Genomic DNA, 72,089 nt, shown 5'->3' on the forward strand with positions numbered 1-72,089 from the left:
TCTCCACACCTCCTCTTCCTCGGGTTGAACCATCTCGGATAAGAAATCTGATAAGACGTGCGCTTTTGATGGCAACCCGGGGCTTATATTCAATGTCATACTCGCCCAATTCCACTGTCCACTTGATCATTCGCCCGGACACTTCTGAGTGGGTCATAATCCTCTCAAGAGGACTATTGGTAAGAACAATGATTTGATGCGACAAAAAGTAAGGTCACAGCTTCCGGGAGGTCATGATCAAGGCCAAAGCAATATTCTCTATTTCACTATACCGAAGCTCGGGGCCTCTTAGAGCATGGCTGACATAGTAGACATGCTTTTGATCAGAGCCTTCTTATTTTATCAGAATTGAGCTGACAACATACTCTGTAGTAGATAAATAAACAAACAATTTTTCCCCTAGCTCCGGCTTTACCAATACAGGAAGCTCCGCAAGGTGGATCTTCAAATCCTGGAAGGCATGTTCACATTTCTCACCCCATCCGAATTGTTGGGCCTTCCTTAGGACCTGAAAGAAAGGATAACTCATGTGTGCTGACCGGGATATAAATCGAGAAAGAGAAGCAATCCTCCTGGTCAGTTTCTGCACTTCTCTGACAGATCGGGGAGATGGCATGCACAATACAGACTTGATTTTCTCCCGATTTATCTCAATCCCCCGGTCTGTCCACTATGAAACCCAAAAACTTCTCACTCTTCACGCCAAAGATGCATTTGGCAGGGTTGAGATTGATTCCATAATGTATCAGAGTGGCAAAGATTTCCTCCAAATTAGCAATGAAGTCCGCAATCTCTTTAGACTTGTCCAAAATGTCGTCTACATACATCTCCACATTCCGGCCCAATTGCTTCTCAAAGACTTTGTTCATGAGACGCTAGTAAGTGGTCTCTGCATTCTTCAACCCGAAAGGCATTACAACATAACAAAATGTACCTCCCGAGGTGATGAAGCTGGCTTTATCTTGATCATTCTTGGCCAGGGGGATTTGATGATACCCCTGGTAAGCATCCATGAAACTCAGCAGTTCAAATCCCGAGGTGGAATCCACCAGTTGATTAATCCTGGGCAGTGGATAATGGTCTTTGGGGCAAGCTTTGTTGAGATCACGGAAGTCCACGCACATCCTCCACTTCCCGGTGGACTTAGGCACCAACACCACATTCGAGAGCCATGTAGGAAATTGAATTTCTCGAATGTGGCCGGCCTTCAGCAGATCTCTCACATGTTCATCAATAACTTTGTCCTTTTTCGGACCAAAGTGTCTTTTCTTCTGCTTCATCGGGTGAGATCCCGGGAGAATGTTTAAATGATGTTCAGATATCAGGGGTGAGATCCCTGTAAATTCATGCTGGGACCAGGCAAAAGCATGAATATTAGTTTTTATACAATTAATCAAACTAACCCGGGTGGATGCACTGAGGTCCCGAGCCACCCAGATTTGCTGGCCTGGTCCGATTTCTACAACCTCCTGCTCTTCTTCAGCCACAAAATGTACCTCCCCCTTCTCCACTACTCCTCCTCCTACTTCATCAACTCTTGCTTTCTTCCCATCCCTCCTGGTTTTACTTTGATCAGCCTGGACTGATTCCACATAACATTTTTGAGAAGAAGGCTGATCTCCCCGGAGTTCTCCCACCCGGGCTCCCACAGGAAACTTGATCTTTTGGTAGTAGGTAGATGTCACGGCCCTCAGCTCGTTCATAGCCGGCCTCCCCAGAATGATGTTATAAGATGACGGGGAGTCCACCACAGTGAAAGAGGTCATCACTGTTTTTTTAAGATCTTGGGAGCCCAAATTCAGTGGCAAGACAATCTCCCCTTCCGGATAAACCACATGGCCAGCAAAGCCAAAAAGTGCAGTATCCACGGCCTCTAAATGATAACCCTGCAAGTCTATCTGTATGAGGGCCTCTTTAAATATTACATTCACATAACTGCTCGAGTCAATAAAGACCCTCATGACATCATAGTTGGCCACCCGGGCTTGAATGACTAGGGCATCATTATGGGGCAAATTTACTCCCTTCAAATCCTCCGGGCCAAAGCTGATTACCACCTCATTCCTCCTCATCCCCTCCACTTTCATGCAATCCCTCCTACTCCTGGATTTCCTCGCCCGGTTAGAGTCACCATCAGTGGATTCTCCAGAAATCATTTTGATTACCCCCATAGCCGGGGGTGAAGTTTTCTTCCTTTCGGGCACTTTCTCTCTCCTCCTACCCGGATCACTCCTCGGATTACTTCTTACATCTCCTCCCCGGGCACTGGACCCTAGCTGTCGAGATGTCCATGGAGGCAATCTCAGTCTCTTTTTGGCTTGATTAGGTCCCGGGACGGAAGGTAAAGGATAGTTTCCTTTCAACGTTTTGCATTCCTCGGTGTTATGATAACATACTTTGTGGAGAGTACAAAATCCTCTCTTCTCAGACCGGGATAACTGATAATCCGGGGCCAGATCTCTACTGCATTCATGGACCTCCCTGTCCCGGGCAATCTTTAGAGGCACATGGTGAGAAAAGTGCCCTGGATTACCCTTCCTTTGTCCTTTCTCCTCGGGCTTAGACACTCCCTCTTCTGCTTCTGGGCTTCTTCCATGTTGATATATTTTTCAGCCCGGGATAATAAGTCCTCGAAATCCCCGGACACCTTCTTGGTCAATGACCTGAAAAATTCACCCTCTCTCAAACCCTGGGTGAATGCAGTAGTCTTTGTTTCAGTGGCACAAGTGGGAACATTCAGAGCCACTCTGTTAAATCTTCTGATGTAAGCTCTCAGGCTCTCCTCTGAGCTTTTTTTGACTTCAAAAAGACTAAAAGCAGTCTTTTTGTACTTCTTGCTGCTGCTGAAATGGTGTGAAAATACCTTTTGAAAGTCCTTAAAGGAATGAATACTTTGAGGAGCCAATCCCTCAAACCATCTCTAGGGCAGAATCCACCAACGTTGTTAAGAACACCTTACACTTGATTCGATCAGTGTAACAGTGTAACATGGCCATATTCTCGAACTTGTCCAAGTGCTCCTCCGGGTCCGCATTGCCATCGTAATCTTTTACTTTGGACGACTTGAAGTTCCCGGGAAGAGGTTCCCGGACAATGACTTCAGCAAAAGGGCATCCTTTGGTGACTGCCCGGGAAGTACCCTGACTTTCCAACTGCCCCTCCAACACCTTCATTTTCTGCCTCAACTCTAACAACTCTTCCGACACAGTTGGAAATTTGGACCCGGCGCTAGACTCCTCGTCTTCTCCTCTCACATCCTCATCCTCCCTCAACTTCTGCTGCTGCTCCTGCTCATTCTCCTATCCCCCCCAGGTGGGGTAACTTGATGAGAAGCTTCTTTCCTGGCCATGGCTTGTTTTACTGCCTCAGATACAATTCTAGCCAACTCCTGCGGGGACATGGTAATAAGATTGGGTCCGGTGGTATGAACACCACCTTGTCCCGAAGTCTGTGCACCATCTCCAGGGGTCCGGGAATTGTCCTGGTTAGTTCTTCTTTTACGAGCCATATCAACGTCTTAATCTCAATTTCCCACAGACGGCGCCAATGATGTGATTTCGCTGAAATGGATGAGCTGGGTAAGAAGCTCCAACAGATCGAATCAGTAATTTTTAGTGTTAGGAATTTGAGTGAAGGTAATGGCTTGGATTAACACCTGCAAACAAGAAGGTAACTCGTGAATGGACGCCGGAGGAGTGTCCGGCGTAGCCACTCCGATGCTTAAGTCAGCAGGTGAAGATGAACATAAGCAAATATATGTAAGTGCTTGAAAGTTTTTTGGGTTCAGAATCTATAAATGACATTAATACATGCTATTTATAGGAAAAAAATGGGGTAGGTACCTCGATTCCAGTGCCACATACTAAGTATGGCAAGTCGGTTGCCCATACTATAGCTTCTGATGACTTCTAGGACACTCTAAGCTCAAGTGGTTCTGACAGATTAGACGGCATGTATCAATCATACTCGAGTGTGGTGCAATTCTCGAGGTGGCCCGGGTAGTAAGGTATCCGGTTATTTGTCTGAGGGCCCGGGCTATTGGGTGATCACCCGGGAGAGAAGAAGTGCCCGAGTCATGAGGACAGTGCCCGGCATATTGATCCAGGCTATCCAATGATTAAAAACCGGGTAAATGATGATCCGGATCCTTATAGGGGTATCTGATATTCTCTAAAAATATACATTTTATCATCTGTCTTTTTCTCCATGTATACAAATTTTTTGTTATCACGAAATAATCTCATAATTCAAACATGCATTAAAACTCAATATTAGCATATTTATTCCAAGTTTTGAGATTGTTTAAACCTCGCCACACACGTAAAACAAGCTTCGATGCATTAGGCAACATATTATGTAAAAATATAGATTAGGTGTCTTGTGAGACGGTCTCACGAATCTTTATCAGTTAGACGGGTCAACCCTATCGATATTCACAATAAAAAGTAATATTTTTTCATGGATGACCCAAATAAGAGATATGTCTCACAAAATACGACCTGTGAGACCGTTTTACATAAGTTTTTGCCAAAAATATATCATTCTACCCAATTCATTAGAGATGCCAATTGGAGGATTGGATATCAATACTTAACTCAAATATCTTATTATCACTAATAAATGTATTTTCTCAAATTTCGAGTAAGCAGTAGATATTTTCTAAATTATTGAGAACAATAATATATATATATATATATATATATATATATATATATAAATCAACAAATTAAACATTACATAAGAAATAACAAAAAATTATAAACAATGTATCATCACATCATTATCCTACAAAAATCATATTAAATATATTTAATAGGGCCGGGTATGGGTGTGTGTGTATTAGGATCCGATATGTGTAAAATTCTTTAAAACACGTCTTCATTCTCATACCCGAAAATCTTCATATTCGATTATCTATTTATTTAATCAGATAAAAAATATCTTCCGTTCAGATCGAGTGTTGGATTCTCCGTTTTGTTTGATGAAAATTGTCATCCCTACAATTCATTCGATTTTCTGGGTCTCCATGGGTCTGTACACACATTTTCTTGAGAATGAAGTTACTGAACGGGTCAGTCAAACAAACCGGGTCATAAACTTGTCAATAGTCCCAAAATAAATAATTTTATAATTTCATTCATTGATCTTTGTCCCTTAAATATGGAAGGCTGTTGCATGAAAAGATGCATCACAAATTCATATCAATGGCTGCTCAGTCTTCAACTCTGTATTCTTCCAACAGTTCCAATACTTTTTCTTCAAAAAGATTAAATCCCATTTTTAATGTAACTCATCCTAGAAAATTTAATACTTCATATCTGAAAAAGTATGCCAGAATCTTGGCCCAAGATCCTAACAAAATTTGTACAAGAAATGTGGATGAAATTCCAGTTATCCTACAGCCATGCAGCCAAGAGATTGATATCGGTACAGCGAAGATCTACTCCATACTCGAATGTCTATCAGATAAAATGGAAATGCACACCAATATTGGCAATCAGCGCGATAATTGGAATTCACTTTTACTAAATTTTATCAACATGATCATCCTCGCAGCCACCATTATGATCGGAATTGTGGGGGTTGGAGGGGGACAGAGCTGGCTTTTATGTTGAAATTGTTGTCTAGGCCAGGGATCGAAATTTGATAGGAAAAACAAGAATAAAACAAAGAAAATGGCTTGTAGAGGCAAGTGTTGAACACTTTCTTGTTAAGAAGAATTTGCCCTTCACGATGTGCTAAATGTTTGTGACAATTTTCTCCCAAGATACAACTACAACTCTTGGATAATGAGCACTCAAATATCCAAGTTTTATAACAAAGAAATAAATGTAACTCTCTCTTGTTGAAGAAAAGAAGAAGAACAATATTCAAAATAAAAATTATGTCTTTGATTTTCAATAAATCGAGCATTTAATGTTTTTCATGTGAAAAGACATGATCTTTCATTCGTAGGGATGTCCCTTGGCCATTGTAACTGACCACAATCATCAAACAATGCCAAGGAAATAAAAATGCCAGAAAAATCCGAAGGGACCAGAAAACCCGAAGGGGACGCGCCCGGGCGCGCTGGCGCGCGCGCGTGCTGTCTATCGCTCTCTGCAGCGCTCGGCGGCGCCTGCTACTGTTCACCGAATTATTTTTTTGGTTTCCGTCCCTTACATATTCCGACTACTCGTTTGAAGTTCTTTCAACATTCGATGAAATCGTTTCGAGTTTAATTCAGAACCACTGAACTTAATATTCGTTCATTAAGCTTCATTCTTTGTTTCGAATTTTTCCAATCAAACACATTGATTAATTTGCTTAATTTTCATTTATTAAACATCAAAATTATCCAACGATCCCCACATGAATGAATTTAATGCATGAATGATCGTGATGCATAAGAGAGAGTATATACGAAAAATTATCGCATCAGGAGAGGTGGCTTTTGGCTTTGAACCTTCCCTAGTGGAATACAATCAGATTTACTAGGCCACGAAGTGAACATGATGTCTTGAACTTCTTGGCAGTTCATGTAAACCCATACAACTGTACCCACATGATAACCTTCCTTCCATTTTCATTTTGTTTATCGGTTGTGTCCGTTTTGGTCATGGAACACATCTAGGCTTCATACATGTTTCATCGAGGCAGCCCATCCTCACACGTACATAGGTGATCTCCTTGTAAAAAGGTATCCTACTTACCCCGCGTTTGCAAGCTACGGAATCATTAAAAGTACAATACTTAACATCACTACCTTTGTAGGAAACTTCACTCATCGTCTTAGGAATGAAGAGTGATTCCTCAAGTTCTCATAACTTAGTTGTCCCATTGAACCAAGATCTTGGGATCTCCAATCAACAAGGTTGGGTTGCCACTATGAAAACTTTATTTGGTAGGTTTTAAACTCATTTCTCTTGACAGACAGTACATTTGATCTCTATTTAATGCTTTTGTAAGCAGATCCGCTAAGTGATCCTTTGATTTAATATAATCAACAGATATAACTACATTAGAGATCAACTGTCGCACAGTATTATGTCTACGATGAATGTGTCGAGACTTGAGATTGTACATACTGTTTTGTGCCCTTGCAATTTCCGACTGACTGTCGCAATGTATCAAGATTGCTGGCACTGGACTTGTCCAACACGGAATGTCCTCTGGAAAGTTGTGAAGCCATTCAGCTTCTTTTGCAGCTTTATCTAGCGCTATGAACTCCGATTCCATAGTAGATCTAGCAATGCAAGTTTGTTTCGATGACCTCCAAGAGACTGCTCCTCCACCAATGCTAAATACATAGCAGCTGGTGGATTTGGAGTCCTTGGTGTCAGAAATCCAATTTAATCACAGTCTCCTTCAAGTACTGCAGGATACCTTGTGTAATTTAATCAATATTCTGAGGTGTGCTTTAAATATCTAAGCACCCTTATCAACGCCTTCCAGTGTGCATCACTAGGGTTACTTATAAACCGACTTAACTTGTTAACCGCACAAACGATGTCAGGTCTAGTACAGTTAGTGATGTACATAAGGCTTCCAATAATTCTGGAGTATTCCAGTTGAGAAACTGGTCCTCCACGATTCTTCCCCAAATGGACATTCACGTCTAAAGGCGTTTTTACTGGGATAGAGTCATAAGTGTTAAACTTCTTCAACACTATTTCTACTTAATGAGACTGAGATATGACTATTGCTTCTGGAGTTCTAAAGATTTTAATCCCTAGAATTACATCAGCAATACCCATATCTTTCATATCAAAAGGTTTTGTCAACATTTTCTTTGTACCCTTAATCAGCTCTTGTTTATTCCCCATATTAGGATGTCATCCACATATAGACATATTATCACATAAGATTCTCGAATGCTTTTAATGTAAAATTTTCACACTCATTAATCTTAAGTGCATTTGACAATACTACCTTGTCAAATTTTTCGTGACACTGCTTGGGCGCTTGTTTAAGTCCGTATGGTGACTTAATTGAACGACAGACCTTTCTTTCTTGTCCTTTAACTATGAAACATTCATATTGCTCCATATATATTTCTTCTTTAAGTTCACCATTTAAGAATGCTGTTTTGACATCCATTTGATGTATCTCAAGGTTATGCAAAGCTGCAATGGTAATGAGCACACGAATGGATGTTATTCTTGAAACTGGTGAATACGTGTCGAAGAAATCATGACCTTCTCTTTGTCTATAGCATTTGACAACAAGCCTGGCTTTTTATTTTTCAATACTTCCATCAATTCTAGTTTTCTTTTTCAATATCAATTTGCATCCCAATGGCTTGATACCTGTGGAAGATCCACTAGTTCCCAAGTATGGTTTTACATAATGGAATCCATTTCAGCATTGATGGCTTCTTTCCAATAAGGAGATTCAGGGCTAGCCAGAGCATCTTGTATGTCTTTTGGTTCATTCTCCAACATAAAATTATGGAAATCTGAACCAAAGAACTTCGAGATTCTAGACCTTTTGCTTCTTCTTGGCTCTTGCTCCTTTGAAGAGCCTTCCAATGGTATAGCATTTTCATTTAGAGTTGGCTCATGTGTAGGTACTTGACATGCATGCTCCGTCTCAAGTTTTCGCTTGCTAGAACCATTTTCTTTCATTTCTTTACAAGGAAATATATTTTCAAAAAATACTGTATTTCTTGACTCAATTGTCACGCCCATATTCATTTCTGCATTTTCATATGTGTGCATTATAAACCTATAGGCACTACTATTATGTGCATATCCGATGACTATGCAATCGACCGTCTTTGGTCCAATTCGCTCCTATTTAGGCTTTGGTATTTCAACCTTAGCTAGACACCCCCACACTTTGAGGTACTTGTAGGAAAGCTTATGACTTTTCCATAATTCGTAATGTGACTTGTCATTTTCTTGTGGAGTATCTTATTCAGGATGTGATTAGCCGATAGTATTGCTTCCCCCCACAAGTTTTGGGGCTAGTCCTGAACTTATTAACATAGCATTCATCATATCTTTCAGAGTTCGATTCTTTCTTTCGGCAATGCCATTCGATTGTGGTGAATAAAGAATAATCGTTTCATGAATTATGCCCACAGATATGCAGAATTCATCAAACAGTGCTCTGTATTCACCCCCTCTATTGCTTCGAACCCTCTTTATTTGTTTGCCTAGTTGATTCTCAACTTCGGTCTTCTTCATATTTCGACCTCAAAAGATATACGTAACAGTACCTTGTATGATCATCAATGAATGTCACGTAGTATCTTTTCTCTCCTCTAGTTTGTACAAACTTTAAATTACCAAGATCGGTGTGTATTAGTTCTAGAGGATTTGTATATCTTTTAATCGAGTGGTAAGGCGTTTTGGTCATTTTTGCTTCAACGCATATCTCGCATTTGTGTGTTGGATCGACGTTGTGTTTAGGCAATAATTCTAGTTTCATTAAACGTTGCAAGGTATTGAAATTTACGTGTCCTAAACGAACATGCAATAAATGAGAACACTCAAGCAAGTAAATAGAACTTTTGTCTTTATTACTTTCAACAACATTTTGGCATATAGCCATTACATTCAACTTGAAAAGGTTCTCATCGAAATATCTTTTTCCAATAAAATGACCATTCTTGGTCAATACAACCTTGTTAGACTCAAATACTAGTCTAAACCCGTGTTTGACCAACAAAGACCCCGGCACGAGGTTCTTTTTTATGTCCGGTACATGAAGTGCATCAACAAGGGTTACTTCCAAACCCGATGTCATATTCAGTACTATATTTCCGGTGCCCACCACCTCAGATGTACCGGAGTTTTCCATGTATAGTTTTCTCCCGGTCGATAGAGTGTATGAAGAGAACATCGCCTTGTTGGAGCATATGTGTCGAGTTGCTCCAGTATCAACTCACCACTCGTTGGGGTTTTCCACCAAATTTACTTCCAAAATAACTACAGACAAATCAAGTTCAGAAAAATCAAATGGTACCGACCTTTCTTGAACTACGTTGGCTTGAGGATTTCCCTTCTTTGGCTTCCTACAATCCTTAGTCATGTGATTCGGTTTTCCGCAGTTATAACAAGTGCCTTTGAACTTCTTCTTATTTGGTGGTTGTTGGTCTTGTTGTGGTTGCTTCTCAAACTTTCTTTTGTTGCCTTTGAAACTCGATTCAACAATGTTCACCCTTCCTGCCATTTTACTTGCCTTGGCCTCGATGCTCTTGTTGTCTTATTTTATCATCAATCTCACAATGAGATCCTCCAATCCCATCTCCATCCTTTTGTGCTTCAAATAATTCTTGAAATCCTTCCACAACGGAGAGAGTTTCTCGATCAAAGCAGCAACTTGGAAGGACTCGCTTAGACTCATTCCTTCCACATGAATCTCGTGCAAGAGAAGTTGTAATTCTTACACTTGACTCATCACGGATTTTGAGTCCACCATCTTGTAGTCCAAAAATCTCCCAACAATAAACTTATTCAAACCCGCATACTCCGTCCTGTATTTCTTATCAAACATATCCCAAAGTTCCTTGGCGGTCTTGACTTGACAATACACATTGTACAATGCATTGTCAAGTCCATTAAGGATGTAGTTATTGCACAGGAAATCACTTTAGTTCAATGCATCCAAACCGACCCTCTTGTTGGTGTATGTCTCGTCTTCAGCAACGGTAGGAGGATCCTCCTTCAAAAACCTTGACAAACTCAAGGTTGTGAGATAGAAGAGTATATTTTGTTGCCATCTTTTGAAATCGGAAAAACCAGAAAACTTTTCCGATTTCTCTCCAGGTGCAACGGTTGCATGTTGTATTGTAGATGATGATGACATTGAGATTCTTCTTGGAAGTGATTAAAAATCCAACACATTCTTCTTAAGATTGTTGTCTAGGGGATTGAAATTTGATGGGAAAAATAAGAAGAAAACAAAGAAAATGGCTTGTAGAGGTAAGTGTTGAACACTTTCTCCTTAAGAAGAATTTGCTCCTCACAATGTGCTAAATGTTTGTAGCAATCTTCTTCCAAGATACAACTACAACTCTTAGATAATGAGCACTCAAATATCCAAGTTCTGTAACAAGGAAATGAATGTAACTACTCTCTCTTGTTGAGTAAAAGAAGAAGAACAATATGCAAAATGAAAATTATGTGTCTTTGATTTTCAATAAATCAAGAATTTAATGTTTTTCATGTGAAAAGACATGATCTTTCATTCATAGAGATGTCTTTGGCCATTGTAACTGACCACAATCATCAAATAATGTCAAGCAAATGAAAAAATGCCAGAAAAATCCGAAGGGACACCAAAACTTAAAGGGGAGGCGCCCGGGCGCGCCGTGCGCACAGGCGCGCCGAAAGAGAGCCGCTCGGGCGCTGCGCGCGCGCGTGTGCTGCCGAGCGCTCTCGGCAGACGCGCACGCCTGCTACTGTTCACTGAATTTTTTTTCCATTTCCGTCTCTTACATGTTTCGACTACTCGTTTGAAGTTCTTTAAACATTCGATGAACTCGATTCGAGTTTAATTCTGAACCAGCGAACTTAATATTCATTCATTAAGCTTCGTTCTTCTTTTCGGATTTTTCCAATTTCATCTGGGGAATTGGTGGAACTAAAGCTGGATTTGCAGTTGGGGAGAAGTCTAGAGAAGCAAAAAAACTTGGCACGAACATGGCAAGATTGTTGATGAATTTGCAAGCAAGATTTTTTTGAAAGAAACTATTCTGGAATGAGATCTTTCGATCCATTTCCTATTTCAATTCCAGTGTCCTAACTTATTCTATTTTTGGAAATGAAAACTTGAATATTTAGTTTGAAATTATTTGACTTATGAACAAATGAGCTCCGCTGCTGCAATAATATAGTACTAAAATCGACAAAAATAGTTCCATTAAATCTTTCCTTCCATGTTCCAACTAAATGAACATTTCACTTGGCCCCAATCGTTACACTTACGTACAAAATTGGTGAGTGTTGGGAAATTACCCCGAAGCGATGCCAACCAAGATGATAATATTGCTGAAAAATTGCGGAATAAAATAATCAACAAGAACACAAGATTTACGTGGTTCACCCAAAAATATGTTACGTCCACGGAGCTACTGCAACTTTTATAACCGGAAGAAATATTACAACAAGTGTATACACCAATACACTCAATATTTCTCACACTCCCAAACCCGAGTATACCGAGAAAATAATTTCTCTAACTCACACAAAAGAATTCCCGCACTCAAGAAAAAAATACTCTTTTTTCTATGCACTATCTTTTTATCAAAGCTGAAAAGCTTTTGATTTTGGGATACATTAACTGAAGGAATTGATCTCTATTTATAACCAATTAATTCGTTCAGTTTTTGTAAAGTTTCCGATGGGGATTGTGGATTTATATTATTTTATTTTTAATGTGGGCCCTACCTCATTAAAAATCTTACCTAAATATTCTCTCACTTGAAGACTTGATTTCAATCATGTCTTCACACCATCAGTGCAGCAGCTCATACCTCCTTTGTTAGTCCAGGAGACCAACCGAAGTCAAACACAACTTCAGTTTTTCAATGATAACAGCCTTCATGAGCATATCAGCTGGATTCTTGCTTCCACAAATCTTCTCAAGCTTCAAGACTCCATTCACCCGATCTCTAAGGATCCTCATTCCAAAGATTTGTTTTGCAGCACCCCAAATCCTTCAAAGCAAATTCCTTTGATAACTCTTTCCCGAGTTTATCAATCTCCTCCAGACAAGCTCCTGCTATCAACATATCATCTACATATATCAGTAGTATGATATAATAACCATCAAGCTTCACGTAACAGCAGTGATCAGCCTGATGCCTCAGAAAACCATCATTATTCATTACACCATCAAACTTCTTGTACCACTGTCTTGGAGCTTGTTTGAGACCATACAAGCTCTTCTGACGTTCGCACACCATTTTCTCTTTCACTCGTACTTCAAATCCCTGTGATTGATTCATTTCTTCATCTAGCTCACCATAAAGAAACATCGTCTTTACATCTAACTGTTCCCAATGTAAATCTTCTTTTACCATCAATCCAAGTACAGTCCTGATAGTAGTTAACTTTACCACCAAAGAGAAAATATCAGTGTAACCAATGACTTTCTTTTCACCTTTTACAACAAGAATTTCTTTGTACCGCTTGCTACCGTCATATTTTAACCGGTACTCCCACTTGCTATGTAAAACTTTTTTACCTTCAGGAAGTTCTGACAACTCCCACATGTGATTGGATGACAGTGAATCCATCACATCTTCCATGGCTAACTCCCACTGTTTAAAGGTCTCATAAACATCCGATTTATTTTTCGCAAAATAAACCCAAAATTTCCTGCTCGAATCGTCAACAGTAGTGCCATAATATCTTGAGTGATCTCCAAGGGATGTCACAGGATATGATCCACATACATCAATATGTACCAGCTCCAAATCCGCCGATTTCGGTTCTTTAACCTCTTTTGAAAAGCTCACCTTTTTCTGCTTTCCAAAAAATACAGCTTCACACAGCTTGTGTTCAACGATCTTTAATTCCGGTAGCTTTCTGTTTGAAACAAGCATTTTCATTCCCTTCTCACTCGTATCCCCAAGCCTACTATGCCATAGACTTGAATTAGCTCCAGCATCCACAGCCGCTAATTTATTTCTCAAACTGGAAGTCATATAAAGTGTTCCAGTTTTCTTTCCCCGAGCAACAATCATGGCTCTCTTTTTCACTTTCCAGGAACCATCACCAAAGGTCACCTTATGACCTTCGTCGTCAAGCTGTCCCACTGAAATCAGATTGTGTGTCAACTTTGGTACATGCCTTACTTTGTTGATTTTTCAGACAGATCCATTTGTCATCTTCATCCGGATATCACTCATACCAATTATTTCCAAAGGTTTTCCATCAGCCAGGAAAACTTTTCCGTAATCTCCCGCAATGTAATTATCGAATACATCACGAATACCAGTGGTATGAAACGAAGTTCCCGAGTCCATAACCCAAGAATCAACCGGGCTTTCCATGGATAGTAATAGAGCATCATGTACCTCCTTAGTAACAACATTAACGTCGTTCTTTGTTGATTTGCAATTCTTTTTCAAGTGATCAGTCTCACCACAGCTCCAGCACTTCACATTCTTTTCAAATGTGTTTTTGTATTTTCCATTTCTTGATTTGGACCTACCATGCCATTGGTTAAAACTATTTTCGCCACTCCTGCCCCTTCCTCTATTCTCGAGATTTAGAGCAGAACTTGATGATGTCCCTTCACCAGAATCCATCATGCGAACTTCTTCAGCAAGAATTTGATCTCTGACATCATTGAATTGTAGCTTTCTTTTTCCAACAGAGTTGCGAACCGCTGCCCGCATCGGTTCCCAATTGTCTGGTAAAGACGCCAAAAGAATAAGTGTCAGAATCTCATCATCAAATTTAATTTCAACCGATGTTAGCTGTGAAACAATCGTGTTGAATTCATTGATGTGTTTAGCCATCGAAGCATCTTCTCTCATCTTCAAGTTAAATAACTTTTTCATGAGATATACTTTATTATTTGCCGATGGCTTTTCGTACATGTCCGACAAAATGGACATCATCTCCTCCGTTGTTTTTGATTCGGCCACGTTATGTGTCACGTTCTTCGTTAGGGTCAATCGTATTACACCTAACACTTGTCGGTCAATAAGCTTCCAGTCATCATCCTCCATCTTTTCCGGTTTCTTTCCTGATAGAGGTTGATGCAACTTCTTGCTATACAGATAATCTCTAATCTGTAACCGCCAGAACGAAAAATCTGTTCCGTCGAACTTGCTGATTCTCGGTCCCGATCCATCATCTCCGGCCATCACTTCTCTAGCCTTAGCAAAAAATCTAAAAAATCTTTTCTGATGAGGAAGATCAGACAAAGCTGCAACCACAGAGCATACTCAGAATTCTTAAGAATTTTCACAACAAGGCTCTGATACCAGTTGTTGAGAAATTACCCCGAAGCGATGCCAACCACAATGATAATATTGCGGAATAAAATAATCAACAAGAACACATGATTTACGTGGTTCACCCAAAAATAGGCTACGTCCACGGAGCTACTGCAACTTTTATAACCGGAAGAAATATTACAACAAGTGTATACACCAATACACTCAATATTTCTCACACTCCCAAACCCGAGTATATCGAGAAAATAATTTCTCTAACTCACACAAGAGAATTCCCGCACTAAAAAAAAATACATTCTTTTTTCTATGCACTCTCTTTTTATTAAAACTGAAAAGTTTTTGATTTTGGGATACATTAACTGAAAGAATTGAGCTCTATTTATTACCAATTAATTCGTTCAGTTTTTGTAAAGTTTTTGACGTGGGATTGTGGATTTATATTATTTTATTTTTAATGTGGGCCCCACCTCATTAAAAATCTTGCCTAACAGTGACAACCCAACCGACACAAAGAAACAAGAAAAACAAAACCAAGTCAAAGCCATATACTTGTATATAACTTCAATCCCTTCATCGAAGAGCATTCACAAAAGCCATCAACGAGTCAACATCTCTCTGCTCCGTCGGATACTTCACAGGACGTGAATGCTTGGGGAAAAAAAGTATAGTGGGAAAGCTCTCCAACTGCAATTCTTGTTGCGCAAAAGCCTTCTCATCTCCATCCGCCCTGAACTTGGCCACCTTAACACCAGAACCTGCCAACTTCTCCGCCAATTCCATGTATGAGCTCTCAATTCCCTGACAAAACTGGCACCAAGGTGCGTAGAGCACAACCAGCCACAGTTCTTTCCTGTTCTCCAGCTTCAACAGGTTCTCAATTCCAGGCCTGCTCAAGTTTATGACGCTTGGGGTCGTGAAAAGATCGGCGTGGGCGGCGGTGCCGTTGACAAGAATGGAACCATTTCCAGTGCCATTCAAATTATCCTCTTTGATATTGCCTTTATGGAGACCACATTCCTTGGCCTTGGCATCTTCCCACCACCACCTTCCTTCTCTCTCATGCTGACCAGGTAGTACCGGCCTGGTACACGGCTCACATCCTATTGAGACAAAACCTTGAGCATGCAACGAGTTTACTGGCACGTTCATGACCCGAAGGAAACTCCAGATGTCATTTCCCTGAACATTTGCAACAGGATTCCACTTTACCAAGCTGCCAATCCCACCACCCAAGCCCTCAAAAACAGGGTCAACCTGCACGATGGGGATTTCTGATCGAGTCCCGGGGGATTGATCTTTACGCTGGCCTGTTATCCATGCTCGCAAACCTTTGAGAGCCCTTTTTAAAGGTTTAACTTTCCTCACTCGGCAGCACTCCTGGTGGCCATCGTCATAGAAAGAAAAAAGCCCTTTGCTTCTGACCAAGGACTCAACTTCAGTGGCATCCGGGAACATGTACTCTATTCGAATGCTGTACCGTTTCTCGACTTCATCGAACAATTTGTATGTTTCTGGGTTCAATCTCCCTGTATCTAAGCTGAAAACCCTGAATGGTCGACCAGTTAAATATGCGTACTCAATCAAAGCAACATCCTCTGCACCACTGAAAAATATAGAAATTGGTTAAGTGGTTTTCTTTCTTCTTCTTTTTTGAACGCAAATCTGTTAGATAGTTTGGTTGAGCAAACTTGGATGAAATTGGCTAACTCATTTTCCACATGAAACAGAGAACAATATCCGACCAAATCTAGATTCATAGTTCCCAAAATATTTAATACATTTACAGTACCTTCAGCCAAAAGCAACATAAGAAAATCCCAAGTACGTGTAAAAAAACAGGTAATTCTCGCGTAAACATTGGGGCAAAAAAAACATACAAGTTACTAGGCAAGTTTAAGAATAATACTATATGTGAGTAGTAGAACTTTCTTAGGTTTGGCATAAGATGGAGATTAAAACTTACGAGCATACATTTCAACTAAAGTTAATGAAAAAACGACTTACACAATTATTTAAACATCAAAATTTCTTGTTAACTTAAACCAATCGAAATGTGATTTTACAATAATTTCATTCAAATAAATGCTTCTATTACTCAATATTTAATTACCCATTGCAAAGTTTTTTTTAAATCAATAAGGATGATTTTTTTAAAATTAAAAAAAAAAAATTGAATCAATTATATATATATATATATATATGTATGTATTAAGGTTTGTATGATGTATCAAACTTGCACTCGTCAATTTCGAAGTAAGTTTGATACCTAAAAGCAATTGCGATATCGTTTCCAAAGTTCTCGAGTGCCACGTCCATAATCTCCGAAGGCGAAGCATTTTCAAGCTCCATAGCCAATTTTTCATAGTCGATCTTTACAACTTCCTCACCCGTTTCTGCCATATTATACAAGAAGGGCATAACTGATCGTCACTCAATTAAAAAAAAAATTTCGAATGCAGAAAGTAAAATACTCCGTAATTAATTACGTACCGCGAGCGGACAACTTTGCCGCTGAGGAGACAATCAAATCATTCCTCGCCGGTTCAGCGTTCAACGGCTTAACGGTGCGGCTTCTCCGTGAGAATTTCACGGCATTTGATTGGACATGCGGCGTTTCCGACGGTTGAAATGAATAGAACAGTGCAGCTGCAGAACACAGAATAATGAGATATTAAGATTATAGAAGAAAAAAAAATGTTACAAATAAAGGTTGGACAAAGAATCGATGCATGCTACGGTTACCTCCGTGCTTGTCAATCGGAGGAGATAATGACGAGGTACGAACTGCTGATGAATAAGTAACAGCAAAAGCCATCTCTTTATGCAGTGGTCTGCTATCTGTATTTATCAGTAATCCACGGAATCTCACTGTTGAATAAGAAATTCGTCTGAGTTTTGATCTCTGGAAAATGTGGGGTGAATTTTTGAAACGGGGGGACGGATAGAGAGATTATAATGGGGCGGGGTGATCCGTGAGGAGGCGGCCGGCGCAGGTTCATTGAACCTGGACGCCCGACGTGGCGTGAGATGGACGGACAATGATTGAATCTGCTTCGATCGTGGTCAAAATTGTGTTTGACTCTCCATTATTTTGATTTTTTATATTGATAAAATTTAGTCTTAGTAGTTAGTGGTATATTTTTTAAAATTTTTGATGATTATAATTTTTTTTCAAAGAGAAAGATATCGATGTAATGTCGGTATTATGTTAGCGTGACAGAAAAAAAATAAATTAAGGTAAAAATTTGTGTGAGACGGTCTCGCGGGTTGTATTTTATGAGACAGATCTCTTATTTGGGTCATCCATGAAAAAGAATTACTTTTTATACTAAAAGTATTACTTTTTACTGTGAATATCGCTATGATTGACATGTCTCATAGATAAAAATTCAAGAAATCGTCTCCCAAGAAACCTACTCAATGACCAAAATAACAATGGGTCTTGAAATAGAATTAATATTTCGAGTAAAATAAATCATCACCTTGATTTCCGATGATACCATAGCTAAAAGTAATTATATCCAATGCTACAGAGCCTTATCCGATAAAATTAAAAAAAAAAAAATTTGTGACACAGTTTCACGAGTCAATTTTGTTATATGGATCATCTATTTAGGTCATTCGTAAAAAAATTATTACTTTTATGTAAAAAAAATGTTACTTATTTTTGTAAATATAATTAGAGTTAATCCGTCTCACGAATAAAAATTCGGATAACAAGACTTAGTAATAAAATTAATAATATATTGATAATTAACATAGTCAATTCAAAGTTGCTTTTCGACGCAAGGAGGGGGCAAGTTTGTTTTGGGGGCCGAAGTTTCAAATATGACGTCTCGACAATTATAAATTAAATGACGAATCATCGTAGTTAACGTGGATTTTGTCTTCATTTTGGTTATTTTAACTGCCCACTACCCTTTGTGGTGGAATTTAATACCAAAGGAATATTCTCGTTAAAAAAAAAATTACCAAAAGAATATTAGCCTATAAATTTTTGACATATAACTATTATGAGGTTTCATAAACTTGATTTCGCTATTTGAATACTCCAAATGTATAATAATATATATTTTTGAGTAATCACCACAAATTCGATCCTTGTTTGTCTTTTCATGAAAAATACATTATGATAAATTATTCATGTCAATTTATTTATAAAAATAACATAGTTCATTACTCATCATGAAATAAGATTAGATATTTATTTTGACCTATAAAGTACCTATTTTGAAGTTTCAAATGCTTAATTTTGCTCTTTGAATCTCCAAATGTGTAAAAAAAATACTGGATTTTCGATAAATCACCATAAATTATGTAATTGTTAGTCTTTTCATTGAAATTGTGTTATGATGACTTATTCATATCATCTAATTTTTGAATTAGATGATATGAATAAGTCATTAGCAAAAAATCTAAAAAATCTTTTCTGATGAGGAAGATCAGACAAAGCTGCAACCACAGAGCATACTCAGAATTCTTAAGAATTTTCACAACAAGGCTCTGATACCAGTTGTTGAGAAATTACCCCGAAGCGATGCCAACCACAATGATAATATTGCGGAATAAAATAATCAACAAGAACACATGATTTACGTGGTTCACCCAAAAATAGGCTACGTCCACGGAGCTACTGCAACTTTTATAACCGGAAGAAATATTACAACAAGTGTATACACCAATACACTCAATATTTCTCACACTCCCAAACCCGAGTATATCGAGAAAATAATTTCTCTAACTCACACAAGAGAATTCCCGCACTAAAAAAAAATACATTCTTTTTTCTATGCACTCTCTTTTTATTAAAACTGAAAAGTTTTTGATTTTGGGATATATTAACTGAAAGAATTGAGCTCTATTTATAACCAATTAATTCGTTCAGTTTTTGTAAAGTTTTTGACGTGGGATTGTGGATTTATATTATTTTATTTTTAATGTGGGTCCCACCTCATTAAAAATCTTGCCTAACAGTGACAACCCAACCGACACAAAGAAACAAGAAAAACAAAACCAAGTCAAAGCCATATACTTGTATATAACTTATCCATGAGCAATCCCTTCATCGAAGAGCATTCACAAAAGCCATCAACGAGTCAACATCTCTCTGCTCCGTCGGATACTTCACAGGACGTGAATGCTTGGGGAAAAAAAGTATAGTGGGAAAGCTCTCCAACTGCAATTCTTGTTGCGCAAAAGCCTTCTCATCTCCATCCGCCCTGAACTTGGCCACCTTAACACCAGAACCTGCCAACTTCTCCGCCAATTCCATGTATGAGCTCTCAATTCCCTGACAAAACTGGCACCAAGGTGCGTAGAGCACAACCAGCCACAGTTCTTTCCTGTTCTCCAGCTTCAACAGGTTCTCAATTCCAGGCCTGCTCAAGTTTATGACGCTTGGGGTCGTGAAAAGATCGGCGTGGGCGGCGGTGCCGTTGACAAGAATGGAACCATTTCCAGTGCCATTCAAATTATCCTCTTTGATATTGCCTTTATGGAGACCACATTCCTTGGCCTTGGCATCTTCCCACCACCACCTTCCTTCTCTCTCATGCTGACCAGGTAGTACCGGCCTGGTACACGGCTCACATCCTATTGAGACAAAACCTTGAGCATGCAACGAGTTTACTGGCACGTTCATGACCCGAAGGAAACTCCAGATGTCATTTCCCTGAACATTTGCAACAGGATTCCACTTTACCAAGCTGCCAATCCCACCACCCAAGCCCTCAAAAACAGGGTCAACCTGCACGATGGGGATTTCTGATCGAGTCCCGGGGGATTGATCTTTACGCTGGCCTGTTATCCATGCTCGCAAACCTTTGAGAGCCCTTTTTAAAGGTTTAACTTTCCTCACTCGGCAGCACTCCTGGTGGCCATCGTCATAGAAAGAAAAAAGCCCTTTGCTTCTGACCAAGGACTCAACTTCAGTGGCATCCGGGAACATGTACTCTATTCGAATGCTGTACCGTTTCTCGACTTCATCGAACAATTTGTATGTTTCTGGGTTCAATCTCCCTGTATCTAAGCTGAAAACCCTGAATGGTCGACCAGTTAAATATGCGTACTCAATCAAAGCAACATCCTCTGCACCACTGAAAAATATAGAAATTGGTTAAGTGGTTTTCTTTCTTCTTCTTTTTTGAACGCAAATCTGTTAGATAGTTTGGTTGAGCAAACTTGGATGAAATTGGCTAACTCATTTTCCACATGAAACAGAGAACAATATCCGACCAAATCTAGATTCATAGTTCCCAAAATATTTAATACATTTACAGTACCTTCAGCCAAAAGCAACATAAGAAAATCCCAAGTACGTGTAAAAAAACAGGTAATTCTCGCGTAAAAATTGGGGCAAAAAAAACATACAAGTTACTAGGCAAGTTTAAGAATAATACTATATGTGAGTAGTAGAACTTTCTTAGGTTTGGCATAAGATGGAGATTAAAACTTACGAGCATACATTTCAACTAAAGTTAATGAAAAAACGACTTATACAATTATTTAAACATCAAAATTTCTTGTTAACTTAAACCAATCGAAATGTGATTTTACAATAATTTCATTCAAATAAATGCTTCTATTACTCAATATTTAATTACCCATTGCAAAGTTTTTTTTAAATCAATAAGGATGATTTTTTTAAAATTAAAAAAAAAAATTGAATCAATTATATATATATATATATGTATGTATATATATATGTATGTATTAAGGTTTGTATGATGTATCAAACTTGCACTCGTCAATTTCGAAGTAAGTTTGATACCTAAAAGCAATTGCGATATCGTTTCCAAAGTTCTCGAGTGCCACGTCCATAATCTCCGAAGGCGAAGCATTTTCAAGCTCCATAGCCAATTTTTCATAGTCGATCTTTACAACTTCCTCACCCGTTTCTGCCATATTATACAAGAAGGGCATAACTGATCGTCACTCAATTAAAAAAAAAATTTCGAATGCAGAAAGTAAAATACTCCGTAATTAATTACGTACCGCGAGCGGACAACTTTGCCGCTGAGGAGACAATCAAATCATTCCTCGCCGGTTCAGCGTTCAACGGCTTAACGGTGCGGCTTCTCCGTGAGAATTTCACGGCATTTGATTGGACATGCGGCGTTTCCGACGGTTGAAATGAATAGAACAGTGCAGCTGCAGAACACAGAATAATGAGATATTAAGATTATAGAAGAAAAAAAAATGTTACAAATAAAGGTTGGACAAAGAATCGATGCATGCTACGGTTACCTCCGTGCTTGTCAATCGGAGGAGATAATGACGAGGTACGAACTGCTGATGAATAAGTAACAGCAAAAGCCATCTCTTTATGCAGTGGTCTGCTATCTGTATTTATCAGTAATCCACGGAATCTCACTGTTGAATAAGAAATTCGTCTGAGTTTTGATCTCTGGAAAATGTGGGGTGAATTTTTGAAACGGGGGGACGGATAGAGAGATTATAATGGGGCGGGGTGATCCGTGAGGAGGCGGCCGGCGCAGGTTCATTGAACCTGGACGCCCGACGTGGCGTGAGATGGACGGACAATGATTGAATCTGCTTCGATCGTGGTCAAAATTGTGTTTGACTCTCCATTATTTTGATTTTTTATATTGATAAAATTTAGTCTTAGTAGTTAGTGGTATATTTTTTAAAATTTTTGATGATTATAATTTTTTTTCAAAGAGAAAGATATCGATGTAATGTCGGTATTATGTTAGCGTGACAGAAAAAAAATAAATTAAGGTAAAAATTTGTGTGAGACGGTCTCGCGGGTTGTATTTTATGAGACAGATCTCTTATTTGGGTCATCCATGAAAAAGAATTACTTTTTATACTAAAAGTATTACTTTTTACTGTGAATATCGCTATGATTGACATGTCTCATAGATAAAAATTCAAGAAATCGTCTCCCAAGAAACCTACTCAATGACCAAAATAACAATGGGTCTTGAAATAGAATTAATATTTCGAGTAAAATAAATCATCACCTTGATTTCCGATGATACCATAGCTAAAAGTAATTATATCCAATGCTACAGAGCCTTATCCGATAAAATTAAAAAAAAAAAATTTTGTGACACAGTTTCACGAGTCAATTTTGTTATATGGATCATCTATTTAGGTCATTCGTAAAAAAATTATTACTTTTATGTAAAAAAAATGTTACTTATTTTTGTAAATATAATTAGAGTTAATCCGTCTCACGAATAAAAATTCGGATAACAAGACTTAGTAATAAAATTAATAATATATTGATAATTAACATAGTCAATTCAAAGTTGCTTTTCGACGCAAGGAGGGGGCAAGTTTGTTTTGGGGGCCGAAGTTTCAAATATGACGTCTCGACAATTATAAATTAAATGACGAATCATCGTAGTTAACGTGGATTTTGTCTTCATTTTGGTTATTTTAACTGCCCACTACCCTTTGTGGTGGAATTTAATACCAAAGGAATATTCTCGTTAAAAAAAAAATTACCAAAAGAATATTAGCCTATAAATTTTTGACATATAACTATTATGAGGTTTCATAAACTTGATTTCGCTATTTGAATACTCCAAATGTATAATAATATATATTTTTGAGTAATCACCACAAATTCGATCCTTGTTTGTCTTTTCATGAAAAATACATTATGATAAATTATTCATGTCAATTTATTTATAAAAATAACATAGTTCATTACTCATCATGAAATAAGATTAGATATTTATTTTGACCTATAAAGTACCTATTTTGAAGTTTCAAATGCTTAATTTTGCTCTTTGAATCTCCAAATGTGTAAAAAAAATACTGGATTTTCGATAAATCACCATAAATTATGTAATTGTTAGTCTTTTCATTGAAATTGTGTTATGATGACTTATTCATATCATCTAATTTTTGAAAAACACACAGTTTCTCACTAATCATGAAATTAGAAAAAAAATACTTATTTTGACTGATAAAGTAATTATTTTAAAGTACCTATTTTGGTGTTCCAAATATTTGATTTGTCTATTTGAATACTTCAAATGTGTAAGAAAATACTTGAGTTTCAAGTAATATTAAGTGGCTTTTGATGGCGTCATTTGTGAAGTTAAAATATGATACCTAAATTGGTACAAAGAGTATCTAATTAGAGTCTACAAATATATGATTTTACTCCCTAAAAACTCATATCCAATTATTTGGGGATGTCAAAATATAGTTTGATAATGACATTCATGAAGTAAAAATTTGATACCTAAATTAATACAAATAAGACATAATTCGAGTCCACATACTTGATTTTATCCTTTAAATATTCAAATTTGATTATTTGATGATGTCAAAATATATAATTTGAAGTTAATATTGAGTGGCTTTTGATGATGAGATTTATAAATTAAAGACGTGGTACTTAAATTTGTACAAATATTACATAATTCGATCTTACATATACTTGATTTTACCCTTTTAAGACTCAATTTTGATTATTTTAGCATATAAAAAAATATGGTTTCATGTAATATTGAGTGACTTTTGATGTGTCATTTGTGAAGTTAAAATGTAATATTTAAATTGGTACAGATAGTATCTAATTCGAGTGTACCAATATTTGATTTTACTCCCTAAATACTAAAATTCAATTAATTTTTTTATGTCAAAATATATAGTTTGAAGGTAATATTCAGTGGTTTTTGATGATGATATTCATGAAGTAAAAAATTGATACCTAAATTAATACAAATAATACCTAATTCGAGTCACGAAATATTTGATTGTACCATTTAAAGACTCAAATTTGATTATTTGATGATGTTCAAAAAATATAGTTTGAAGTTAATATATTCTATGGTGTCATTCGTGAAGTAAAAATATAATACCTGAATTGGTTTAAGAAAAACATAATTCGAGTTACAAATAGTTGATTTCACCATTAAATATGCATATCCGATTATTTGGGGATTTCAAAATGAATAGTTTGAAGCTAATATTGAGTGACATTTGATAATGATATTCGTGAAGTAAAAATATGATGCTTAATTTAATAATAATAATACCTAATTCGACTCCATGGATATTATCGAGTGGCCTTTGGTAATGGCACCAACAAAAAATATTAACTTCAAACTATATTTTTTTAGATTTATTTGTATTAATTTAGGTATCATATTTTTACTTCACGAATATCATTATCAAAGACCACTAAATATTACCTTCAAACTATATATTTTGACATAAAAAATTAATTGAATTTTAGTATTTAGAGAGTAAAATCAAGTATTGTTCACTTGAATTAGATATTATCTGTACCAATTTAGGTATCACTTTTTAACTTCACAAATGACAAATCAAAAATCACTCAATATTAATTGAAATTATATTTTTTATATGCTAAAATAATCAAAATTGAGTCTTAAAAAGGTAAAATCATATATATATATATATATATATATATATATATATATATATATATATATATGATCGAATTAGGTACTATTTGTACCAATTTAGTTACCACATCTTTAATTTATAAATCTAATTATCAAAAGTCACTCAATATTAATTTCAAATTATATATTTTGACATAATCAAATAATCGAATTTGAGTATTTAAAGGATAAAATCAAGTACGTGAACTCGAATTATGTCTTATTTGTATTAATTTAGGTATCAAATTTTTACTTCATGAATGTCATTATCAAACTATATTTTGACATCCCCAAATAATTGGATATGAGTTTTTAGGGAGTAAAATCATATATTTGTAGACTCTAATTAGATACTCTTTGTACCAATTTAGGTATCATATTTTAACTTCACAAATGACGCAATCAAAAGTCACTTAATATTACTTGAAACTCAAGTATTTTCTTATACATTTGAAGTATTCAAACAGACAAATCGAATATTTGGAACATCAAAATAGGTACTTAAAATAGGTACTTCATCGGTCAAAATAAGTATTTTTTCTAATTCCATTATTACTGAGAAACTGTGTTTTTTCAAAAATTAGATGATATGAATAAGTTATCCTAACACAATTTCAATAAAAGACTAACAATTACAGAATTTATGGTGATTGCTCGAAGATCCAGTATTTTCTTACACATTGGGAGTATTCAAAGAGCCAAATTAAGCATTTGAAACTCCAAAATATGTAATTGTAGGTTAAAATAAATATCTAATCTTATTTCATTATGAGTGGTGAACTATGTTTTTTTTTAAATAAAACGACATGAATAAGTTAGCATAATGCATTTTTCATGAAAATACCAACAATTACCGAATTTGTGGTGATTACTCGAAAATATAGGTTTTTTTTATACATTTAGAGTATTCAAAGAGCGAAATCAAGAATCCGAAATCCCATGAAAGGCACTTTGTATGTCAAAATAAATATTTACTCTTATTCTATGATAATTGAGAAATAAATTTTTAAAAATTTATATTTTAGATGAAGAAGATATGTGTAAGTTTTGTAGATAAAATTATATATTTTTTTAAATAATAAAATGGCAAAATTATAACTTGTGTTTGTAGGGAGCTAAAACTAAAATTATATCATTGTCGGGTTTTTTTAAAAAATAATTCAAATTTTAAAATTTATTTCAAAACTAATTTGAAAAAAAAAAAGATATGCAAAAGTAATGCAATCCGCGCTTGGTAAGCGCGGACGCTCCCACGTGGAGCGCCATGTGTCACTCCATTCATCAAATCCTTATCCGCGCCTACGTGTTCCTACTCCATTCATCCAATTCTTATCTTACCTGATTCCTTCTTCGTTCCTTCCCTCCTATTCTCTCATCCTCTTATCTTTACTCTCTCATTCTCTTATTTTTACTCTCTCATTCTCTCATTCATCGGTTTCATAATTCCTCACCGAAATGTTTTTTGACAAAGTTGAGAAGATTTAGAGCATAGTTCAGAATGGCAGATAATCAAAATCCAGAAGATCACAGTGTTCTCTATTTACAAGCGACACATATGTCATCAAGCGTGTCTTCGTTAACAGTTGATGATATTGTCAAAGTGAAGAGGTCAGACAATTTGATTTGGAAGTTGTATACTGATAATTATTTACACAGGCGTGTACTCGCATATTTAAATCATATGGGTTTTTATGGAGTTTTAGAATGTGGCTCTCAAGTTCTTGATAATCATTTGATTACTGCGCTTGTTGAACATTGGCGACGCGAGACACATACGTTTCATTTTACATGTGGTGAAACAACAGTGACATTACAAGATGTTTCGATAATTTGGGGTCTACCAATTGATGGTGAAGCAGTAACTGGCGTAGATGTGTCACATAAAGTTGAGGAATGGCAACACATATGTTTGGATATGTTGGGATTTTTGCCAGCTTCAAATTATTTGAAAGGTGGTCATCTATCTATGACTACACTACACGATCATTGTATATCTAACCTTGTTAATGATAAAACTTCAGAAGTGTATGTTGTGAAATTTACTCGTTGTGTTGCGTTAATGATTATTGAGGAATAATGTTCCCTGACTACCAAGGAGGGTCAGCTAGACTTATATTTTTGCAACTGCTACGAGATGTTGATAACGTGAAGTCTTATAGTTGGGGTAGTGCAGTTTTAGCATTTCTATACCGTGAGTTGTGTAACGCATCATGTATAGAGAAGACTACAATGGCTGGACCTTTATATATCCTGCAGGTATCATAAATGTGATGTGAATATTTAACATAATATTTTGGTTAAATTTTTTAATTTTTTTAATTATTATAAATAAGTATGGGCATTGAGCAGGATTAAATGTGTTAACCCCACGTACAGATGCAAAACATGCATGTTGTCACATTGCATTATGAACTGTAAAGCATCGTCATCAACGAGATTGACTTCAATTTCATGCCAAGATGCTCTCTCCATGAATGAATACTTTGTTGACATCTTCAGAGAAAAATTCGCTGGATCGATTGCTAACATTTTATGCACAACTTCAATTAACTCCATCAAATTAGTAGATCGTAATACTCGTATCGGTCTAACAAATGGAATGCTATATTCAATCGATCCATTATCGCTAATTACATGACCACCAAAATATAATAGTACGTTGGTGTTAGACATTTTGTCAATGAAAATTGAGAAAAAATTTAAGAGAAAGTTGATACCTCGTTCCTCGAATTTTTCATCAATTATATAGGAGAATAAAATGTGAAGACTGTGTAGCTTCGAATCTTATTTGAATTATTGGTCTTCACGTGATTTTTCAGAATCTCATCTTTCACGTGAAGTTGTCAGGTATCGACTTAATGAACGCCTTTCACGTGAAGTTGTCAGGCATGATAATGAATGAACGGATATTAAAAATCGAAAAAATATAAAAAAATACAAAATACACCGTCCGCGCTTTGTAAGCGCGGCGCCGCTCCACGTGGGAGCGTCCGCGCTTACCATGCGCGGATTGCATTACTTTTGCAACACATTTTTTTTAAATTAGTTTTGAAATAAATTTTAAAATTTGAATTATTTTTAAAAAAAACCCATCATTGTCAGATACTAAATCTTAAAAAATTGTGATGAATTACTAAATTTTAATTTAAAGATGTGCTGAGATTTTTCACAAATTTACCCATGATAAAAATCTACAATGTTTGATAATTTTATTTTAATTTTATAATATTTAACTTAATTTAAAAACCCTCTCTCGATACGTATATCTGCACGTCCAATATTCATCCGGAGAAGAGAGATTTTTAGGGGGGTGTATTCATTCTATACTTTCAAAAATTTTTAATGACTTTTTTAAATGATGGATTTTTGTGGAGTTGATAGATTTTTATTGACTTTTATGGAATCTCATAGAATTGTAAAACAAATTTCATAGACTCTTATAGACTTTTTTTCAAGATTTTTGTAGACTTTTGTAAACTTTTTCATAGAATTATGTGAATTTTGTAGTTTATAATTGTGATTTATTTTTTATTAATTTTTTTAAAATAATTATTGGATATATATAACCTCTTCAATTTTAAATTATTATTTTTATTTATGAATGTAAATGAATTTTAGTTACTTAAAAGTTAAATCAATTTAATTTGTGAAAAACGACAAATGAACTATCCAATTTATTGAAATCAAAATTTCAATTCTTTATGTCAATTCAACATATTAATAAATAATATTTTTATAAGTTCATAATAAAATTTTATTAAAAGAACACTCAAAATAATGAGTAGTCTTTTATAAAAACAATCTAATCATTACTGACAATTTGATCAACATCGTTCTACATTTCATTGGCTATGATATCCCTCCATGCATTAGCATTTGCTCGTTGTTGTTTTTGAGTATTAAATAACTGATCAAAGTCGTCACCTTCATAAACTTGTGCTGATGAAGACAATTGAGCTTCATTAACTAGTTCAATTTGAAATTCATCAAATTGACACTTCTTTCAAAGAAAATTGTGTAATATAACACATGCCAATACAAACCCTATTAGGGGTGGGAAAAAATACCGAATTTTCGGTATACCGAGATTACCATAACAAAAAATATTGAATTTACCAAATTTTAAGTATACCGAAGATTTCGATACGGTACGGTAACAATAACGAATTTTTCGGTACAAGAACGATATCCAATTTGAAAATTTTGGTATATACCGAAATACCGAAAAAATATACAAAAATTTTAATATATAGATTAACTATGTAAGGTTTTTTTGGTTCGGTATACCGAAAATTTTGGTATAGTATCGGTATGAATTTGCTTATCCAATAATTTAATATATAGATTAACTAAAATTAAAGAAAATAATTAAAAATAAAATGTTATATAATAATTAATAAAAAAATTAAATTTTAATTATATTATTAAAAAATAAAAATAAAAAGAAAAATAAATAGATCTGAAAAGAATGAAAGTTTGTATTGAATTTGGGAGATTTCTCAATTAAATGTACATCCAAATCTTTAGGTTGAATCAAAGACTTTTGTTGACATTTTATTGTTGTACCTTAGACTATGATTCTTGTATTTAATAGAATTCCATAAAATTATTAAAAATCTATTGACATTTTGAATACATACAGACTTTTGTAGAGACATGAATTTTTAAAATTTTACAAAAGTTTACATTGAATACCACTGAACTTTTATGGAATATATAAAAGTCTAGTTTAAATACCTTGGACTTTTAAACTCCATAAAAATATTAAAAATCTATAAACAATACAACCCCTTAATTCTTTTGTTTTTGCTTCGCTTCTGGTAAGTTCAGCTGTCTTGCTCTTGATTTCTCTTTTTGATTTATCGATGAATGACTCGAGATTTAAGTTTCTCCTTTTGGACGCGAGTGATTAACCGATCTCCTGTTCAATTTTATTTTGTTTGATTTAATTTTTCCGATCTTATTCTAGCCTGAAATCTGTCGATCCAAGGGAAAAAAAGTGTTGAGAAAAATGGACTTCTTTTTATCGTTGTTTGAATTGAATTGTAGGAGAGTGTTGTTTTAGCAGCTGATTTCGGTTATTTTTTAGAAAACATTTTAATTCGGTTTTCTCTGTATCACTCAAAATATGCGTCTCTGATTTCTGATTCATACATACTGGAAGGTTTGTCATTTTACTGTTTAATTCTTGCCCTTGTTCTTCTATATATCAAAACGGAGAAAGTGTTGAGTTTTATCGTCCTAGCATTTCTAGATATTATCATTTTGTTATTTTGACATTCATTTGCTTTCCCCGTGTAAATACAAGGTCTATTTTGTGTTGATCGAGTATAGTTGGTCACAGTTATCAGTAAATCGATTTGGTTCACGCGTGGTTCTTGGATGCAGATCAATGGCCGATGCAGCAGCACTCATTGTCCCAATTGAAGAGCAGTTGGAGTGGGCAAAACGTGAGGAGGACAAGCAGTTGGAGTGGGCAAAACATGACAAGCGACGATTTTTACGTGCTGTGTATAGAGTGGGAGACCTTGATCGCACCATCAAGTATTTGTCCGACTTAAGCACTATATCAAGCTTGCTGATGCTCTGAGATGGAGATCTCTTCTTTCTAATATCCATGATGCTTTTTTTCGCATGAACGTTGCTAGGTTTTACACTGAATGTTTTGGGATGAAGCTATTGAGGAAAAGGGATGTTCCCTTGGAAGGATATTCAAATGCTTTTCTGGGATTTGGGCCTGAAGACTCTCACTTTCTCTTGGAATTGACACACAGTATGTAAATTCTTTAGTCATCTGAGTTCTTGAAGTTTCATGGCTGATCAAGTCTATGGGATTGCTGTTGCCATCTCTAACTCTACCTTGTGTACTAGAACTTTATTAAAAAATTTATAATAATGTGAATATTGCTTTTTAGTTCAAGAATGCTGAGCCACTCACCAGAGACAAATGGATATCGAATGTTCTTTGTCCCTAAACTTTCACCTTTATGATACTTCACACCCTTAGGTGCCACACATATATATTACTAATGTTTTCTTCTCAATCCTAAAACAAAGAAAAGTGGATATTAAGTCTGAATGAAGCAGTGAGAGAGTGGTGATCCATGGAGGTTACAATTTGTTGAATATTCGCATTACTGAAGAAAAGGTTTTATGAAGTAGTTCTCTATTCTTCCTGTTGCATATCCATCAATGCTACCATTTGACGTTTTTGATTACATTGCAACAGACCATGGAGTTGACAAGTATGACATTGGAACTGGCTTTGGGCATTTTGCCATTGCAAGTGAAGATGTGAGTGTTTGAATTTTTTTTTAATTGTTAAACATATGATTGGCAATTGAACAGAGTTCTTATATCAGGCCAGAATTTGATGTTTATTTAATTTATCTCACTTTTAATTTTCATTTGATTAGGTCTACAAACTGGTCGAACATATCAAGGCCAAGGGAGGAACCATCACTCGAGAGCCAGGTCCAGTTAAAGGTGGATCAACAGTTATTGCTTTTGCCAAGGATCCAGATGGGTACCTTTTTGAACTTATTCAACGGGGTCCAACTCCAGAACCGCTATGCCAAGTCATGCTTCGCGTGGGTGATCTTGATCGCTCTATCAAATTTTACGAGAAGGTGGATTATTCGTTTTAATTTTGTGCAAGGTTTATTTACATCTAATCTAACTTTCTCGTTGACAAATCTTTTAGAGGTCGATCTGTACTTGTTTCTGGAGTCTTTTGCACCTGTATATATGTGAAAGCCTGTTCCCCAAGTTTTTTATGATATAAATAGTAATTATTGGTATCCATCTCCAGTTTTATAGTATTTGTTCATTTTATTAACTTTTCATGTTCATATTTTGTGATAAAATATTTATCATTATGGTGTTTATCATCTAAGAAATAATTGTGATTTGAACGCTTCCATTATGATTAGGCTACCATCAAGTTTAACCCTATACAAACCTTTAATGTTAAATCTTTAAAAGCAAAATTAAATCGTATTCCGAAATCCACAACCACTATCTGCCAAAGAATATCTCCTGTACTTGAGCGAAACAAAATATTATATTTATGAGAGATTAACTGTTATTGGGAGGTCTCTCTTTTGATGTCAAAGTGTTGGTACTCTATATGCATCTTACATACTTCTAGATTTGATAATATGAATGCAAATGGTATCCTGGAGTAAGGAACTACCAACAAAGACATTCAAACTGCACATGTCAGAAGCTGATAACTTTCTTTTTCCATACAGGCTTTGGGGATGAGACTCTTGAAAAAAACTGACAGACCCGAACAAAAGGTTTCTGTGTTGGACGAGAACCAGCTCCTAAAGCTTCAGCACTTAATTTACATTTTTTTTGGTAATGTATTGACAAAAAAAATACTTTGAAATTCGCAGTACTCGATAGCAATGATGGGATATGCTGATGAATATGAGACAATTGTGCTGGAGTTGACTTACAACTATGGTGTAACTGAATATACCAAAGGAAATGCATATGCACAGGTGAGATTTAATCTCATCATAATTATGCTTTAGCTAATTATCATGGCATAATCCAAATCAAACATAGTGGTGAGTTCAATTTCAGGTAGCAATTAGCACGGATGATGTATACAAGAGTTCCAATGTTGTGAGCCTTGTAACCCAGGAGCTTGGAGGAGATATAACTCGACAACCAGGACCAATTCCTGGAATCAACACTAAGATCACTGCTTTCGTAGATCCAGATGGGTGGAAAACTGTAAGTTTGATATTTTGGATATTTACTTTTGTATGGCTAAAGCGACTACTTATAGTAGTTCTAAGTAGCTTACAATACTAATATACTGAGCATCAGTTGCCTTGTCGAGCAGCCCCCATTGGCCACCGCGCCCTTCATTTATAACTACGTCTTGACTCTTGAGTCGCGACTCTGAGATTTTTTTGCTGTTTGTAGGTTCTGGTGGACAATGCAGATTTTCTGAATGAACTCGAGAAGCAAGAGTGAGAGGTCTAAAAAGGCCTTGGCGTTTATGGTTTAAGCTCCCAGACCCAGTTGAATAAATAAGTACTAAATAACATAGTAGTGCCTGCGTCAGTATTCTAAGTATGAAATGCAAAACCACTATCTCCTATCTTTGTTTCTACTGGGGTGTGCTACGTTTGTGGATTTTGTATTTCTTCCTGTACAAGAAGTAGGTGATGTTAGTATAAAATGCATCTGCAATATCGGTAATAAAAGGCTGGGAATGGGCTTTTTACTGAGAAAAGAAGTCCCTGCGTAAAATTTGAGTTTGGATCGGTGCACCGTGCTATGCATGATAGAGCGTGTATCGTGGATCTTATATGTGTTTCACATGATTCAACAGTGGTGATGTGTACGCTGGGAACGGGCTCCGAGCTTGTACGTTCCAAGAGACGTTTCTGTGGACGAGAACCAAAAAATGTGGATCTTTGCAAACTACTTAACAGTGAAATGAAATGACAACTGAAAGTTTTATGATTTGCATGTAATGCAAATAACACAAGAGAGAAGAAATCTCAAGAAGAGATGACAATGGATCTGGTCAAAATTTGGACCCGCAATAAATTCGTCCTGGCTTTCAATGGGGTGGGTTTAGACCTACTCCTAAACGGGTCACAAGAAGATTCGGGATGGATTACGGATATAACCTGATCCGTGCGCACACACACACACACACACATATATATATATATATATATGATTATAATTTTTCAGTAGAATTCAGACAATGAACAAGAAATAAGATAGTACGTGAAGTAAATAACAAAAGTATTGTTCATTGAAATTCGAAAATTGAATCATTCTACGTCTCTTTTTGTTAAATAAAATTATTTCTGTCACTTATAAAAACTCATACAAAGCTTAGCACTAATAAAACAGATGTGAATATAAATTTAGTACAAATGTGAGAACAAGTTTAGCACATATGATATCTAAAAAGATCTGATATATCTTTATGTGTGTGCTTGAGTATTTTTCAGCAAAGCTTTTGACTCTCTGAATAATAAATAGTTGAATAATTTAGCGTATTGAGAGTTTGATGAAGTCTGAGATGATATTTTATAGGTGATTTTTAACATTCAGATTTGAACTGTTATAATTCATTCGTACTAGGAGCCAAAACAAAAATAGTATTGGATGTCACATGTCATTTATCGTATTCCAAAAATAGCATGCAACAATTAATGTATGCGACACTGACATTCAAAATATTTTTATATGTATTCTCTAAACATTCTTTGAATAAGTGGATCTATGATAAAATGTATTAACAGTCAAAGAAACAAATCTGATATTGAGAACTGGTTGTTTGTACAATTCAATAGATCTTAAGAAAGTCTGATCATTCAAAAAATATTTTCTGACTTCGGTAAATTGTAATTGATTCTGACTTTTAACGTACTAAAAGACACAACACTAAAACTTATAAATATCCAACGTAACCGAATAATTTTTATAATATTTTATTGGCAAAAACTGAAAGAGGATCGGTTACGGTGTCCGGTTGCGCAACGGAAGTTTTGTAAAAATGTTTTTCAACAAGAAAACCGAAACACCTCAACTATATTGTGTAGCAAATACGAAAAACACGAAATATGTCATACATTGGGTGTTTTAAGAAAATATACCTATCAATCTTAAAATATTGATGTTGGCTCCAACTTAGTTGATATACAACTAAGCTCTTGATGGCAAGACAATCTTCAAGCTCTCCTTGCTCCAAAATTAGGCCCACCACCAACTAACTAGAACCCCTCTTATTTTGCATTAGAAAAATAAGAGGATTTTTCAAAGAGAAGTGTATTGTTTCCTCAACAATTGAAGAACAAAATTTTGGAGAGAATAATTGAAGGAGAATGATGTTCAATTTTCGGCCATGTGAGATGGGAGGGAAAGAGTGAATGAATTGTCTTGGTGTGTGAAAAAGTAAAAGTAGTATTTGCATGCCATGCAATTTTTTTAATGAAAAATATTCACCAACTCTTCATCTCCCTAGCATGCTTTTGACTTGGGCTTGTAACAATTACAAGGCCCATGAGACTTTTATTTAAATATCCCAAACATATTTGAGTCATTTAAAGTTTACTTGATTTTAATCAAGCCCACTAGTTTAAGAATTATTTCTAATTGGGCTCTACAAGACCCGATGTGATTTAATTAATTCAACACTTTAATTAATTTAATCATTTGGACTCTACTAGGCCCACTAGTGTTTAATTAATTCAACACTTGAATTAATTTAATTTAGTCCATAATAATGTTTATGAAAATCACAATTTTCAAATACATTATTTATTTGGCCAACTTTTAATTTAGGAACTCATTCATAAATTAAAAATTACATTTCCCTCATAGAAGTCATACTTCTATTTTTGCTTACGCTTATAAACTCATTTATAAGCCGTTCAACACATTGAACTATTTTACTTCTCAACGGGATCTAGAAAGCTAGCACTTGTGTGGCCCTCAATGGTTCATTGATACAACTAGCCGTGGATTCACATCTCCATGTGATTCGGACTAAACATGTCCTTATACGAGCATATCCCAATTGCTCCATTCTTAATTATCAACTCCTTGATAACAAGAATGCAAAACTCAAGTCTGATAGTATCAAACCAATCATGTTAAACGCCTAGCAGCTTCGCTCACATGATTCCCTAGGTATCAAATGATAGTGCCTGCAAGAACCATTCAATTATGGTTAGCGTACAGTACGGTCACTTCATCTCATATATCCCGACCGTCTGTCAACCATTGGTATATCGAGAGTTGTCAATGAATCGATACTATGTGTCACGTCGTAGTTGCATCGATGGTAATCTATGAAATCTCTTTCATAATTACCATCATACTCTGATCAGAGATTTCATTCTACATATACATGTGATCACAGAGGATATCCATACTCGAAGGTAAGCGGTGAATCCCCGACTACAATGCATCGACTCCTATATATTTCGACAAAACACCCAACCTTGCCACTTGATGACCCCATGAGAGTCGGTAAACAAGTCAAAGTGTAATGCTAGCACATAGAGTCTCAATGTTGTCCCGGGTCATAAGGACTAATGGTGTACAACCATAAACTAGGATGTTTCCACTCGATAAGTGAGAACCACTTGGAAAGTCCTTTATGGAGGGTTGTTCAGTGCACTCTACAAGGAGCACCTATCTGCATGTTCGGACATCACAATGTCCCCTACCAATGAAACATGGTACTCACATCGCAGATACTAGTCTCGAACTCGAGCGGCCTACATCCTTCTTAGCGGCGGCTGAATCGACTAGGAACTGTTTAGAATATACAGTATTCCAAATATGAGTTTCATGATACTCATCATATGAGCATCTCATATTCTTTCTACTATTTGTATATTCAAGGACTTTATCTATGCAAATAGCATGTGTATACAGATAAAGAAGTGCCAAAACAATAATTTCAAATATTATTAAAATAAAGATTGTTTATACATAGAGTTTCATTGTGAACACTCGGCCAACACTTGGCTCGACGGGTACCTACTCTAACAAAAACTTGTGTGAGACGGTCTCATGGGTTGTATTTTGTGAGACAGATCTCTTATTTGGGTCGTCCATGAAAAAATGTTACTTTTTATGCTAAAAATATTACTTTTTATTGTGAATATCGGTAGGGTTGACCTGTCTCACAGATAAATATTTGTGAGGCCGTCTCACAAGAGAACTACTCTATTTTATTATAAGTTTAGTTACAGAAAGTTAATTTAGTTAAAAAAAAATGGATATTGTTCAATTAGGGGGGAAAGTGACTTTTAATGGTTTGTGTTCTACATTTATTATATTACTTCAGTTAAAATTTTGATATATTAAATTTTAAACAATGTTTTATTTTTTATGAATAATATCAATGTGTATGTGATATACATATATATTTAATAACATAGATATTATTATAGTATTATAGTTTGTAACTAAAATAAAATTTATTTAAAGAAATAATTAATAATTTTAATCATATCTCTATATTTCATAAATAATATATTATGATCGATTATAATAAGGGCAATTTGGAGAAAAATACATCTGTTTATGATTTATTTAAGATTAAGTACCCAGGAGTTTTTTTTTTTTTTGTATTTTAATACCTGACAAAAGATTAACTTAGTTTTTAATACATGTTTTATGTATTTTTACCTTTTTATCCCTTTTAATTAATAAAAAATGATATAAATATCTATTTTCTATTGGTCATCTTCTCTTTCCACTCATCATTCCCAATGCATTTGGATGACATGTAAATTAAATTTAAATATTTTTTATTTAAAAAAAATTCGCAACTAATTGAACTTTTTGAAATACTTAGTTTTACTTGAGAAATACTTAATTTCAATTTTAAAATACTTGAATTTAGTAAATGAAATACTCAAAATGTGTATTAAATACTGAATATTCGAATATGCAACGCAAGTTCACCAAATGCTCGCATTTCCATCCAAGATCCATTTGGATGACATGTTCATTTCATTTAATTATTTTTTTATTATTAAAAAAACAAATTCGCAACTAAGCATTGAACTTATTCAAGTGTTTAGTTTTACTTGCGAAATACCTAATTTCAATTTTAAAATACCTGATTTGGTAAATGAGATACTCAGAATGGGTATTAAAATACTGGATATTCGAATATGCAACGTAAGTTCACCAAATGCTCGCATTACATCCAATATGCATTTGGATGACATGTTCATTTCATTTAATTATTTTTTTATTATTTTTTAAAAAAAATCGCAACTAAGCATTGAACATTTTGAAGTACTTACTTTTATTTGCGAAATATCTAATTTCAATTTTAAATACTTGATTTGGTAATTGAGATACTCATAAAAATTAATAAAATACTGAATATTCTAGTAGGCAATGTAAGTTCACCAAGTAAGTACTCGCATTTATATCCAAGACGCATTTAGATGACATGTACATTTCATTTAAGTATTTTTTATTTTTAAAAGAAAAACAAATTCGCAACTAAGCATTGAACTTTTTAAAGTACTTAGTTTTACTTGCGAAATACCTAATTTCAATTTTAAAATACTTGATTTGATAAATGAAATACTCAGAATGAGTATTAAAATACTGGATATTAGAATATGCATCGTAAGTTCACCAAATGCTCACATTTCCATCCAAGATACATTTGGATGACATGTTCATTTCATTTAATTATTTTTTTATTGTTTAAAAAAACAAATTTGTAAGCTAATCATTGAACTTTTTCAAGTACTTAGTTTTACTTGCGAAATACCTAATTTCAATTTTAAAATATTTGATTTGGTAAATGAGATACTCAGAATGGGTATTAAAATACTGGATATTCGAATATGCAACGTAAGTTCACCAAGTGCTCACATTTCCATCTAAGATGCATTTGGATGACATGTTCATTTCATTTAATTATTTTTTTTATTGTTAAAAAAACAAATTCGTAATTAAGCATTGAACTTTTTCAAATACTTAGTTTTACTTGCGAAATACCTATTTTCAATTTTAAAATACTTGATTTGGTAAATGAGATACTCAGAATGAGTATTAAAATACTGGATATTCGAATTTGCAACGTAAGTTCACTAAGTGCTCGCATTTCCATCCAAGATATATTTGGATGATATGTTCATTTCATTTAATTATTTTTTTTATTGTTAAAAAACAAATTCGCAACTAAACATTGAACTTTTTGAAGTACTTAGTTTTACTTGCGAAATACCTAATTTCAATTTTAAAATACTTGATTTGATAAATGAAATACTCAGAATGAGTATTAAAATATTGGATATTAAAATATGCATCGTAAGTTCCCCAAATGCTCACATTTCCATCCAAGATGCATTTGGATGACATGTTCATTTCATTTAATTATTTTTTTTATTGTTTAAAAAAACAAATTTGTAACTAATCATTGAACTTTTTCAAGTACTTAGTTTTACTTGCAAAATACCTAATTTCAATTTTAAAATATTTGATTTGGTAAATGAGATACTCAGAATGAGTATTAAAATACTGGATATTCGAATATGCAACGTAAGTTCACCAAGTGCTCAAATTTCCATCCAAGATGCATTTGGATGACATGTTCATTTCATTTAATTATTTTTTTTATTGTTAAAAAAACAAATTCGTAACTAAGCATTGAACTTTTTCAAATACTTAGTTTTAGTTGCGAAATACCTAATTTCAATTTTAAAATACTTGATTTGGTAAATGAGATACTCAGGATGAGTATTAAAATACTGGATATTCGAATATGCAATGTAAGTTCACCAAGTGCTCGCATTTCCATTCAAGATACATTTAGATGACATATTCATTTCATCTAATAGTTTTTTTAATTGTTAAAAAAATATTCACAACTAAGTATCGAACTTTTTCAAGTACTTAGTTTTACTTGCGAAATATATAATTTCAGTTTTAAAATATTTGATTTGGTAAATGAGATACTCATAATGAGTATTAAAATACTGGATATTCGAATATGTAACGTAAGTTCACCAAGTGCTCGCGTTTCCATCCAAGATGTATTTGGATGACATGTTCAAGTACATTTCAGCAGCCACAAAGCTTTGAAAGAGAAAAAAGGCTTAGAGCGAAGATTTGAAAATTTCCGGACAATGTTTTCGAGAGAATAGCCCATGATAGGAATGAGTAGTATAATCCGTGGATTTACAATTTTCAGAGAAATATGAAGTCGGATACACGTCGATAGTCATAGTCCAGTAGGTCGAAAGCTATGGGATTTAATAAAACGATATGCAATTCACTATTGATAAATAATTAAAGAGATTTAATTACTTCACTGAGTTGAATTAGTTTGGCATAGTTTGAGAGGGCGTGTTCAGTTGGATATGAAATCTCGTCGAAAGCATAGATCATTGTCGAACGAATTAAGTAGATTAACGAGGGGTAGGAGAACCGAGATTCCCAACAAATTCATTTCTCATTGAACTTTAATCAATCATTCTACCTTATTTATTTCATCATTTAATCCTTGAACCATTTCATTAAGTTTTTATTTAATAATCGTAGTAGTAAATAATCATCTGAAATATCGCTGCTTCAAATTGAATAACTGAGAATAATAATTGAGAAATACAGTCCTTAGACAATGAAGTTTCGGTCAATCACTAAGCATGGAACATTTTGACATCGTGCACTTGCGATTATTGAAAGTCCATGATTATATTATTACTTGACATCGTGCACTTGCGATTATTTCGAGCTTGAATATTATTAATTTTTACTAAGAATTTTACAATGAAAGTTTTGCTCGATCACTAAGCATGGATTACATATTCATCTTATTTAATATTTTTTTGGTAAAAAAATTCTCAAATAATCATGAAAATTTTAAAGTACTTAGTTTTACTTGAGAAGTACCTAATTTGAGTTTGCAAATACTTGATTTCGTAAATGAGATACTCACAATATGCATTAAAATACTGGATATTCGAAGATGCAATCTTTCCATGGAAAATTCATTAGTATACTTATTCATATCATTTAAATAAATAAGCATAGTTCATTATTCATCATGGACTAATTGAGAGATGCAGTTATGAACATAGTTCGTAAATGAGCTTGAAGTTTGCACTTTAAGCATATCTATCGATTCTTGAATCAATGATTTATAAAATACTCATAAATATTAATTGACAATACTTTTTGATATTCATTGAATGACTTATTTGACAATTATACTTATTTGACATAATACTTATTGGTAATTATTCATTATATTTATTAGTATTTTTTATTTAAATGAGATGAATATGTCATCCAAATGCGTATTCCAAGGAAAGATAAGCACTTGGTGAGCTTACGTTGCATATTCGAATATCCAATATTCTATTACATATTATGAGTATCTCATGTACCAAATTAAAATTTGCAATCTCAAATTAGGTACTTCTCAAATAAAAACAAATACTTTAAAATTTTTATGCTTGGTTGGGAATTTGTTTTTTCTTTTACAGAAAAAATATTAAATGATATGAATATGTCATCCAAATGCTTATTCCATGGAAATATCAATACTTTGTGAACTTACGTTGTCTATTCGAAGATATAGTATTTTAATACATATTGTGAGTATCTCATTTACGAAATCAAGTATTTGCAAACTCAAATTAGTTAATTCTCAAGTAAAACTAAGTACTTTAAAATTTTCATGCTTAGTTGAGAATTTGTTTTGTTTTTTATTATTAAATGAGATGAATATGTCATTATCTTCCATAAAAATACCAACACTTGATGAACTTACGTTGCTTATTCGAATATCTAGTATTTTAATACATAGTGTGAGTATATCATTTACGAAATCAAGTATTTGCAAACTCAAATTAAAATACTTCTCATTTAGGAAGTAAAATAAAGTATTGGTAGACTCGAATTAGATATTTTTTGTACTAATTTAGGTATCACATTTTAACTTCACAAATGACACATCAAAAGTCACTCAATATTACTAAATATATTTTTTTATATCTCGAAATAATCAAAATTGAGTCTTAAAATGGTAAAATCAAGTATATGTGAAATCAAAATAGGTACTATTTGTACCAATTTTAGGTAGCACGTTTTTTATTCACAAATCTCATCATCAAAAAATATTCAATATTATCTTTAAATTATATATTTTGACATACTCAATCGAATTTGAGTATTTAAAAGGTAAAATCAAGTGTTTGTGAACTCGAATTATGTATTATTTGTATTAATTTAGGTATCACATTTTTGTTTCACGAATATCATCATTGATGTCACTTAATATTAACTTCAAATTATATTTTGGCATCCTCAATTAATTGGATATGAATATTTACGAGGTAAAATAATGTATTTATATACTCTAATTAGACACTCTTTGTACCAATTTAAGTATCACATTTTAACTTCACAAATGACACAATCAAAAGTCACTTATTATTACTTGAAACTTATGTATTTTCTTACACATTTGAAGTATTCAAATAGCCACGTCAAATATTTGGAACCCGAAAATAGGTATTTTATTGATCAAAATAAGTAATTTTTCTAATTCAACAATGAGTGAGAAACTGTGTTTTTTCAAAAATTAGATGACATGAATAAGCCATCTTAATGCATTTTCAATGAAAATACCAACTTTATTGAATTTATTGTGATAGCTCGAAGATCCAGTATTTTCTTACACATTTGGAGTATTCAAAGAGTAAAATTAAGCATTTGGAACTCCAAAATAGGTATTTTGTTGGTCAAAATAAATACTTAATCTTATTTCATGATGAGTGATGACCTATGTTTTTTTTTAAAAAAATAAAATGACAAGGATTAGTCATCCTAATGCATTTTTCATTAAAATACCAACAATGACTGAATTTACGATGAATGCTCGAAAATATATTATTTTATTATAAATTTAGAGTATTCAAAGAACGAAATCAGGTATCTGAAACCCCATAATAAGTACTTTGTATGTCAAAATAAGTATTTACTTTTATTCCATGATAATTGAGAAACAATATTTTGATAAAATTATATTTTAAATGGAGAAAAATGATATAATTTTAGTGGATAAAATAATATATTTATTTAAATAATAAAGGGTAAAAATGTAAAGTTTGCTTAATGGGTAGTTAAAACTAAATATATAGATTTTTCAGGTACCAATTTCTAGAAAATAATTGCTAAGTACTGAATTTTGATAAAAACATTGACGGATGTATTTTTGAGAAATTTACCGTTATAATAAAGGCAATAAGTGAAAGAAAAGTTAGCGGTTAATTTAAGTAATAGTTAATATAAAATATATATTTACTTAATTATTAAAGGGTGTCTTCATCATTCCTCGTGATTTGTGCCTTGGTGGGGATCTGAATGTAGCTTTAAACAACTGTTAGTTATTGATGGGAAATATAACGTAAATGTCGTCATAATATTATCACAAATATTTATATGAAATTGTTTTTCGATTTTACGATACATATCTTCAATTTGATTTAGTTCAGAAAAAAGTATTTTTTATATCAAAAATATTAATTTTTTTGTAATATAAATTGTGTGTCAACCTGTCTCACGAATATAAATCAAGTCTCACTATCTCACAAGAAACTTACCCTAATATGATTGGTTCTAATTAAAAGTTTAGTCGAGCTCCCCCTAACATGCATAGAGACACATATTTAAATATTACACATCTTGGCTTTTATAAAATAAAAAATTTCAAAATTAATTACTAAGACCAAATAGTTATTTTTTTTAAAAGGAAAACACCACTCGGTCAGGATGGAAAGATTTGGTTGAGTCTGACCCTACCGGTCAGACTAATAATAATAATAATAATAATATTATAATAATATTAATATTACTTTAGAATAAATATTTTTTAAAATGTTCAAAAAATAATTGAAATTCTTAATCAAAATTTTCATCTAATAAATGTTTTTTTTTATATTTTAAAAATATTTATTTATTCTTTAAAATTTTGATAAACAAATAATATATGATTTTTTAATATTTTTTGGATTATTTTTTTAAATAATATTTTCAATCAATCAATATATCGAAAGCAACAGTAAATAATTCAATTTGACAGCAAATTTGTTATCCTTATTTGACTATGATCTCAAATGATATAATTGATAACATTTTCTTTCCGATCAATCCATTTTAAAAATATAAAAAAATAACATTATCATTATTTAAATAAATGAAAATTTAAAACTTTAAACTGAATTAACCATGATCCTTATAAAATCTTTGGCAGAAGCTGGAGCGCAGGGGCAACTGTTTCGGGCGCACCTGCACTGCCCTTGCTTCCCAACAGTTTTGCCTCACCATATGCCACATAAAGTGGCCGCATGTCGGCCAATATCGACTGAATTTTTGCAGCCCTAAGCATAATTTCAAATTTCCAGTGTTTTTTTAAAAATTAAAAAATGGATCACAGGCAAAAGTTCTTTTCCGAATCCGAATTGTGAATGATATATGCATCAACTTCAAATAAAAAATCTCAGTGATTTAACGTGAGTTACTCTGATACCACTTGTCGAAGATAACAATTTAATAAACACAAAATCCATCCGATCATATCATCAAGAATTAAACAATAATTTTAACATGGCAACAACTCTCTTTCGGATTTCATGCTAGACAAAACCCTCAGTCTCTTGATGGATTTAATTTGACGTAAGGCATATGCGAGATGTTGGTGCGGTTCAATTAGAAAGGCGTGCTCTACTATTAGAGCTAATTTATTTGATTGAATCGTGCCAATATCATCTAGGTCTCTAAACCACCACATATATAAATTAAAGGTTGTTGGGGGATCGTATCAACCGAACTAGAATACAGGTTATTCAATCTACCCCTATTTATTTTACTCTAAAAAAAAAAAATTAGTCAATTTTTTTGTAAAATATATTCCAATAACTTTCTTAATCTGTGTGAAACACACACAAGACTGAATATACGTGACATAATGGGTATTATAAACTAGGCGTGATTATCGACTTAATACGATCGAACTAGCCAATAATATTCTAAGTCGTCAAGTAGAGTTTTGATATCCCGGGATGTCCCGGGTCATGGATAGTTCTCGGGACATGGAGCCGAGCCATTCGTGATGCTCGGGTCAGGAGGGTAGATTATTCCCGAGTCAATAAGAAGGTAATCTGAATGGAAGCCCGGATCTCTAGCTGCTCAGGACGTTGACAGTGACTTGACAGGGAGACTTTATGGGGAGGCTAGCAAAAGGCCGGGTTATTTGAACACCCGGACTTAAACTACCCGGGCCAAGAGATGCCCGGGTTCTCATGTAAATGCCCGTGAGGCGTTTTACCCGGACCACTTCGATAAACGTGCCACATTTAATTACGCCGAAAAAGTAGGTTCTGTGCGGCCGACCTATCTCTGACACCGTGCAAGTGGTTGACAAAATCAAGTAAGCTAAATGTGACTAGTATGAGATTTGAAATGTCAGAATAATAGGGTATAATCAGCCGTCCTACTATAATTAATGCTCAACACAAAGAACGAGGTCATCATTACTTCGTCTACTGTAAATACCAGGTTCCCTCTTTGCATTTATTCTCTATTCACACATTGAATTCTCTCATTTATTGTGCATTTGTTACTCATCTTCCACACCAATCTCACAATCATCACTTGGTTACATTGGTTCTTTGCTTGAATTATTCACTGACTTAAGCATCGGAGTGGTCACGTCGGACACCCCTCCGGCGCCCATTCACGTGGTTATCTTCTTGGTTGCAGATTCACATCTACCCCGGGAAGCAAGCTGTTCATCCAGACATCTTGCCTTTATTTTTCCCAACATCTTGATAGTAGATTCGGTGGAGCACCCGACCCGGCTCATTCATTTCACCCGGATCACATCATTGGCGTCGTCTGTGGGAAATTCTGAGTTATAAGGCGTTGATATGGCTCCTACTACGAGAACAAACCAAGACACATCCCGGATTCAGGAAGAGAACAACACTCGTCTCTCTGATATAGGTGGTCAGCCACCCAATGGTCCCCAGCCGACCATCCATTTAACACCCGAGGAATTGAGTAAGATTGTAGCTGATGTTGTTAAGACAGCCCTGCGAAGAAGACCTCTACTCATCATTCCAGCCACCCCGAGCAAGGAGCGTGAGAAGCCGCGGGAGGAAGAGAGAGGGGAGGAAGAGAGGGAGTCAAGTGCATGTTCTAAATCCCCCACTGTGGCAGACGAGTTAGAAGAGTTGAGGAAGAAGGTGAGAGTATTGGAGGGACAAGTTGGTTCTAAAAGCAGTACTCAAATTGCCAAGGGTTGCCCATTCTCCGATATCATTGTCCGAGAACCGTTCCTGGGTACTTCAAGTCAGCCAAAATCAAAGATTATGATGGGAGTTCTGATCCCGAGGAACATCTGGCTCGATTTGAAAACATGGCTATGTTACATTGTTATGGAGATCAAATCAAATGCAAAGTATTCCTGACCACCTTGATCGACTCAGCCCAGAGATGGTTCGAAGGGCTGGCATCCTCAGAGCATTCATTCTTTTGAAGACTTCCAAAAAATTTTCTTGCATCAGTTTAGTAGCAGCAAGAAATACAAGAAGACTGCCTTCAGTTTGTTTGAAATAAGGCAGGGCCAAGATGAAACTCTAAGAGCCTACATCAATCGATTTAATCGAGTAGCTTTGGAAGTCCCTGCATGTGCTCCAGAGACAAAAGTTACAGCTTTTATGCAAGGATTGTGGGAGGGAGATTTCTTTCGATCCCTTACCAAAAAACTGCCCGGGAACTTTGAAGATCTTTTGTCCCGGGCGGAGAAATACATCAACATGGAAGAGGCGCAGAACCAAAAAAGAGAAGCCTTGAAAAGAGCCAGAGGAGACCGGGTTGTCAGACCCGATGAGAGAGCTCACAAGAAAAGTGGTCCATGGCATTTCTCTCACGTCCCTTTAAGAATTGCTCGGGATCGGGAAGTTCAAGAATGTAGCTCGGATATGATTCCTCGTCCAAATCCAGCAGCACCACCATCAAGATCAGAAAAGAAAAGGTTCTGCACCCTTCACAAAGAATGTTCTCACAATACCAATGAGTGCCGAACACTAAGGAAGGAGTCTGGTAGGCGTCCTGTGCCAAAATCTCATCCCCCCTGAGATAGGTCTAGACAACCATCCTTGGTTGTCTCGACGTCCAGACCTAATACTCCCCGCAAATCAGCAGTTATCCCGAGTGGAAGTAGGAGGGAGGAGGGAATTTCCCGGGAAGAAAGAAGCAGACAAACCGAAAGGAAGGACCCTTCCCCTAGCCGAGGAGTAATAAAAATGATTTCAGGAGGATCTACAGATGGTGATTCCAACCGGGCTCGAAAAGTAAGAAGCATGAGGGAGTGCTTAGAAATTGATGGGAGGGGGAGGAACGAGCCAGTTATAAGCTTCGGACCAGAAGACCTCAGGGGAGTTAGTCTACCCCATAACGATGCTCTCGTTATTCAAGCCTGAGTGGCTAATTACGACGTGTTGAGACTATTCGTTGACAATGGCAACTCTGTCAATGTCATCTTCAAGGAAGCATTGGTTCAGATGGATTTACACGAGTATCAATTAGAGGCGGTTGAAACTGCCCTTTTTGGCTTCGCTGGTCATGCCGTATACCCTGAAGGGGAAGTAACCTTGCCACTGACCCTGGGAACTGGGGATTTGAGGAAGACAGTCATGACAATCTTTACAGTGGTGGATGCCCCGTCCTCGTACAACATCATCTTAGGGAGACCGGCTATGAATGAGATGAGAGCCGTGGCCTCCACTTATCATCAAAAAATTAAATTTCCAGTACGAGGGCAAGTCAGGGAAGTCAAGAGAGACCAGCCCTCTTCCCGGAAATGTTATGGGGAGACTGTCCGAGTGGATCAAAAGAGGGCGAGAAGGGAGAAGAAGGGGAAGAAGGGGAGTCAAGATGAGGTGACCAGAGAAAGGGAAGTACATTTTGTTGCAGAGGAAGAGCAAGAGGCAGTGGAGATTGAGCCCGGGAAGCACATCCGGGTGGCCCGAGACATAAACGCGTCCACCCAGGTAAATCTCTTGAATTGTTTAAAAACTAACATTAGTGTTTTCGCTTGGTCCCAACAGGAACTGACCGGGATCTCGCCGAAGGTGGCAAAGCACAAATTAAATATCCTCCCAGGATCCCGGCCCGTGAAACAAAAGAAGAGGCATTTTGTCCCGGAGAAAGATAAAGTTATTGAAGAGCAGGTGGGAGAGCTATTGCAGGCCGGCCACGTTTGGGAGGTCCAATTCCCTACGTGGCTCTCAAATGTGGTACTTGTTTCTAAAGCTACTGGAAAATGGAGGATGTGTGTGGATTTCCGGGACCTGAATAAAGCCTGCCCCAAAGACTGTTATCCACTTTCCCGGATTGATCAACTGGTGGATTCAACCTCCGGGTGCGAGTTATTAAGCTTTCTGGACGTTTATCAGGGGTACCACCAAATCCCCTTGGCTCTTGAAGATCAAGATAAAGCCAGTTTTATCACTTCCGGGGGCACTTTCTGCTACGTAGTTATGCCCTTTGGATTGAAGAATGATGGGGCCACGTATCAACGCTTGATGAATCACGTTTTTCAAAAGCAGATAGGCAGGAACGTTGAAGTGTATGTGGATGATATCCTGATCAAGACCCGGGAAGTCTCCTGCTTCATTGATGATCTGGCCGAGACCTTCACCACCTTGAAACAGTATGGGATAAATCTCAACCCGGCTAAATGTGTATTTGGGGTAAGAAGTGGGAAGTTTTTGGGTTTCTTGGTGACTGATCGGGGAATTGAAGTAAATCCAGAGAAGATCAAAGCAATAATGGACATGCCTTCCCCTCAATCTGTCAGGGATGTACAAAAATTGACCGGGAGAATTGTGGCCCTATCTCGTTTTATCTCTCGGTCTGCCCATAGAAGCTATCCATTCTTTCAAGTTTTGAGAAAAGCACAAAAATTCGGCTGTGATGAAAAATGTGAACTATCTTTCCAAGATTTGAAGAAGTATTTGGCCGAGTTACCTGTTTTGGTAAAACCAGAGCCCGGGGAAAAATTGTGGATTTATTTATCCGCTACTGAGCATGCCATTAGTTCCGTAGTTGTCAGGGAAGAGGCGGCCGACCAGAAGCCAGTATATTATCTCAGTCATGCCCTTCAAGGGGCAGAATTGAAATACAGAGAAGTAGGAAAAATAGCCCTGGCTCTGGTGATGACTGCCCGGAAGCTGAGGCCTTATTTCCTCTCACATCTAATTGTGGTTCTCACCAATTCTCCACTCGGGATAATCATGACACACGCTGAAGTCTCGGAAAGAATGGTCAAATGGACAGTAGAGCTCGGGGAATATGACATTGAATATAAACCTTGAGCTGCTATAAAGGCTCAGGCTTTAACGAATTTCTTGATAAAAATGATTCAACCGGAAAAATAGGAAGTATGGAGAGTCTTCGTCGATGGGGCATTAAATTTGTCGGGGTGTGGGGTTGGGATGGTTTTAATTGCTCCGTCTGGAGAAAAAATCAAGTTGGATCTAAGAATCGATTCTACGGTCACCAACAACGAAGCTGAGTATGAAGCCGTTCTGGCAGGGTTGCAAGCTGCCCGGGAAGTTGGTGCCTCCCGAGTCATTATTTATTCTGATTCTCAACTGGTCACCCAACAAATAAAAGGGAAGTATGAGGCCAAGAATGAAAAAATGCTCAAATATCTAGGGCTCATCACAGCCCGGGCAGCATCTCTAACCAACTGGAGCAATTGAACAAATTCCTAGAGAAGAGAATGAGGAGGCTGATACCTTAGCCAAATTGGATGCCTCTATGTCAGACACAAGCACCCGGGAATTCATGTGTTTTACCTGGTTAGTACTTTCTGTTTATGAGGAAGTACCGCCGACTCGGACAAGTTCGTGGATGGCTCCTCTAATTGAGTATATGATCCATGACAAGCTCCCGGAAGATAAAGCTCAAGCCCTGAAAGTCAAAAAACAAGCACCCAGGTTTGTCCTTTTAAATGATGCTTTGTACATGCGATCATATCAGGGACCTTTGCTCAAATGCTTATCAGAGGATGAAGTAGAATATGTCCTCCGAGAAATACACGAAGGGTGCTGTGGTGAACATCTCGGTGGAACTTCCCTGTCTCGAAAAGCTATATTAGCCGGATTCTGGTGGCCTCTGATGAATCAAGATGATGCCCGACTTGTTCAGAAATGCAAGGGTTGCCAGCATCATTCTAATTTTCATCATCGCCCAGCTGCTGGCATGCAGCCCATCTCAGCATTTTGTTCCTTTGATCAATGGGGATCGGATATAGTGGGCCCATTTCCAATAGCCCGGGCCCAAAAAAAATTCCTTCTTGTGGCTGTAGATTATTTCTCTAAATGGGTGGAGGCCGAGCCATTAGCCAAAATTACTGAGGAAGAGGTCATGAGATTTCTCTGGAAAAATATTGTTTGCAATTTGGCATCCCCAGAAGATTGATTTCAGATAATGGGAGGCAATTCCAGGGAAAGAAAATCACATCTTGGTGTCAAGAAATGAAGATCACTCAATCTTTCACCTCTGTAGCCTACCCACAAGCCAATGGCCAAACTGAGGTAACCAACAAGATCATTGTGCAAGCAATTAAAGCCCGACTTCATGGGAAATGAAAAGACTGGGTGGAGGAGTTACCGAGTATATTGTGGGCATATCGGACTATACCCCGAACAACTACCCGGGAAACTCCATACAGCTTAGTCTATGGTTCAGAAGCAGTCTTACCTGTGGAGATCGGACAGTCTTCCACTCGGATAGAATCTTATCCAAGCAACAATGATCAGACCAGGGCCATTGAGATTGATTTGGTTAAAGAAAAAAGAGACCGGGCAGCCATTCGAATGGAAGCTTATCGCAGCCGGGTAATGAAATCCTATAACAAGCATGTTCGATCACGAGATTTCCAGGTTGGAGACTTGGTCATGAAAAAGGTGAAGCCAGTGGGTGATGTGGGGAAATTAGAAGCACGATGGGAAGGACCCTTCAAAGTAATTCAGAAAATTAGCTCGGGGGCGGCTTATTATCTAGAAGACTCTCAGGGACATGCCCTTAAAAGACCCTGGAATGCATTTCATTTGAAGAAATATTATGTTTGAAGCTTTAGTATATGTTGCTTATACATCAAATAAAGAAATTGTTCAAAGAAGTGTCTATTGAGTCCAAGGACCCGTACCCTGGCCCGGTGACCCGCACCCCGGTTATCTACTAAGCCCAACAATTCGTACCCTGGCCCAGGGACCCGCACCCTGGTTACCTACTAAGTCCAGGGACCTGTATCCTGGCCCAGGGACCCACACCCCGGTTATCTACTAAGCCCAGAGATCCGTACCCTGGCCCGAGGACCCGCACCCTGTTTACCTACTAAGTCCAAGGACCCGTACCCTGGCCCGAAGACCCGTACCCTGGTTATCTACTAAGTACAGGGATCCGTACCCTGGCCCGGAGACCCGCACCCCGGTTACCTACTAAGTCCAGGGACCCGTACCCTAGCCCGGGGACCCGCACCCCGGTTATCTACTAAGTCCAGGGACCCGCACCCTGGTCTGGGGAACCGCACCCCAGTCACCTCCTAAGTCCAGGGACACACACCCTGCTTACATCAAGACCGATTGTCTATTAAACCCGAAAGGCTTATGCTCCGATTATTAATATGTTTGGTGAAGGTTGGTTAAAGTCTACAAGGATATTTAATGTACAGCTTTGCAACACTTAGAAATATTAAACGCGAGAAATATGAAAGCAAAATATTTTCATTAATACTGGGAAAATTTACAAGGTGAAATAATAATAAATAAATCCTAATCTACTTTGGGGGCCTCCTCATCCTCCTCCTCTTCTTCCGGGAGGGTAGCTGCAGCTTTTTCCAAATCAGGGAAGTCTTCCTGATCGGAGGGAACCAGGCCTGCCTCCTGGAATTGCTCGAGACATTTATTGAAGCCCAGGGTCAAAATAGACGAAGGACTTATCAGCCACCATCCTTTTGAAATCCCGGGACTTCAGGAATTTCGGCATGTTCTCCTTCCGGGAAATATTTGCCTGTTCCAGAGCAGCAGTTGCTTCCTCAGCTTGGGCCCGAGCAGATTTTGCTTCCTCCTCAGCCACCTGTACTTTCAACTTGGCAGCTGCAGAGTGGTCATACAGGGCTTTCCGGGCCTAGGCTAATTCTGCCTGGACCAGGTCCACTTGCTGTTTCCAGCTAGCTTTCTCCCGGGCCAGGACATGTTCATGAATCTCCCGCACCCTGATTAATTCTCCCTGAAGTTTGTTGTGCATCTCCCGGGAGGAGGAGGCTTGTTGATTGGCCTTCTTTGCTGCCAGAGCCACCTGTTCATATGCAGATATGAGCATCTGCAAGCCCTGTGAATCAAAGAAAGGGTAAGATTGATGATAACGATAAAGTCGACAAGAGAGGGTCAGATTGATAATAACTTACAGAAAATGACCGGTAGACACCCTCATACAACTTTGTATTGGGGGTGAAGACCTTTGAGATGATCCACCTCTTCAGGACGGAGTAAGCCCCACACCATCTTGGTCAGGTCTGTACTTACATCATCGCCAAAGAGATTGGGCAGATCTAAGTGCACCCCACCCTGCTGGAAGGGATTGGCAGACGACCCGGGATGGGGATGAGATCGTGTTGTCATCTCAGGTCCCTCCTCCATGTTGAGGACCTCAATAACCGGCTCCATCACCACCTTCTTCTTGCGATGATTCAGAGGCGCCAAGTCCTCCTCAGCGACTGGGGAAGCGTCCTCCTCCCGAGTGGAAGTCACCTCTTCTCAGACTTCAGCCTCTGCCCTGATCCGACTTTCCTCTTGTTCCCGGGCCTCTGCCTCTGCCCGGGCTTGGCGTTCTTCCTGCTCTTGAACTTCCCGGGCTCTCTTCTCTGCCCAGGGCCTTTTTCTGCTCGGCTTTCTTCTTGGTCCGCTGCCTCGAGCAAACTCGTCCTGATCATCTCTTCTTTGGCTGCATCAAAGGAAAGTCAGAAACATAAAACAGAAGAGAAGTTCAAAAGCTAAGGAAAATAATTTACCGGCCTGTGACCCAGCCTGGCTAAATTCGTCAATCATTTGGTCCACAGGGTCTTTAAGCCGGGGCCTGATCCCATAATTCACCAGATTATCCCCCCCAATTAGCACCGAGAATAGGAAAGATTGGCCCTCAATTGCGTCCCAGGCCTGGATAAAAGGGGGAAGGAGTTTGTAGTCTCGGGGAAGCTCGGGTTGATCGGGAAGGGAGGATAGAAAACCCGTGTCACACGATGGGAGACTTGGGAGTTGTAAGAAGAAAAATTTGTTTTTCCATACCTTCATAGAGGAAGGGATGTCTGTCAAAAAGCGATATTTCATACGGGCCATGAAAGAAAAGACCACTTCATTAAAGCGACATGAATTAAAAAAGTGGAAGATAGAAGAATTAATTAATAAGTTTTTCATGCGGAATAAAATGTAAGTGGATGCCATAATTCGAAAGGCATTTGGGTAGAGATGGTTAATAGGGAGCCCAAAGAATCGGGCAACCCCTTCGAAGAAATGGTGGATGGGGAATCGAAGCCCGCTCTTGAGCTGTTCCATAAAGAAGGTTTGAAAGCCCGGGGGAGGGGTGTCCGGGTGATCGCTGGGCTTATGAATCAAAATTTTGTAAGAAGAGGGGATCGCTCCCAAGGACCTAATTTCCTTCGAAATCCCAGGGCGGAGGTTGGAAGTCACAGTGGAAAACCACAGTGGCCCCGCAGTTTTCTCCTTCCCCTTACCCTGGGGACAGTAGGTCGGGAGGAAGATGCTTTGGGTTGTGTGTGAGAGAGGAGTCGGGAGAAAGGGATGGGGATACCTATTGGGATGTGAACAGAGGTTTCAGAAGGGGTCGGGGAGTTATCCTCCGACCGGCCCCTGACATTCTTACCGGATGTGGATGAGGTAGAGTTGGACATGGCTAGGAAGGAGTAGAAAATAAGGAAGAAGAAACTTGCTGGAGAGATAAATGGTGACTGATAACTGATAAACGTAGAGGTTTTCGGAAACACGATTGGTACGCCAGAAAGCTTGAGAGAAATTTGGCAGAGCTTCGCTACACGGTTGAATTTGCAAATGATTTTTCGAAAATCACTAATTTACTATATATAGGGGGAAGAGACTAATCTGAGCCGTTAATCACGAAACTAATGAACGGACGAGATCGACATAGGAAATTGCGCGGGATATTTGAAAAGACAAGCTCGGAGCTCGAGGCGTCATGATGATTTATCTTCTCGAAATACGAAAAGTTTCTGACAGATTTTAGTGCTAGGGCTTACGTCAGCATTGATAGGGTGACATCATCCCTATCGTCTCGGGGAGGCTAAACGACAAATGTTTCTCCTGACCGAGCACATAAGACTGATCGGGACAGCGAGTATGACTCTAGCCCGACTATTTAAGGAGGGAGTGATGATATTCCGGGATGTGCCGGGATGTCCCGGGACAAACTGGGACATGGAGCCGAGCCATTCGTGATGCCCGGGTCAGGAGGGTAGATTATTCCTGGGTCAATAAGAAGGTAATCTGAATGGAAGCCCGGATCTCTAGCTGCTCAGGACGTTGACAGTGACTTGACAGGGAGACTTTATGGGGAGGCTAGCAAAAGGCCGGGTTATTGGAACACCCGGACTTAAACTACCCGGGTCAGGAGATGCCCGGGCTCTCATGTAAATGCCCGTGAGGCGTTTTACCCGGACCACTTCGATAAACGTGCCACATTTAATTACGCCGACAAAGTATGTAGTGCCCAAATTTAGTACATGTATACCCATGCATTAATTAAATTGTTAAATATTTTATTTAAGTTTAAAATGATTTTAGTGATGCATGATTTATTTAAATTGCATTATTTTAATATTTATGTGATGCACGTTAAAATGTTTTTCAAGTTTCATGTTCCATGCGATTATTCGAGGCGGGATCGAGGAAAAGAGACCGATGATGATTTTGGCGATTTTAAACGTGGTATTTTATTTTAAGTTAGAGATGGGGCATTTTAACTCATTTATTAAGTTTTTAGCATTTTAAAGCCTAATTTAATTATTAGGTGAATTTTAGAATTTTAAAAATTTTAAAAGACTAGCACATGTACATTTTATTTTAAATTAGATATTTTTGTTAAAGTTAAGGGAGAGTTAGTATTTTAAAATTAGTACTAATTAATAATTAAGCAAACTCTCCCTAATTTACTAATCACACGCACACACACACATTTTACACACTAAATAACGCAAAACACACACACATTCTTCAATTCAGATTTTCATCATTCTTGGAGAGGAAACCTAGGGTTCTTCCTCCTACAGCAGTCGCCCCATCCCCCTTTATCATTCCAGCAATTTTCGTGAATCTTATTGCAAGATTTTAGCGCCGCGTTCGTTCCGGATCAATCCTCACGCCAGCTCCGCTTCGGTATCGTCGTTACGGTATTTCAAATCATCAAAAGGCACGTACATTCTGTTATTGCTGCATCGATCTCGTCATATTACGCGTGTGTTGTTATTTAGGTGTAAAAATACATGTGTGATGCGTAGAAGTTTGAGCAATTATGTTTAGAACGCTTTTGAAACCATTTTAGATCTAAATTTTTGATTTTTTATGTCTTTTAAATGGTGCGATTTTTCGGTCGCGTTTTTGAGAAAACTTTCAACACAAAAATTGTAGAACTTTTCGATACCTTCGATTTGACAGCAAATTCAAAATTTTTGGATGAAAATTGAGTGAGTTATGACGTTTTTTGTGAGACTGCTCAAACTTCGTTTTTCAGAAAATTATATATTGATGTGATCTCGAGATCTTATTGTTGCAGGCTTCGTTGGGAATCGACGAGTGATAGTTGCTGCGTCTAGGTATGCTTAATATGATGTTGGGTTGTTATTGGATATGTCGTTCAGGTGTCGATAGGCACTCGAATACACTAGAAGTCGTAGGAATCGATTTGGTGTCAATTGCCACGTTTTTGAATTGCATGTGTCGTAGGGCGGACGTCAGTTGCTTTGGGTGCTCGTACGAATTTGGTTTGATGTTATGGCTTGCTAGGATGAGTCTCGGGGTGTCGGTTCATGGTCCGTACAAACGAGTCTAGAATGATAAGCATGGCAGGTACATGATTTTCGTGAGTTCGCGTCCAACGAGAGAACACGGACCCAAACACGGACCCTGGCACGGGGTCCGTGTCTTTGTTTCTTCTTGACTGTCCTTTTTGCGAGAGTACACGGACCCCCACACGGACCAAGGCACGGGGTCCGTGCCTTTGTTTTTTTTCGCTGTCAAATTTGCAAACCTACCCGGACCCCTACACGGACCCTAGCAAGGGGTCCGTGTCCTTCAATCTTTTCGGTAGGTCCTTTAGCGAACCTACACGGACCCTTAGCCGGACCTGGGCACGGGGTCCGTGTAGTACCTGTTTTGGGAAAATTTTATTGTGTCTTGGAGTTTCACGTCTTGGGTTAGCACGAGGTTTTAAATGAGGTCAATTCCCGGGTGCTTTAGAATGTCTTTAAGTTATTTATTGAATTCGAGGTGAGCACGAATACCTACGTCTAAGTTATGCAAGTTAAGTATGAGAATTCATGATTAGTATGTGCAGCAGCGGTCCCTCGCGAGATCCAACGAATCCCTCAACGCCAAGTAAGTATGTTCGACGTGCAAAAGAAAATATTTCAAGTTTTTTAGGTATGCTAAATGTCTTGTGACCAAATTATGAATGGGTTTGGAAGTCGGTGAACGTGGCCGAGGACCTCTCCACCCCGTTAAAGCATGAACGGGTTTAGATCAGGATTGGAAAGCGTTAAAGCATGAACGGGGACCAATCCACCCGTTAAAGCATGAACGGGGATCTCATGTATGTGGCAGTGGGTTCGCCCCTGTCATCCCAGTACTGTGGTTTAGTCTGATCAGGCGAATTATGTTATGGGTCACTTGCTTTGAAACATCCTCTACGCAAAATGTTGAAGCCATGTATGTTTAAGTATGTTCAAGTATGCAAGCATGTTTAAGAAAAGTTTATGGCACGTCTAAGCATGTATGTACGTATGTTCAAGTTTTATCTTGCAAGTTCAAGTTAAAGTATGTATGCCTACTTTAAAGTTGCATGTGATCTTATTATGTAGTACTTGTTACTTATAGTTTATACGTGTTGAGTCTTTAGACTTACTAGACTTGATCGATGCAGGTGAGGATGTTTATGAGGAGATAGGAGGTGGGGACCAAGGAGCAGGCTTGGACTGAGCGGGAGGCTAAACCCGAGGACCGCCCACGTTTTGAAATTTTTATGAAATGATCAAAAACTCTGATTTTATGTCTTGATTTATGATGCTTTGAACAAGTATTTTCTATAGCAAATTTTGTACCTGATCAATTTGAACGGGTATTTTATGTTTAAGAAAATTTTAAATTTTTTTCCGCAAATTTTTAGTAGTAAAAGTAAGGTACGTTACAAAGTAGATTGTGTGCGACCGACCTATCTCTGACACCAGTGCAAGTAGTTGACAAAATCAAGTAGGCTGGATGTGACTAGTATGATATTTGACATGTCAGAATAATAGGGTATAATCAGCCGCTCTACCATAATTAATGCTCAACACAAAGAACGAGGTCATCATTACATCCTCTACTATAAATATCAGGTTCTCTCTTTGCATTTATTCTCTATTCACACATTGAATGCTCTCATTTATTGTGCATTTGTTACTCATCTTCCACACTAATCTTACATCCATCACTTGGTTACATTGGTTCTTTACTTGAGTTATTTACTGACTTAAGCATCGGAGTGGTCACGCCGGACACTTCTCCGGCGCCCATTCACGTGGTTATCTTCTTGGTTGCAGATTCACATCTACCCCGGGAAGCAAGCTGTTCATCCAGACGTCTTGCCTTTATTTTTCCCAACATCTTGATAGTAGATTCGGTGGAGCACCCGATCCGGCTCATTCATTTCACCCGGATCACATCAAGTTCATAATGTAATAATAAAGATTGTATAGTTAATTAAATCTGAATGAAATTATCCAATAAATGATCGACGTGGTTTATTAAACTTATGATCTAAATTAATTTTGTGGATTAAAAGGGAGACGAAGGCAAAAGCTGGTACGTGTTTCGGCAGCTTATAGAGGAATGGGCCTCTAGCTAATTGGGTTTGATTCTTTTGTATACAAATCAAAACTAGCTTAATATAAAATTATAAAAATACATTTAAGAATTTATTTCTTGTCGGAATTAGGTGTGGGAGTGGGGTTATTATATCATTTCAGCCATCAATCGTTAATTTATTTTATTTGGATTTGTATTGACATTTTTGGAAGAAAAATTAAATTAATATTATACTAAGAGAAATATTTCGTGGCCGAAAATGTCAATTCAAAATTGGATAAATTAATTTGGTCAATCAATGGCTCAATCGATCGTAAGCATATATTATTATATATTGTGACAAGTGAATCAGTGTATCAATTCTTTAAATTTTTGTGAATCTCGATGCACTTAACTGTAGTTGAATCGCTAAAAAAAAAAAAAAAAAAAAAAAACTGTAGTTGAATCGCTGAATTTAAGTGATCTTAGAATTTCATTTCGTGCACAAATATTCTTCTTATTGATAATAAATAATAATTTCAAAAATAAATAAATAATAGATTAAAGTCGATAAAGTTATATTCGTATTACAAATAAAAGTAATAAATATATACGTATAGTTATAATAATAAACAATTCGTACTATTACATATTCCCCCTACTGATAATTCTGCTTTAATTGAGAGAATTTCTTTTTTCGTTTTTTAAAAAAAAATTCAAGATTCAATATTTCATTTTTCTTTTTTTCTTTTTTTATATGAACACATATCATATATGGTAAATAAAGAAAATATAAAATACACTTTTTATTGTGAATATAGGTAAGATTGACACATCTCATAGATAAAGATTCGTGAGACCGTCTCACAAGATACATACTCGATTTTTTTTTGAAAAAACTAATATACAATGGATTACTTACTTGGGTAGAAATGGAATATTATTATTATTTTTTTATTTGGGCTTCTTGTAGAATTTTAAATTTTTACAACAAAAAAATCTTTATTTGATTTCCGTCAGAAACAGGGATTTTCAATTGAATTAATATCTTTTCAAAAGATAACCAAGATATAAAAAAGAATAAGTATGTTATATTGTTATGAGACGGTCTCATATATCTATATTTGTGAGACAAGCTGACTCGGTTCATATTTACAACAAAAATTAATATTTTTGATATAAAAATTAATAATTTTTCATGAGTCAAGTCGAATTAGAGATTCGACTCACAAAACTTATCGATAAAGTTCTTGTGATTAAAAACTAGGGTGAAACGCCCTTCCCAAACAGGACAGTTACATTCTCAAATACAATCTCTATCTCAAACAATTTTTTTCTTTCTTTTTAGAAGCGGAAATCTACGAGGGGATTATAAATAATGGAGGTCCGGACAGGTGTGTCGGTGCATTGCTGGCTTGTATATTTTTTTATTTATTTTTATTTTATGCTGGCTTGTATGGTTAAAGACAAGTAATAATAAATTTTGATGTAGAATTTTTACAACTCTCATGATTTAAGTCAAAATAATAATAATTTTTTGGCAAAAAATCGTATTTTATGAGATGAATTTCTTATTTGGGTCATCCATAAAAAATATTATTTTTTATGTTAATAGTATTACTTTTTATTGTGAATATCGGTAGGATTGACCCATCTCACATATAAAGATTCGTGAGATCGTCTCACAAAAAGCCGTAATCTAAATTTCAACTTTGATAAAAGATTAAACCATCCCTTTCCGATGTTGTCATTGATTTACTTGATATGTTATCAGTTTATTTATATTATAAATAAATGGATGACAGCTTCTAACCAACCACCATCGGATGTCCTCTTGATGGACAATTCTTTTTTCTTTTCCTTTTTTTTCTTTTTTTATAGGCAACTCTACGTGTAAGTGTTGTGTAGCGGTAAAACATGATGAGTTTAATTTGAGACTGAGTTCGAATTTCAATCGCATTTTGCAAGATAGATTTACTGTTGGAAAACATTATGTATATAAAAGATTTTACGCATTTGTTCCACACTACCTATCTTTTGAAACATGTATTGCCATTATTATGTTCGTAAATCAAATATTGCATTTACTGTTCAACGAGTCAAGAGTTGCATATTTTTGTAGAAATAAAGGAACTGAATCCATGAAAATGAAATTTATATTTCGAATGAAACTTTTACGAGATAAAACATGAGAAACTTGATTTTTGTCCTCCTACAATGCTGGATATGATCTCGTGGAAAAGGAGCTCAACATCGTCAATTATGTTATTCTTTCTATGGATGTTTTGCATATCCACGTTTCTTTCTTATACTATTTCTCGAACCAAGTGAAAATGAACTCCAATTTGTTTAGTCATGGAATGAAAGACCGAATTTTTGACGATGTGCAAGGTACTTTAATTTGACTGTCACAAAACAAATGAATTTTTTCTTATTTGCGCCTGAACTCTTCCAACAACCTTTAAATTCATATTGTATCCTTGTAAGCTTGAGTAGTTGTCATATCTTCTGCGTTCGTTGTAGATAACTTCGAGATTGTTTGTAGTTTTGAAACTCAGCTCAATGCTCTCCCTGCAAGTAAAAACACACAACTTTTAGTAGATTTTCTCTTATTAGAACCACCTACATATTGTGAATCAACACAGCCCCTGAGCATAAAATCTTATCCTCCAAAACATAATGTACCATTTGAGGTACTCCAATGTAATGTCTGAAAAATCATTCTACGTAAAGCGCATGCATGCAAAATTATTTTAATTGCTCAATTGTTTTCATGAAATTAAAGATTTTACCAGAAAAATTCGATATTAGGCAGGGGAAAGGAGAACGGGGATGACTAAGACAAGAATAATTATTTTTCATTAATTAATGCCAAGGCTTCCTAATATGATTTAAAAATGATTTTTATGATATATGATTCATGATGATGATTAAAGCTATTTTTAAAAGATTTATTTATGCTTAAAATTTATTTTAAAATGATTTTACGGTTTATGATTTAATTATGCTTAAATGATTTTTAATGGTTCATTTATGATTAAAAGATTATTTTAAATAAAAGTATGATTTTTAATGCATGTCATTGTATATATAGTATTTGCTATCCATGTTTAGAACGTGCTGAGTCTTTAGACTCACTAGGTTTGTATGATGCAGGATTTGATGATTTTATGGGAGGCGATGACGATTGAATGGATCGAGTACAGCAGTACACACCCGAGAGCTTTTATGTTTCCGCACTAGCTTATTAGATTAAGGATTTAAAGATTATGTTAATGATTTTTATTAGAGATATTTTATGCTTTATTTTTATTGTTAGTGATATTTTCAAAGGTCGATTTAAGAATTTTTGTTAGTCGACGATTTAAGATTTTTATTTTATGCATTTGAGATTTAAATTGTTAATTTATTATGATTCATGATTATGTTAAATTATTTTATTAGAATTTATGATTTAAGATTTAAAAAAAATATAGGCCATTTCAGTTGGTATCAGAGCCGAGGTTTTCCCAAAGAGTTGTGTAATGTCACTTCGAGAAGCTCAAGAAGTCACGCCTCAAATATGTGAGTTTTTATTGCTTTATGTTTTATATGCTTAAAATTCTTTTAAATGCTATATGCATGATATAAATGTTAGTTGCATGCTGCATTCAAATGATTAATGCATGTTGGGTAGTGGACAATGAAGAACTTAGAAAAAATAGGTTGCATGCACTACTTGAGCTGGATTTAAGAATTGACTTTGGGAAATTTTGGGTTAGAATTGCAATTTTCAAGATTTTGAGGACCGAATTGAAGAGTAAGATTTAAGTTAGAGGTTAAGTTTGATATGGGTAAGGGAATATGAACTTTACAATTATCAAGTCAAGGAAAATTTCGAGGACGAAATTCTATTTAAGGGGAGAGAATTGTAACGTCCGAAAAATCAATCTACGCAAACCGCATGCATGCAAAATTATTTTAATTGCTCAATTGTTTTATTTAATTGATTTTAAATGCTGGGATGATATTTATTATATGACTAAATGTATGATTGCATGATTAAATGATTATGTGACATGTTTTCATGAAATTAATGATTTTACCCGAAAAATTCGATAATAGGCAGGGGAAAAGAGATCGGGGACGATCAAGACAAGAATAATTATTTTTCATTGATTAATGCCAAAGCTTCCTAATATGATTTAAAAATGATTTTTATGATATATGATTCATGATGATGATTAAAGCTATTTTTAAATTATTTTTAAAAGATTTATTATGCTTAAAAGTTATTTTAAAATGATTTTACGATTTATGATTTAATTATGCTTAAATGGTTTTTAATGGTTCTTTTATGATTAAAAGATTATTTTAAATAAAAGTATGATTTTAATGCATGTCATTGTATATATAGTATTTGATATCTATGTTTAGAACGTGCTGAGTCTTTAGATGACAATTGAGTGGATCGAGTGCAGCAGTACACACCCGATGACCTTTATGTTTCCGCACTAGCTTATTAGTTTAAGAATTTAAAGATTATGTTAATGATTTTTATTAGAGATATTTTATGCTTTATTTTTATTTTTAGTGATCTTTTCAAAGGTCGATTTAGGAAATTTGGTTAGTCGATGATTTATGATTTTGTTTTATGCACTTGAGATTTAAAATTTTAATTTATTATGATTCATGATTATTTTAAATTAGTTTATTAGAATTTATGATTTAAGATTAAAAAAAATAGAGGTCGTTTCATCTAATATATCTAAGGATCATTTTAATCGCACTCCAGTGCTCCTTTCCAGGATTCTCCATGTATCGACTAACTGTTCTCACTGCTTGTGAAATGTATGATTTTTTAGAAATCATGGCGAGCATCAAACTTCGCACTACTAATGTATATTGTACTCGATGCATCTCTGTTCTCTCAGCTTCATTGCTAGGACACATATCAAAGAATAATTTGAAGTTAACAGGAAAAAGGGTCGAGATTAGCTTATTATCTTGTATGTTGAATTGTTGCAAGAATATCTTTGAATAATTTTTTGGAAAAGTCAAATCTTTCTGTTACTTATTTCTCGGTGAACTTACATCCCTATAATCTTGTTTGTTAATCATAAGTCCTTCATATCAAATTTTCTAGCCAACTATGCCTTCAATTTTTGGACCTGATATTTTTTTAGGCCTCCTACCAACATGTCATCCACATCAAAATGATATAATCATCACCAGACTTCTTGAAAAATGTACAAGGGTGTGCACTTAATCTGTTGCATCCAAGACTCATAATATAGAAATAAAATCTCATGTACCAACACCTCGACACATATTTGAGACAGTACATAGATTTTTTCAACTTGCAAACCAAGTTCTCTTTGTCTTTTTTTGCTAAATCTTCTGGTTAGAGCATATAGATTTCTTCTTCACGATCTCTATGAAGAAACATCATTTTCACTTCTAGATGTAGGCCAACACCACATATAATGCCAACATTATTCTAACTGTTTTAAGTCGAACCACGGGATAAAATAACTCATTGAAGTCAATATCTTCTTTCTTAGATTATATTTTACCACCAATCTAGCACGATACCGTTCCACTTTGTTATTTCTATTACGCTTGATCTTATAGACACATCTGTTACCAATGGTTTCTTTCATCGTGATAGTGTAACAAAATCTCAAGTATTATTCATGTATAATGCCTCTCATTCTTCCCACATCGCTATAATCCACATGGATACATTCGAACTTTGAGTAACCTCGTGGAAAACCGATGTCTCATCATCCTTTATTAATAGACAATATGTAATATTGCTTTCAATGACATAATCTAAAAGCCAATATGTGGTCTTTTATTTCGAGTTGACTGCATCACTTTGGAAACTTCAGACTCAACATGTTCTTGTTCTTTGTGCTCAGGTACTGCTTCACAAGATGATCTTTGTCGTCTAATTTCCACATGAATTATAGTGGTTTATAAAGTCCGTGTGCTTTGTCTCCATTTACTTTATACTTCTCGAATATATCTCTGCTGATGACAGGCTTGTGGACAGTAGGATTTCACAAGCGAAACCCCTTTACTCCATCAGTATAACCCAAGAAGATGCACTTTCTGGATTTTGAATCCAACTTCAATCTTTCTTGATCATTGTACATAACATTAACACAAATTTCAAATATATGTAAATGAGAATAATCGGTCAAAAATATTAGAAAAATTTGCAAAAGAGTATATAGAATCTGCATGCTCTCAATATCTATTTTAATTGGAAAAGTACCAAAAAGAATGACATTTTCTGAAGTTTGATATGTGTATTAAGACATTAATTAAATATCACAATTTATGAAATTAAAAATAAAATAAAGTATCATATTAATGTGTGTGTAATATTTGTCGTCCATTCAGCTAAAATAATGAAATAAAATTATTTTTATTTTCAATATCAATCTTTAGATCAGAAAATTGAAAAGTCACATAAATAAATAAATAAATAAAACATTAATGAAGTAATGGTGAGTGAAATTGTAACTAAGTAAATTAACAATTCAAATTCATATCTCACCTAAATAAATAAAACATTAATGAAGTAATGGTGAGTGAAATGATAACTAAATAAATTCATAATTCAAACTCACATGATAGTAGAGTCACCTAAATAAATAAATAAATAAAACATTAATGAAGTAATGGTAAGTAAAAGGATAACTAAGTAAAACATTAATGAAGTAATGGCGAGTGAAAGGGTAACTAAGTAAATTCATAATTCAAACTCACATATTTATGGATTGTATAGAAGTATAGATTAAGGTTGCTAATGCAAGTGTTGTGATATTTACTGTATACCAAGTGGTTACCAAATTGGGGCATTGACTACCTGTTTGATGTTTTAATTCACGTATCTTACATATATGGTAAATTATATAGTCGATTAAAATTTATCGAGACCCAAAATTTATATATTTAAGCCAAATTTCAACCATACATGCCTATTTTTTACTCAAAAAGATCAAGAAGCTAAAACTATAAAACATGTGGATCTAAAAAGCTAAAACTAAATCTTATCATAAGTTATGTTAATAGAGAATGAATCTAAGTTGTTGGTTTATCTTAAAATTTACCCTTAGTAGGTAAAAAGAAGTGGGAAGTGGGAAATGGTAATGCTTGCTCAAATAAGGCCAAAGGAATCTGCATCAAAATAATTTTAAAACTCTTCGGATCAGAAAAGTCCAAGTTGTTACCAATTCAAGCATAATTCTAGGGGTTTGGATCCTCCATGGTTGAAAACACAATATTTGATCATTTATAGATCTCACACAATGTAGATAAATCAATTATAACATAAGATCTAAATTATTATTCTAGCTCTTATTTTAAATTAAAAAAGAAAAAGCAGTCGACGATCCAAATCATAATTTTAGATCTTATTTTAAATTAAAAAAGAAAAAAAAGAAAAAGAAAAAGAAAAAGAGAAAAATTCTGCCTCTCTCCCCATTGTTTAAGCAAGAAGCCAAGTGATATAAGAGAGCTCGAGGCCAGTGACCTTTGCAAAGTGCAGCAATGGCTTCCATTTCCAAAGCCCTCTTCTTCCTTGCAACCCTCTACCTTGCATCCCTCTCTGCTTCTGCAGAAAGTGAAGATCCAGGCCTTGTGATCAACTACTACAAGGACTCTTGCCCTCAAGCTGAAGATATCATCAAAGAACAAGTCAGATTGCTGTACAAACGCCATAAGAACACTGCGTTTTCCTGGCTTAGGAACATTTTCCATGACTGTTTCGTTGAGGTAATTTTACGGGTTTGTTTTAGAGATATTTTAGGCTTATAGATCGATCTGTTTTTTTATGCTGTTTTTTTTTTTTGTGTTGCAGTCGTGTGATGCATCTTTATTGCTGGATTCAACGAGGAGGGTTTTGTCTGAAAAGGAGACAGATAGGAGTTTCGGGATGAGGAATTTCAGGTATCTTGAGACTATTAAGGAGGCTCTAGAGAGGGAATGCCCTGGTGTTGTTTCGTGCGCGGATATTCTTGTTTTGTCCGCTAGAGATGGCATTGCTTCTGTAAGTTTGTGCTCTCTTCTTTTCATTTTCTTGAATATCCATGTTTTAGTACGCTGGAAAACTCGACATAAGTTCTCGGATATTCACTTGTTTTAGAATTTCCCAAATTTTGGCGAACACCGCCTTCCTGAGTTTCTGACTCAAATTCTTGTCCTTTCTTTACATTCTTATGCTAAAATGGTTGATGTATCATGTTTTGGTTAATGGAAGTTTCCAGTTTTTAAGTGCCTCTATTTGTGGATCTACCCAATTTGGTGTTTTACCACGGACACTGATTTGTAATTCTTTTTTTTATATAAATTTTTTTCTTTTTTGTTTTTGGACAGGTTGGAGGTCCATACATTCCCCTTAAAACTGGAAGAAGAGATGGTAGGAAAAGCCGAGCAGATATACTTGAACAGTACTTGCCAGATCACAATGAGAGCTTGACTGTTGTACTTGAGCGTTTTGCTAGTATTGGAATTGATACCCCTGGACTAGTTGCTTTACTTGGTACTGATCTACAATTTTATCCACCTGGAATTCATTTACATTCAAGCATTAATCATCATTGTCAAATAACTATAATTTTATCATAGATCCACCAATTATCAAGAGAAGTATGATCTTTTGAATAAACCCCACGTCACAGAAAGTAAATTTTTATCAGTTAGACAACAAATTTGATGGTAATTGTCATGTTACAGGCTCTCACAGTGTAGGCAGAACCCACTGTGTGAAGCTGGTTCACCGTCTATACCCGGAGGTGGATCCAGCACTGAACCCTGATCATGTTCAGCACATGCTCTACAAGTGTCCCGATGCAATCCCGGATCCTAAGGCCGTGCAGTACGTGAGAAACGATCGTGGCACGCCAATGAAGCTCGACAACAATTACTACAGAAACATATTGGACAACAAGGGCCTGTTGATTGTGGATCACCAACTAGCCACGGACAAGAGAACCAAGCCCTTCGTCAAGAAAATGGCCAAAAGTCAAGATTACTTCTTCTCAGAGTTCGCTAGAGCCATCACCATTCTGTCTGAGAACAACCCTCTCACAGGCACAAAGGGTGAAATCAGAAAACAATGCAATCTTGCCAATAAGCTCCATTGAAAGAGTGAGGAGTGTAAGTGACAAATAAGACAGCTTCTCTTCTGTTTGTGGCAAGAAGAAGGTTGTGATGGCCACTGGCCAATTTCAATTGTCGATCTGTTTCTTTGTACTGCAGGTTGTTTTTCGGTGTATGGAGTTCATATGGAAAATGGTTGTGTGGAATTGTTGTAAGGATTGAAGCTGGTGGATGTGTAGGATATTTGGCTGCTTGCTATGTGTTAGTAATGTATGTTGAATTTTCAGAAGCAAGAATCATGCTTGTTCTTTTGGTTCTTGAACTCTAGAGTTTGTTTGAAAGTGACCTTGTTTTCATAAAGAAAATAAAGCTTGACAAGGAAAAAATAAAGGGCCCCCTCACTGAAAGGGAATGATTTTATGAAAGTTGATGATGCGAGGATAAGATTCCTCCACATTAGCAAATATGGTTGGTTGTATATGTGTGTGCCAAGAGAGAGTACGAGGGAGATTTGTTTTTAAATCCTCAACAGCATTCAATTTCTGTTGGATCAAAATTTTTTCGGTAACATTCTTAGGGTTCACAATTATTTTTCACATGAAATTGAATACAAAATATTGAAAATCTGGAACATATATGTGATATCGTATAACATATTGTTTTAAATTTGATATAAAAATAAAATTTTGAGTACAAAATTGGTACAATTATATTAATATCGATATTTTTTGCATTTGTTTGTACGTTCATATATCATATATTAGTATCACATTTTTATATTTTGTACAAATTTTCATTCAAAAAAAAAAAACATAGGTCATTAATACAAAAATTTGTTATATATGTTTGGGTACTCAAAAATCATATGTTGATGTCAGATTTGAAACATTTTATACTCAAATATCATATATCAATATCAAATTTTCAATGTTAGATTTTTAATGTTGTACCGAATTTTCATCCGAAAAAAGACGTGTCATTAATAACAAAATTTGTTATATATTTTCGGGTACTCAGAAAACATATATTAGTGTCAGATTTGAAACATTTAGTAATAGAATTTCTTATATTAATAGCAGTTTTCCAAAATTTTATAATGAATTTTCATCCGGAAAAAATATTTCATTAATATCAAAATTGTTATTCATGTTTGGATATTCAAAAATCATATATTAGTGTCAAATATGAAATATTTAATTCTGATTATATATATATATATATTTTTTCCTAGATTTTTAATGCTTTGCACCGAATTGCATCCGAAAACACTTGAAGGCTCATAGAGTGCAACAACATTTTTTGTGTTTGTGAGAGACTATAGAAAAAAATTATTGTTCGGTGAAGATTTATTGATATTTGACCATATTCAGCTACTCAAATATACAGAAGGTGATTGTTTGGCGTTGCCGGCTTATATGAATGTCAGTATGTGTTTGACCTTACAAGCTAAATATTTCCTTCAAATGCACATTCCCAATAGGAGTATTGCTTGAGGTCCATGAAACGAGAAATAAATTTTATCTAAATCTATTTCCTCAAGGTCTTTGAGATAAGTATTAATTCTAAATCTGGATAATTCGTGCATTAACTCGACAATTACAAACAATCTTGAACTTGAGAAGCCTCACAAAACCATACTCGATTCGAAGAAATTAAAATATATGAGATGATCCAATGGGGAACCAATACATTTCAATATCTTCATAAGCAGAACTCTCTCACGTGTTAGAGAACATCCTGCTTAAAACATGTGCTCTAAAACAGCTTCGCAGGTTGCTGCATTCCACTTCTCATCATTGCACAGAACTCCTCATAGTTGATTCGTCCATCCTATAACATGTAAGCATGTAAAAAACGCCTTGTGTAATCCCAAGGGGCTATAAAGCTGTATGATATCTTAATACAAGTTGGATGTACATACATTATCTGTGTCCACCTCTGAGATTATTTCCTTGATGGTGGCCTCGTCCCCCAAGCCGTACTCCTTCATAGCACTTTCCAGTTCATCTCTCGTGATATAGCTGACGTTAATAAGAAAAATAAAATGATTATATTTCTTGACAGTAGTGCTTGAGGTAATTATCTTTGAAAGAATCATTGAGTCATCTTCCAAGAGCTCAGACTTGTGAAAAAAATGGTTTATAACAGAGTTTCATAATCAGGAGTCACAAGTCCAAAACCATTGGTGCACCAAAAGCAATAGATATAAACAGGCACATACATCCTTCAAACTTCCGGCCACAGTATTGGCATTGTTTAGAAAAAGAAAACCGTTTCATAAAATTGGTCTTTGGTGCTTATTTCTAGGCATTTGGCAACAAATGCCCCAGAACTTACATGTCTACCTTTTATCAATGATTACAAATATATATTCACAATCTCATGCTTATACTGTTATATGTGAGGAGCCGTGTCGAAAAAAATTCAAAACCTTGGCCGAGTTATCCCCCATGAACTAGAGCTTTTATGAAAGTGATATCTAGATAATTGATCACCAAAACAACTCGTGTCAAATTTAAAAACGTTGAACTAGCATAATCAAGCTTGGTGATTTAAAAAAAACCACCCTGAATTTAATTATTTTATTTCAATTTGGAATCTCACCAAGTATTCAAGAGAACTATGCCGCATTTAGCGAAAAGAAAAAAGATAAACTTACCCACTGCTATCTTTGTCGAAAAACTGAAATGCACTAAACAGATGTTCATCTCTTTCAAGCTTATGCCTGTGCATCGTGGCAGTGATAAATTCAATGTAGTCTATCGTCCCATTACCATCGACATCAGCCTGATATCAATAGCTTGAATTGTTAAAATGAAAAGTTGTAATCAAACTGCATAATGCCCAATAAAATTCTCTACTTAATGACGTGCTAATTACCGCTTCCATAAGTTGTTTTACTTCGGCTTCAGACAGTTTTGATCCGAGCCGAGCCAATCCCGTTTTCAATTCTTCGTAGGTGATGGTACCACTCTTATCTGTGTCCATATTAGTGAACATTGCTTTAAGACCTTTGATTTCTTCTTCCGACAAGCTTTCCGCAATAACCTGCATTTATTCCAGCAAATTGTAATATCCAAGCTTGGTGAACGGTAAGGTTTTAGATTTCGTATGTTTATGGACTATTTGGTTAAGTTTAAGCATGGTTTAGATGTTTAGAATCTTGATGTATGGTTTATAGTATTGTTGTTTATAGTTGATGTGTGGTTTTATTGTAGCGTCGTTGCGATTTTATTCATGGTAATTTGTATGTTGAGCCAATTGGTATGAGGCCAATTGGGGTGGTTAGATATGATTTAGAGGTGCAACTTTCTTGTTGAGTGTTGCCGAATTATGAGGAGAAGCGACGTTGCGATTCGAATTTAGTTGCAAAAGTTTATTGTTGGTTCAGAGGAGAGTGCACCCGCACTCTATTTTTCAGTGCACCCGAGGTGTCCAGAGTGCACCCGCACTCCAAAATGTAGTGCACCCGCGGTCCACAGTTTCAAATTTTTGGATGAGGTGCCGAAGGCACACCGCACCCGCTGTGAAGAAGGCAGCGCACCCGCGGTCTGTGAACAGTAAAAACGTGTTTTTGGTTTTAAGTGATATAATACAAGAGTTGACTCATTATTTCCTCATTTCTCTTCTCATTTCTCGGTTTGCAGCTCAAGGGAGACTAGGGTTCCTACATTTCTTTCTTTCCTTTCTTTGATTCAAGCTTATTGTTGGATTATTGAAGTGTGAGTAAGGTTCTTTTGAGTTCAATGAGCTAAGGTAAGCTTTTGGTTTAGTTATTCTTTGGATTTTGGTGGTGGGGAGAAATATTGTGTTTGTGGATTGTGTTGGTTTTATGGATTTAATGGTATGAGTTTGTGATTATTGAGATGATAATGGTGCAATACATGGTTTATTGTTGTAGGTTGTGTACCAAGAGATTATATTCAAGGGTTCTATTGGTTGTAAGTGGAATTTCATTCCTTGTGCTCACATGATAATATATGTATGGTGTTTCAATGGTTTTAATGTGCTATTCCCTTCATTTGATTCGTGATATGTATTGATACACTTTGTTGTATATTATGGAGGCATTTTATGTCTCAATTGTGAAAAAGGGAATACAAGAGAAAAGAGTCTTCAAAGTGTTTGATTTAATACCAAAGAGAGAGTTTAAATGATTTATTGGATTGATAGATACATAGTCAGAGATTGCATGCAATTAGTTGATCAACGGCCATAGGCTTATATCCCGACAGAGTAATCGATTTATATCGATGGGATATAGGTACAGAGACAGAGATACTATCTAGATATCAATCCAACAGAGAAAAGAGAAATACCATTGTTATTGTTATTCATACTATGATATTCATGTTTCAGAGTTGATGGTATTTAATGATTTCAAAATCATGTTTTACATAGTATGATATGTATAGCTTGTTATGTAAGAGTTCCACTTGCTGAGTTTTATAACTCATTCCAGATATTTCATGTGATGCAGATAAGAGCGACGGACCAGGACGTTGATTGGAGCCGATGTCATATGCATAGAAGATGGAAGGAAGAAGATATTTTGCTATACATGATCAAAATAATATTTTGTATTTTGGTGCAACATTTTATGGATCATGTATATACTTTTGATTGTACATTGAAATGTATTTTAAATCCTTCCTCCCTTCAAGCAAAATTTTTATTTAGAGTTCCGCTGTGATTTTTATTAATTGAGTCGAGAGGGTGTTACACTTAATAACCAAAATCCATCTGTTTTGGCCTTGTTCTTAGTCAACCTTTTTCATTCTGTGATTGTATCTTCTGAGTTCTGCCGAATATTAACATCACAGAACTAACAGCCATACATGCAGAAGAAAATGGTGAATCGTACCAGAACGAACAGAAACAATGTCTTTCTGAGATATATCAAGTGATTATGACAAATAGTGATGTGATATATTTGTTCAAGAAATTTAAAAGATTGAAAATTGAGCATCTTACAGAATGCAGCGTATTCAAACAATTTAACACTGTACATATTTGGCGGCA

The 72,089-nt window shown here is 35.8% G+C and overlaps 7 protein-coding genes across 8 annotated transcripts in view; 4 read left to right on the forward strand and 3 right to left on the reverse strand.

Annotated features, from left to right (window-relative positions):
* Positions 1 to 15,340: 15,340 nt before the first annotated feature.
* Positions 15,341 to 17,834, reverse strand: LOC142532884 (5'-adenylylsulfate reductase 3, chloroplastic-like). The gene is made up of 4 exons (XM_075639420.1): positions 17,645 to 17,834; positions 17,393 to 17,548; positions 17,169 to 17,295; positions 15,341 to 16,505 (listed from the first exon to the last, which is right to left on the reverse strand). Exons 1-4 carry the CDS (start codon positions 17,715 to 17,717, stop codon positions 15,473 to 15,475), a joined length of 1,389 nt encoding a protein of 462 aa, XP_075495535.1. The 5' UTR covers positions 17,718 to 17,834; the 3' UTR covers positions 15,341 to 15,472.
* Positions 17,835 to 19,812: 1,978 nt separating this feature from the next.
* LOC142532908 (5'-adenylylsulfate reductase 3, chloroplastic-like) lies at positions 19,813 to 22,336 on the reverse strand. The gene is made up of 4 exons (XM_075639458.1): positions 22,148 to 22,336; positions 21,896 to 22,051; positions 21,672 to 21,798; positions 19,813 to 20,997 (listed from the first exon to the last, which is right to left on the reverse strand). Exons 1-4 carry the CDS (start codon positions 22,218 to 22,220, stop codon positions 19,965 to 19,967), a joined length of 1,389 nt encoding a protein of 462 aa, XP_075495573.1. The 5' UTR covers positions 22,221 to 22,336; the 3' UTR covers positions 19,813 to 19,964.
* Positions 22,337 to 26,794: 4,458 nt separating this feature from the next.
* Positions 26,795 to 27,373, forward strand: LOC142537772 (protein MAINTENANCE OF MERISTEMS-like). Its single transcript, XM_075643267.1, has one exon. The coding sequence runs from the start codon at positions 26,795 to 26,797 to the stop codon at positions 27,371 to 27,373; it is 579 nt and encodes a 192-aa protein (XP_075499382.1).
* A 2,690-nt stretch (positions 27,374 to 30,063) lies between these two features.
* Positions 30,064 to 33,783, forward strand: LOC142532917 (lactoylglutathione lyase GLX1-like). 2 transcript variants are annotated; one of them, XM_075639469.1, is made up of 9 exons: positions 30,064 to 30,116; positions 30,685 to 30,840; positions 30,945 to 31,069; positions 31,526 to 31,590; positions 31,713 to 31,925; positions 32,550 to 32,597; positions 32,697 to 32,804; positions 32,890 to 33,042; positions 33,238 to 33,783. In XM_075639469.1, exons 2-9 carry the CDS (start codon positions 30,689 to 30,691, stop codon positions 33,286 to 33,288), a joined length of 915 nt encoding a protein of 304 aa, XP_075495584.1. In that variant the 5' UTR covers positions 30,064 to 30,116; positions 30,685 to 30,688; the 3' UTR covers positions 33,289 to 33,783. The 2 variants fall into 2 exon arrangements, with proteins under 2 accessions (XP_075495584.1, XP_075495589.1); XM_075639474.1 differs by lacking the exon at positions 30,064 to 30,116 and adding an exon at positions 30,195 to 30,460.
* A 16,641-nt stretch (positions 33,784 to 50,424) lies between these two features.
* LOC142537774 (uncharacterized) lies at positions 50,425 to 50,975 on the forward strand. Its single transcript, XM_075643268.1, has 2 exons — positions 50,425 to 50,438; positions 50,576 to 50,975. The coding sequence occupies exons 1-2, from the start codon at positions 50,425 to 50,427 to the stop codon at positions 50,973 to 50,975; spliced, it is 414 nt and encodes a 137-aa protein (XP_075499383.1).
* A 14,457-nt stretch (positions 50,976 to 65,432) lies between these two features.
* LOC142532893 (peroxidase 42-like) lies at positions 65,433 to 67,389 on the forward strand. Its single transcript, XM_075639434.1, has 4 exons — positions 65,433 to 65,741; positions 65,827 to 66,015; positions 66,342 to 66,507; positions 66,702 to 67,389. The coding sequence occupies exons 1-4, from the start codon at positions 65,517 to 65,519 to the stop codon at positions 67,109 to 67,111; spliced, it is 990 nt and encodes a 329-aa protein (XP_075495549.1). The 5' UTR covers positions 65,433 to 65,516; the 3' UTR covers positions 67,112 to 67,389.
* Positions 67,390 to 68,562: 1,173 nt separating this feature from the next.
* Positions 68,563 to 72,089, reverse strand: part of LOC142532901 (calcium-dependent protein kinase 2-like) — a 7,979-nt gene continuing 4,452 nt past the window's right edge. Inside the window, exons 5-8 of the mRNA XM_075639446.1 lie at positions 69,948 to 70,115; positions 69,727 to 69,854; positions 68,989 to 69,088; positions 68,563 to 68,897 (exon numbers count right to left, since the gene is read on the reverse strand). Of these exons, the coding sequence (XP_075495561.1) occupies positions 68,823 to 68,897; positions 68,989 to 69,088; positions 69,727 to 69,854; positions 69,948 to 70,115 (471 nt within the window). The 3' untranslated portion in view covers positions 68,563 to 68,822. The remainder of the gene's footprint in view (positions 68,898 to 68,988; positions 69,089 to 69,726; positions 69,855 to 69,947; positions 70,116 to 72,089) is intronic.

Source organism: Primulina tabacum, chromosome 2, assembly GCF_025594145.1.
Source record: "Primulina tabacum isolate GXHZ01 chromosome 2, ASM2559414v2, whole genome shotgun sequence".
In the NCBI taxonomy this organism is placed as follows: Eukaryota; Viridiplantae; Streptophyta; class Magnoliopsida; order Lamiales; family Gesneriaceae; genus Primulina; species Primulina tabacum.

Bases quoted from the DNA above. Each gene is read 5' to 3' on its own strand.
- LOC142532884 (XM_075639420.1), bottom strand. From the start codon at position 17,717: ATGGCTTTTGCTGTTACTTATTCATCAGCAGTTCGTACCTCGTCATTA. The intron at 17,296-17,392 runs GTACGTAATTAA...ATAATATGGCAG, and splicing joins GGCAAAGTTGTCCGCTCGCG to AAACGGGTGAGGAAGTTGTA. The intron at 16,506-17,168 runs GTATCAAACTTA...TATATTTTTCAG, and splicing joins GATATCGCAATTGCTTTTAG to TGGTGCAGAGGATGTTGCTT.
- LOC142532908 (XM_075639458.1), bottom strand. From the start codon at position 22,220: ATGGCTTTTGCTGTTACTTATTCATCAGCAGTTCGTACCTCGTCATTA. The intron at 22,052-22,147 runs GTAACCGTAGCA...TGTGTTCTGCAG, and splicing joins TCCGATTGACAAGCACGGAG to CTGCACTGTTCTATTCATTT. The intron at 21,799-21,895 runs GTACGTAATTAA...ATAATATGGCAG, and splicing joins GGCAAAGTTGTCCGCTCGCG to AAACGGGTGAGGAAGTTGTA.
- LOC142537772 (XM_075643267.1), top strand. From the start codon at position 26,795: ATGGCAGATAATCAAAATCCAGAAGATCACAGTGTTCTCTATTTACAA.
- LOC142532917 (XM_075639469.1), top strand. From the start codon at position 30,689: ATGGCCGATGCAGCAGCACTCATTGTCCCAATTGAAGAGCAGTTGGAG. The intron at 31,070-31,525 runs GTATGTAAATTC...ACATTGCAACAG, and splicing joins TCTCTTGGAATTGACACACA to ACCATGGAGTTGACAAGTAT. The intron at 32,805-32,889 runs GTGAGATTTAAT...GTTCAATTTCAG, and splicing joins AAGGAAATGCATATGCACAG to GTAGCAATTAGCACGGATGA.
- LOC142532893 (XM_075639434.1), top strand. From the start codon at position 65,517: ATGGCTTCCATTTCCAAAGCCCTCTTCTTCCTTGCAACCCTCTACCTT. The intron at 65,742-65,826 runs GTAATTTTACGG...TTTGTGTTGCAG, and splicing joins TCCATGACTGTTTCGTTGAG to TCGTGTGATGCATCTTTATT. The intron at 66,016-66,341 runs GTAAGTTTGTGC...GTTTTTGGACAG, and splicing joins CTAGAGATGGCATTGCTTCT to GTTGGAGGTCCATACATTCC.